Source organism: Petaurus breviceps, unplaced genomic scaffold, assembly GCF_028583685.1.
Source record: "Petaurus breviceps papuanus isolate PSGF00001 unplaced genomic scaffold, PetGlider_PUasm1.0 175, whole genome shotgun sequence".
Lineage (NCBI taxonomy): Eukaryota > Metazoa > Chordata > Mammalia > Diprotodontia > Petauridae > Petaurus > Petaurus breviceps.
Window position 1 is genome coordinate 2,896,755 of NW_027185764.1, and position 72,089 is coordinate 2,968,843.

Consider the following 72,089-nt stretch of genomic DNA (forward strand, 5'->3'; position numbering starts at 1 on the left):
CTTCCATAGTTGTATAGGATGAAAAGACAGAAATGTTTTTTATTCTGCCCCTTCAGAGGAAATATAGGCATCTATTGGACAGGACAATGGGAGTTCCAAGCACCTCTTGTCTCACGGGAAATCAGGAACTGCCTCGGGGCGTCTTGGTTCAGAGGCGGTTCTGTGCCTGTGGGAGATGAGGAGGTGCTGAGGGCCACAGCCCAACTGCAGGCTCACAAGGATGTCTCATGAGACCGCTCGATTGATGAGCAGCAGCTGACATTGCTGGTTCGGCCCCACTCCATTGGTTCACATTCCCCATGCACGAGGAATTCATGCCTGAATCGTGCTCTATATAAGGAGCCAGCTTTCTTCTCCAGGATGCTGCCCGTGAGCTCCTCCTTCTTAGAATAAACTATAAGTTTTTCTCTCCTTGGCTTCTGGTCTCTTCAATCCCTCCTGAGAATACAACCTATGGCTGGCCCTTAGGTTAGTAAAGGTAGCCACTGCTTACAATCTATGAGATTATATATTCATTGAAATAATTGATCTCTTTGCCCCATGATCGCCATACCTAATGAATAGTATACTTGGTAATAGTATTACACATCTCCCTCCTTTCCTGCCTCCCTATGTGTGTTGTCTCCTTTAGATCGCAAGTTCTTTGAGGGGACTGTCTTCCTTTTTTAAATTGTATACCCAAGCACCCCACACAGTGTATGGCTCATTATAAGCATTTAATAAACATTTATTGGATTGGATTTATAAAAACATAGGCAGATTAATAATACAAAGAGGATCCTTGCTACTGAAGACTATTGATGGAATCCTAATAAAGCTGCCCCCAGTCCCAATATTATAACTTCCTTATAGGGCCCATTGCCCCTACCTTGCCACTCACCACACCACACCCCAAACACACACCACAATATCCTAACTTATTCATGTATGCCTCATTGCTCACCAGAACTACATGTGTGTCCATGAACTCATTTCTCAGCCGGCATGTCCACATGATGGGACTCCAGCCACTGCCCCCAGACCCATTCCTCCTATTTTCCACAGAAACATGTATCCACATACTCAACCACAACCACATCCATCTACTCTCAGGACCACAATACTCAGCCAATCAGAAAGCAGTACCACCAGGATGCCCAAACAGGACGTGGACCTCAAAACAATAGAAGGGACTTTCCCTAAGTAAGCACCTATGCAGTAATGGCAAAAGCTGTCCTTTAAGTAAACTTATGATACAGACTTATAATATTCTCATACATGCATAGCCCCCAAATGGGTTTTTCTATATGCATTATGGTCATTACATGTGCTTTTCCACTGTGGATGGGACCCCTCCCGTTACCTAATCCCTTAACAAACCTTTCCTCCCTTTTTAATATTAATAATTTCTGTTATATAATTGCATCTTTACCTACAAAAAATCTATCTTGCTTTCTCTGAAGTTGCTGGTTCATCTTGGAACTTAGCCCACTTTGTGAGAGGTATCAATAAATGCCTATACTTGAATTAGAGGTGGTCTGAGTCTGAACTCTTTGAGATGGTTCCACCACAACACTATAACCAGGGGTGTGCAGGTAAATGTGTAATAACCAGCCCTCCTCCTTCCCCAAAAAAATGTACTCACAAAAACACTTAAAATTTAGTTTGAATTATTAACATTCCTCCATCATTTAAGTCTAGACATTCAACAACACAATAAATCAAGACCTGGTTTGTAGCATTTGCTGATTTCTAAGGTGCAAATGCTCACACTGAAAATTTAATAAGACTCTGCCAGTTGACACTTACTCCAGCACATCTCTAAAACTAACTTCTCTAGCCACAGGAATAGGTAGAGAAATAAGAGGAAGGTTTAGGAAGACTGCTGAGAAATTGGTATCGAAATTCACCTCTAGAAGCAGTAGCCATCATCCAAAGCACCATTCTATCATGCAGTCAATGGAATACTAACACTTAACACCTCAGACATGACATCATGGTGTTTTGTGTAATTATTCCTCAAATAAGCATCAAACTTTTTTGTTTGTTTCAATTTTCTGATACAGTTCTTCCCAACCAGATTTTTACTCTTCTACTAAAGTCCTGCTGTCATATATTGCTATGAGGTGACTCAATCTCAAAAGCTATATCAGCAGGGTATAAGTTTTACCCAAGTGGAAAGGCTTCAAGTACAAGGCCAGCAAAGGACTATGTCATCTAAGGATGACGATGGTAAAGTTTGGGGAAGTTTGTTGGTAGGTTAGCTATAGAGTGATGAATTTTTTGGTCATTTGTTCAGTCATTTTTCAGTCATGTCTGACTATGACCCCATTTGGAGTTTTCTTGACTGGTATGATTTGCCATTTCCTTCTCCAGCTCACTTTACAGGTGAGGAAACTGAGGCTAACAGGGTTAAATGACTTGCCTAGAGTTACACAACTCATAAGTGTCTGAAGTCAGATTTGAACTCAGGAAGAGGAGTCTCTCTGATTCCAGGTCTTGCACTCCATCTACTTTGGACCTAGCTGTCCAGAAAACCCAAATGATGAGAGAACTAGAGAAATGTCGTAACAGAATCACCTGAGGAAACTGGGAATGTTTATGTTGAAGAAGACTTGGGGAGATATAAGCTGTCTCCCAAGTATATGAAGGCTTGACATATGGAAGACCATAAAGCCAATCACTAGCTGCTCTCCTGAGGACTGCTGCTGTGAATAAGTAGGGTTCTGATCACATAGCATAGTGAACTCTCTATTCAGCAATAAGCTAAAGCAAAACAATAGTACAATATTCAGAACAATGACATAAAAATTCATTACTAAAGTGACCACGTAGTCTTAAACAGTTTAACATATCATTCACTCAGTCACAATCTCCTCCATAAATTTAGAGTACCCTAGAAAAATCTTCTTTCATCTTGAAAGGAAGCTGGGTTCCAATCATCCTTAGGCTAATCATCCTTAAAGGGTAAAGGAAAGTACAAAGCTACACCCCTAGGTCACAATTAAGGTACAACATCATCAATCACTACTAAGAACCCTCTTAAGGGGCAGTAGAAAGTATAAAGGTCATCCACCCCTAGGTCACAAGTGAGTCATAAATCTCATCAGTCAGCACTGAGTACCCAAGTAAAAATCCTTTCATCTTAACTGAGGCTGACTCCTCTTCCTTGCCCTGGCCACTCCCAGTTCTGGCCTGCATTCCTCTGACACTTGCTTGGGTTCACAAGTAGGCAGCTCTCCAATTGCAGCTCACAGGGACTGCTCCACGCCCTGACTGCTTAGATGTCTGTGCTCCCTCACCCAGCGATGTATGTAAAGTGTATAGCAATGTTGCTCTGTTCAGACAACTGAAGCCCTGTCTGTTTGTCTTTGTGCTAATTTCTCTGCTTCTATTTTCTATACTCACTTCTTTCTCTGTGATTAAAGTAGGATTGTTAACCCCTTTAAAGCAGTCTTTCCTTCAATAAAGCAGATCAAAGAACTTATGCTAGCAGGCCATCCTGGGTGTGCTTGGGTACTTGCTACTACAGGGACCTGAGGCAGGGAGACTGGGTTAGAAGGATTTTGAAGTAGTATTCTCTGTAGGTAAGAGCTGATGAAGGCATGAACTATGGTAGGAGGTGTATGAGTGGAAAAGAGATTTAAACAAGAGATTAAAGCTAGGATCTGGATGGTGGCAATGTCAGAGAAGAGAATGGGACATATTTGAGAAATTTTGTGAAGTTGAGATCAACAGGTCTAGGCAACATTGGGCATGGGGGATTAGAGTGAGAAGTGAATAATGATACTTAGATTGTGAACCTGGGGCATTGAGAGGAAGGTGATACCCTTGATATTAACAGGGAAGTCTGAAAAGGGACAAGGTTTAAGAGGAAAGATGAGAAGTTCAGTTTTAATCAGATTGAATTTAAGATGCCTACTGGATATCCAGTTGGAGATATCTGAAAGGCAGGTGGAGATGAAAGATTAGAGGTCAGCAGAAAAGTTTAGGGTAGGATAGGAAGATTTAGATATTGGGAAACTGCCTGTTTCCAACCACAAAAAGGTAGATGTTGAATTCTAAAAAAAAGTAGTATAGAGGGAGAAGGAAAGGCAGTTCAAGGCAGCCTCGTGGGAAATCTACAGTTAGTGAGCATGACCTAAATGAAGATCCAACAAAGGAAACTAAAGAGCCAACCAATAGGTAAGAGGAGCTCTCCTGTTAAGCACTGATCTATTCTTGCCTCAAGGATTTTAACTAACTTGGGTGGATGTGTGTGAAAAAAAGGAAGTTAGGCCTGACATCTTTACGCCATCAAGCTATCCTTCAAGGATGCCTGGTTTGCTGTCCAAAAGTCTGGGCCACTATCTCACACCCACATCCAAATAATAAGCACTTCTTAGTCTCATGAGAAAAGAAAGGGGGTTGCTAGCCCCTTTACCATATTTCCAACCAATTATTTTGTTCCCTGTACATCATGTTTTGTAACTGGCTTTGTAACCAATCATGTCCCTAATCCCATGATGTCATCTACCCTGCTCTATTCATTGTTCTGTACTCCTCAAAACCTATCAGAGGGGAAGCTGTCCAACTGCCCGGGGGCTTTGGCATAAATGGAGGCAAGCCACTGACCCATTTATTGACAGGCAGCATGCCACTGTTAATAAGTGTTATCTTGCTCAGAGAATGGCCTCAGTTTACCCTTTTGTTAAATTTCATATGCAACAGATGGTAGATGTGGTGGGATAGGGACTGAACTCCCACCCAGACCTTCATCAGAATCCCTCCCCTCCTTTGGGTCTCAGTTGGAAAATTTTCTACAAAGGGGAGAGCTTTCTGTTGGGGAATCGGTGGTGGTGGATTGGCTCTCTTCCTAATCACAATTACAGACCTTCTCCTGGAGAAAAGAGTGAGTGCTGTATGATTTATGTTTATTTGAGTGTTTCTATTTGTATCAAAAGATTCAGCTTTGGAATTTGGGAATAAATTGGCTGTATATAGAGGGAGTCATAAAAGCCTGGTCCATCCTTCATGGGTGGCTTTAATGGAGATGCATCTCTTGACACAGGCTAGACAGGTGAAAGCTTATGATGTGAGCACTCACCAGACAAAACTGGTTTCTGACATTTAGATATTGGGAAATTACCTGTTTCCAACCACAAAAAGGTAGACACTGAATTCCAAGTTCAAGGAATGAGGAATTAAAATTCCTAGCTAGGAATTTTTTTTTTTGATGTATGCCTGTGTGTGTGTGTATGTGTGTGTGTATGTGCGTGTATGTGTGTATATGTGTGTGCGCGTGTATGTATGTGTGTGTATGTGTGTGTATGTGTATGTGTGTATTGTGTATGTGTGTGTATGTGTATGTATGTGTATGTGTGTGCGTGTATGTATGTGTATGTGCATGCGTGTGCATGTGTGTATGTGTATGTATGTGTGTATGTGTGTGTATGTGTGTGTGTATGTGTATGCGTGTATGTGTATGTGTGTGTATGTGTGTATACGTGTATGTATGTGTATGTGTGTGTATATGTGTGTGTATGTGTGTATTGTGCATGTGTGTATGTGTATGTGTGTGTGCATGTGTATATATGTGTGTGTATGTGTGTGCATGTGTGTGTATGTGTGTGCGTGTATGTATGTGTATGTATGTGTGTGTGTGTATGTGTGTGTGTGTGTGTGTGTGTGTGTCTTTTGAAGGAAAAAAAAAGGGATTTGTCAGGGACCCACAGAAGGGCAAAGCAAATTGATTCCAAATGTCTGTGTTTGACATAGCACAGTCTCCAGAGACCAACTGAATAAACTGTCAGTGGCATTTAGTTAAATTGAGCCAGTAAAAGATTCTGAGCAGAGAAGATACGTTATCAAAAGTGAAATATTCAGAAGGCTGGTAACTACAGTCTTACCAGTAAAGAAATACTGGGGCCACTATCTCTTACAGCTATCAGTTTGTTGGTCAGTGTCTCTATTTACAAGTGAGTCTGTATGTGATCTGTCTCTGCCATTTTATTAGTATTGTTTTTATTTTAAAATTTTATTTTATTTTTAATTTATGGACTAAAACAAGCATTTCCATAACAGTACAATAAAAATAATTGCACAAGAAACTGCAAATCTCTTATGCACAATTTGCCATTCCTTTCAAACATACAACAAAATTATCATGTAAATGTCCTTTTTCCTCTTTTGTCTTCTCCCCTCCCCCATTGCTTTTAGAATATTGTGTTCATGAAACTTAGAAGGAAAATAAAATCCTCTCTGTGTCTTGTAATGTAAGTTTTTGAGTTTTTTAAGCCTTCAGGACAAATCTCTCCTTCTCTTTACATTCCTAAGTTCTAGTTAAGTTTCAGGAGTGCAAGAGAAAAGACAAATAAGAAGTAAGAGAATCTTCCCTCAAACCATAGAAATTTCTGAGTTTATGACTAAAATATAAGTTCTCTACTGTGACTCTCTGAATTGTGGTATTGAATGTTTTTGTAAATACTGAAACATTCTAGCAAGTTTGGGGTTAACATTCTTTAGAACTTGTTTTAATGAGAAATAAAAGCACTATCCTATCCCTCAGTAAGACAGATTACTTATTTTACAGATAAAAAAGGTATTTTTTCAGATTAGAGAGAAGCTTGTAAAAAGTAACAGCTAAGTTTCAAATTTTTGAAAAAACCAAAAACAAAACAACCAGACTGCAGCTCACATTTAAAGTGTTAACTTTTTTCTGTTTCATGGAAAAGAGAAAAATGAGTGTAAATTAGGTAAATAAGTTTTACAGATAATCAATCTAATTAGATACTTGGAAGTTTTACGAATTAATGAAGTAGAAATCAATTTAGAAGTAACTTTTGAATTAGCGTATTTTGAACTTTCAAATTTTGCTGTATATTATATTAAACTCCTACTCATTTTTATAATAGGTTATGTATTTGAATTTTTGAGAACTATTTTGCTTCATAAGCAGAGAAACTTAGAAAACAACATGAAATGTAAGTGAAATTTATTGGGATAAATGCTTTATGTTACTTTTGTGAATAATATATCAGAACTTAGTTGTTATTTGAACAGACCAAGTTTTTGTAAGCTGTTAAAGATTTTTATAATTGCTAAAAGCATCTTAAAAGATTTTTGGTGCTTCCATCTCTTAGGGAATAACAGAATTTGGCAATGATTCAACAGTTTTATTGTTATCAGTACTGGCAAAGTCTTAACTATAGTAAAAAGTTTTCAGCATTGGTTTTAACAACAGTGTATGCTAAAATTATAAAAGAGAAATTCAATGAAGTAAAGATTAGAGAATAATAGTCTGAAATACTATTGAAATAAGGAGAATTTAGGGAATGAACAAAATAAAGTTTAAGGGAAGAATGTGAAGGTCATAAGAAAAGTGTGGCTTTTCATACCACAGGAGAGAAATATAAAAAGGAAAAGGTTTAGACATGTGGACAGCAAGGTTTGAGGGCAATGTTGGCTATGTTACAGTAAGAAACCTTATGCATTTATTTTATGGGAACTGCAGTAATAACAATTACAACTTGGTTTGAAAGTAAACAGAGAAAAGTCAGAGAGAGCTAGGAGTACACTGATAAAAGCAGTGGATTTTTTCTGAGACTTTAGATGTTGCCATTAGCAACCGTAGAACCTGGATCTGAACTAAATTAGAATTGTGCTCTTAAGTGTGGTTCCCTATTGGGATGATTGGGGTAGATTGGAAATTAATATCAGACTGACACTTGGAAAATCTTTGGCAAGCGGATTAGCTGAAAATAGTAGGCATCAAAATGTGAAATGCTTGGAATAAATGGCCCTTGTGAAAAATGTAATACTAAATAATTGAAATTCTGTGTGATACCATTAAGGAAATAGATCCAGGTGTGATTGAATTTATTCTGGTCTCATTTTAAGTGAAATGTGTCTGTCCTAATAAGATGCTTATGATAAGTCAGAATTTACTCTACTATTTGGCATTAAGATAGTGTTAAAAATGCATCGATGAGGTAATTTGTTAATTGTGATCTTAAAAACAAGTTATCTCAGTTTATCAATCTATAATTTGGATAAAGATAATACTTAACATTGAGAATTCATTATATTAGAAATATTAGTAAAGTGGTAAAATTTTAAACTCTGGACTCTTTTGGGATCTTATAGATTAAATTGTTATAGATTCAGTTGTTGAAAGAATGATATAAATTGTTTGAAACTTCATTTGGAAAGGCAATAGATAATAATGTTTTTACTTATCTGATATAGGAGAAATCTTTTTAAGATGTCCTCATCTGTGTAATGAAGAATTCTAAGATCTTCCCAGCCCTATAAGTAGAATGAGATATTTTAACAACAATCATTCAGTTATCCCTTCCATATCACAACTTTCCCCATTGTGGTTGAGATATGTTTATGGTACAGAAGTTATGTATGTATTACTTTGTGATTACAAAAATTAGAAGTATATTTTTGCCTTAAAGGGGGTAGTAAACTATCATTCCTATCTATCTGAATTTACATAATTGCTTTGTTAAAATCTGATGACTGCTTTTTACATCAAGATGAATTTTAAGTTGTATTTGAGAAAGGGAAATAATAGAAGAAAAGAATATTAAGTAAAGTCTTTTGTGTGATTTTACAACTTGAGTGCTGAAAACAATTGTATCCAGTCCTGCTGTTATTAGTGAGACTTAGCTGTTTGAGATGAAACCTTTTGGGACTTTAAATTTTTTTTTGAGCTTCATTTTCAGGTTTTTGTGTCTCTGAGCCAATGTTTCATCACCTCAAGAAAATAACCAGCAGCTCAATGGGAGTGAGGTCTATGATCAAATAGCCAGTGGATATCTGTCCCTGGGAAAAGAGTTGGGAGGGTGACTTTGTGAAGACTAAGACCCTCTTGGCTCAGTTTCCCATACAAAAAATCTTCCTACCTGTTAATTCTAAGCCTGGCTATGGAATCTTATCATACATTTGACTGCTTATGCTATATTCTTACCTGAAAGCAAATGGGACTAAGGATGTTTTATCCTATTATATAACCGTTACTTTATTCGGTGCCCTTGGGCTTAGGCCTGGAAGACCAGTATTGATACTACTATAGTGGTCCCAACCTGTTTCTTCCTTTCATAGCATATCTCTTGAACCAGGGGAAGTTGATATGTTATTTTTTTTTTTAATGAGTCTCGTGGATACGATATTTTAGCACCTCTGCATTACTATAGGATTCAATCAATCTACAAACTAAGTAAATGAGTATTTGGGCTTGTCATCTTCCTGTTTATAGTTATATATTTATGTGTAAGATAAGATCCTTAAATTTTTTAGGATGAGCATCTTTTGACAATGTTGCAGGAATTTGTGGGACCAAGGTGTTAAATCAGAAACATCTTCAGTTTTAAGGAAAAGAATTTCAATGTAATTTGTTATCTCTAATGTGGGATTATGTCTCAAGTGCAAACTTTTTTTTTTTGCTTTTTTTTTGGAGGGCAGTGGTTAAGTAACTTGCCCAAGGCCACACAGCTAGTTTTTGTGTATGTTAAGTGTCTGAGGCAAAATCTGGACTCAGGTCCTCCTGACTCCAGGGCCGGCACTGCGCCACCTAGCCACCCCTAAGTGCAAATTTTTTTACAATTAATACAACTCACTGAATGTGCACTATTCTTTGTATATAACTTGGAGTTAATTACTTAGTTTCCTCATCCCATTCCAGGACTTATTTGCTACCACAGGAGTCCAATCTGTAACTTTTAAGTAAATTAATTTGTATAATAGAGACCATCTATTTACTAAAAGTAAGTATACTACCTATATTTCAGGAGGACAAGATCCTTATTTGTATCTATGCCTCCTGGGGGGGGGGGGAATTGGAACTAACTGGAGTTCTAAATAATTGCAGTAAAAAATACAGTAGATTTTTTTTTTAAAGAAACAAGATCCAATAATTATTTATATAATTTTAAGTTTTCAGAAATTTGAAAGGCTTTAAGAATTTGGCCTTCTGTGATATTTTAAAACTTTAAAGTTTTTAAGCTTTAAAACTTTTTAAAAGCTTTTTAAAACTTTAAAGCTTCAAAGTTTTCAGCTGGTATTCAAATTTCTTAAATATATTAAGGTAACAATTTGCTAACTTAGAAAGTTAATGATAATGGTCAGTCAATGCCAATTTGAGAAGGCCTTTTAACCCTAGCTTATGTCTACTTTGCTAAATATTAAATCTTTAACCAAAAGGATTCATTTTCAAATCAGATTTGAATAATAGCTTGTTGTTAGCATTGTCTCCAGTACAGGGTCTAGAAAAAGATAGAAAGAGCAAAGAGTATTTAAGAGCTAAATTCTCTGAAGTTTCATGTGAACTATAAGTTCCTAATCTGATATTCTTATAGCCCTGTTGTCAGTAAGATCAGAACCACAAGATTTGAGTTAATTTCAACTGATTATTGAAAAATGTGTACTATCTGGTATTGAGATATGTTTTGTAAAAGACTCTAATGGGAACATATGGAACCAGAGAAATAACTGTTGAAGAGGGGCCCTTTTAGAGCTACCCTGAGTTTGACTTATTCCAGAATGCCCAAGAGGAGACACTACCATGCCACTATGATTATGTGGGACATCTGAGTTTTAAGTTTTAACATTAAGTTTTAAGATGAAATATGTTGATAATCCATTGGGAATGGGTTATCAGGATGCTAGGACACTTGATGTTAATGCTACCTATCATTATTTTATTACTTTAGCTTTTTATTTCATAAATATCTATGTTTGATTAGTTTTTTAGTTACCTTGTGGTGAAATCTCCCTTCTAAATTTAGTCCATGGTTTTATATATTTTTTAATATGGCTTGTGCTATGAATAATCAATCTTGTTATTATTCTTTTTCAACTTTTGTATTAGTTACTGTGTTAAAGCCTGTTTGGAACTTCCACTGGAAAAACTTGTGCTAGTACACCCTATTGTTAATAATGACTATGTGTAAAGTCCTTAAAGTGGTTTTTCATAGATAAGTGATCTATGAGAAATATTTATCTTTTATTAACCAAAGAGAGAAACTGAGAAGATTAAGATCAATTCTGTTTAAAGATTTTGTCCTGAAACTGCTTTTGTCCTACATCTCCTGAAGTCACAGCTCTTTGTCTCTGAATCCAGTTGAGAGATTCAACTGGCCTGTAACTGGTAAAGTTTAGAGATTACACTGATCTATTCTTGCCTCGAGGAATTTAACTAACATTGGGGGATATGTATGAACACAAGGAAGTTAGGCCTGACATCTTTACACGATCAAGCTATCTTTCAAGGATGTCTGGTTTGCTGTCCAAAAGTCTGGGCCACTATCTCACACTGGCATTCAAATAATGAGCACTTCTTAGTCTCATGAAAAAAAGAAGGGGAGGGGCGGCCAGGTAGCACAGCGAGTAAGAGCACCGGCTCCAGAGTCGGATGACCTGGGGATCGAATCTGGGCTCAGACACTCAGCACCACACTCAGAAACACCTGGCCGTGTAACCTTGAGCAAGTTACTTAACCCCAATTGCTTTAAAAAAAAAAGGGGGGGGGCCTGTTGCTAGCCCCCATTACCATACTTCCAACCAATCATTCTGCTCCCTGTGCTTCTGCTTTGTAACCAATTGTGTTGTCCCCAATCCCATGATGTCGGCTACCCTGTTCTAGTCTTTGTTCTGTACTCTCCAAAACCTACAAAAGGAGAACGTTCATCTGCTCAGGGTCTTTGGCATAAATGGAGGAAAGCCACTGACCCATTTATTGGCAGGCAGCATGCCCATTAATAAATGTTATGTTGCTCAGAGAATGGCCTCAGTTTACCTTTTTGTCAAATTTCAGATGCAATAGTTTCAAGGTTCTGGAAGGCTATGCATAAAAGCAAGAATAGACTCTCAGAGGGTCTCTTAAGAGCTATTAAGTATATATCAAAGAATCACAAAATTTTGTAGCTAAAAAGGGAACTTTGATCATTTGGTCTAATTTCTTCATATGAAAGAACTGAAGTCCCAGGTTACATAGTAAGTTTGTGACAGAGTAACAGCTTGAATCCAAGTCTCTCTACATCAAGACCAATTCACTTTCTTCTTTATCACACTGCCTCTAGTTCCTGCACTGAAAAGTTGTGTAGTGATTATGAAACTTACTTGTTCAAATAATTAGAGCCGTAAGAAACCTTAGGAGTAATTTAATTCAACATCCTCATTTTATATATGAGGGAACTGAGGCCCAGACAGGTTAAATGACTTGTCCAAGGTCACACAGGTAAGACACAAAGGTAAGATCTGAACCCAGGTCCTCACTCTCCAAATCCCATATTCTTTACACTGACCCCACTGCCTGGAAGCAAATGATCAAGCTCATATATTTCATAGCAATTGCAGATTTTAATGTTCAAGAAAAATTAAGTCCATCATACACAATTAAAAATATAGGAAAGTTCATGCAGACATGAAGCTTCCAATTCAGCAATTTTAGCTGCTTTAGAATGAAGATTACATATCAATACAGTACATTTTATAGTTGCCAAACAACTTCATCTGAAGTTTTATACTGTGATTTATACATCTCTTCTTTGTATTTTACACTTTTCATCTTGCACACTTGATCAACCTGTGTTGTTTTAGATTATGGCAAGAAAAATTAAGCAAAGTTACATGCTCATTTCCCTTTTATTAAAACATGAATGAAAATGCTTGTGCATATAGAACACTTCAGAAAGTAACAATGAACATGCAATTTAGTGATAAGGGGAAATTAAATATAAGAAATACTAAATCATAACCTCTATTGGAGCCTTTTATTGATCTAAGCCACCTCTTCAAGTTTAGAATATTTCAGATGCAAGACAAATGAAAATGTGCATTATAGAATGGAAAAAAAAGAGACTGTGAAGGGAAAAGGAAAAACAAAATGAAACTGGTTCTGAATTTAGCCAATTAAAACACTACATATAATTTGAAAGTATGTTACATTATTATATGATAGATGCAGAAAACAGAAAAAAAAGAGTTCAGTAATAAAGCTGACTCACACATGCTGATATAATACTCTTGCTTTAATTCTACATCAAAAGATCATCAACTGTTTTGATCCAATATGAAAATGAAGTAAATACCGATAAATTGATAAGCGAAGTATTTTAAAATTATCCCCATTTGGCATGCTCCAACTTTTCAAAGGGTTTTACTGTCATATAAAGTTCCTTTCAAACTTCCTTTTTCTTTCCTAAAAAGAAGGTATGCCTTTATGTTTCTTGAAAATAAGTTCAAAGTAGTTTGTGGAGGTAATGATTTATGGTATTCTAAATCAATATTACAAATACTCAGGGATCAAAAAAAGAAAAAATGATTGAATAAGGTAAAGTCCTCACAAGTCTCATATTCCAATGAATAAGGCAATTCAGGGGATTTTTCTTACTTCCACTGTAGTCAAGGTCACAGAAGCCCTATTAAAAATATGCAAGTAGAGGAAAGTAGTGAATGGGGGGGGTCATAAGACACCTTAATGGAGTTATGACTTCCTAACTTCATTGAAAACAAATACCTAAAGATTTCCCAGAATTTTTCTTACCAATAAAAGTGTCATTTTATCAGCACATTATTATAACCAATAGATTTATCTACTACATTTCACCACAAGTTTTTGATACAATATATTGTAATCTGTGAAATTCTTCAACAAGAACAATTCCTCCCCTCTATATATTTTAAAGTGTGGAAGCAACAGTCCTGCAAATTACAACCTCCACAAAGCAAACGTCCTCCAAAAAGGAACTACTAGAGGTAGAAATTTAAAGCCGCCAACAATAATTAGAATTGACCTGCTTAATCCAAAATTACATTAGTAGCTGTTGTGTATACTATAGGCAGAAATTTAACCCTGATTTTCACATTCACAATTGTCCCACGTCACACCACATCAATGTTACCATGGTACAGATTTTACCGTGTAATTATTTTTATTTTAGTGTGTAGTTACTCTAAACAGAATGCCTCGCTATTAGTAATTCATATAACCTAGCAAAAGGAAAAAACATTACGTAAACATTTACACTGATGTCCATGTGTCTATAGCTTGAAGTCTTGAGTAATAAATGGGCAAAGTCATGTCCATTTTTCAAATTTATTACATTTTAAAGACAGGGCTTTATGCCTCATTTCAGTCTCTGAGGTCTTGTCAAATGTTTCAAAACAACCCAATGACTATTATTTTTAAAAAATCTGTTTAGTATGACCAAAAGATTCAATAAAATGTACTGATACTTAAATTTATTATGTGTTGATGACCCAATTCAGTATTTCATGAAAAAAAATTTTAAAATACTACTCTTAATCAAGTTGAACTGTAGAAATGAAATGCTCAACTCATTTTAATGATAAAAGAAGCTCATTAGATATTCTACCTCACATCCAAATTAAGAAACATTTTCATTTTGAGATGATGATGGTTTAGACATTTCTTGAGCTGAATGTGTACATGTTTATAACAAGGCCAAGAGTGTATTAGGTTTTCAATACTACTGAGTCATCAGTGCAGCAGCCTAACAATAGGGCAGCCTCATGAAGACACAGGAGGAGTTTTTCTATTTGAGACAAACAGTTCTGCACTTCAAGGAAAACGTACATTTGAAGATCTTCCCTTCACTTTCACTCATTCGTATAGTACAAATATGCATGGCATAGTACATGTCTGGATAGCAACAGACATATATTAAGAAAATAGACACTATATCTAAATCCTGTTAGGAATAAAGAAGGCACCACTGATTTGAGGTTGTGTCCTGTCACCACCGATAGCTGATTTTGCGTTGTTTCAATATTTGCTCCATTCATCATTTTTTCCTGAAGAACTCACAGGAGACAAATTACTGTGGCTTACGAACCACAAACAGCACACATTCATAGTAGTATTTCATCATAGAGAGATCGTTCACAGTGTATGTGGACAATACAGATTCTTGTTCTACCTGCAGTAGAAAATGACACATTTGTAAAGTTTTTGACGCTAAATATCTCATTTATCTTGCACAGGTTCCAAGCTTTCAAATTCTGTAATGGCTCCAAACTTAACAAAGAATTTTCAAGCCTTAAAATTTAAGGCTAACTGGGGAAAAGACAAATTTAAATTAGTTTAAAATCTCAGTTATAATTTTCTAAGAAGAAAGGAAAAATGTAGTTTCAAATACACAAAATAATGAACAAAATGGCATTCAAGTTCAAAGTGAAAGTCTTGCTTTTTTATAATTAGCAACACAATTTACACATCCTTGAAAAATGTCCTTCAATTGCATTTAATGCTATCCCCCTTTGGAGAAAGAATTCATGGAGTCTGAATAAAAACTGAAGCATACTATTTTTCACTTTCTTTTTGGTTGGAGTTTTCTTCCACAAAATGACTAGTATGGAAATGTCTTACGTGATTGCACATGAACAATCCATACCAGATTGCTTAACCTCTCAGGGAGGGGAAATGGGAGGGACAGAATTTGGAACTCCAAATTAAAAAAAAAAAAGGTTAAAAATTGTTTTTACTTGTAATTGGGGAAAAATATTACGTAGAGAAAAGATTTTCCTGCTACTCCCTAACTCATACTATTATTTTACAAACTAAATTTTATAAGCACTAACAGTTCTTAATCTGTATTCCATCCTTACCTCTATATGGAATCCATATTGGAGAACAACATTTTTTATGTCCTCATAGCTCAATTCAATGGAAAGTTCATTTGCCAGATTTTCAAAGTGATATAGTAAAGGACCTATGTTTTTAAAAGAAAATGAATCAATTACCTGATTAGTAAACATGCAAATTACCAGCACAAAAAAAACAGAAGCTAAAACAGCACCTCATATAGGATTATGATAGTTTAGCTAATAAGAACAAGAAATTAAAGTTTTATTACATTAAAATCTGAAGATGAATAAGGCTAAAAAGAATAAATAGCTTCATGACAAGAATGGAATGTGTACTATTTTTTTTGGACCCAGGCATAATGAAATTAATTGAAAACAAAAAGGACTGGAAAAATAGCAGGAATTAAGTAGATGTGATCAATGAAGACCATCTAGTTGGTTCATAAAAACTTAAAAAGTACATTATTTTGAATATTAGGTCTACGTAATTTCAAAATATTTCTAATTGTATTATTCTAATAATAAATCAAACTACCACTCCCATTCTCTCTCTCCTTTCCATCCTAAAAATTCTGAAGGCTTTTTATTCCACTATGGTTTAAGTTACTGTTCAATTTATCAGAAAAGGAAAATAATAAGTCTATTATTGTTACTAAGTCAAACTCAATAAACTGCTTTAAATAAAGTTATATTGATTCCTCATAATTTCACTTAATCCACTAACTCCCTTTCTAACTTCAAGAGACTTCACAACTGATTACTTCAAGGCTGCTTTCATCATCACTACCAACTTTTGTACCCTCTTGACCTTCTTCGATGTCAATTCTCAACCCAGAGTCTCTCATCAAAGACTTCTCTGTTGTTTCCATGGATACTTCTAGGGGAGGATAGAAACTCACAGTCCTCACCTGCTAATCGGTACTATCCAACTTCAAACTGATATATGTCCTATTCCACAATACTTTAATTTCTTGTCACACTTCATAATAGAATAGTTCTAAGATCATCTCACTTTTACTCAATCCCTATTTCTTTATTCAACAGATGGTCTCACTTCCTATTTCACTGAGATCTCTGCCACCTGAACTCTCTCATGTACCTTCTTCCTCACTTAAATGCTTAATAGTACCCATGCTTTCATTCTTCTCACAAGTCTTTGATAAATCCAATGATCCAACTCAATGTTTATTAAGCACCTACTAAGTGCTCCAGACACACAAAAAAATAACAGTTTCTGCCCTCAAGAAACTTACTTCTGGGAGGAATGGTTTGCACATAACACAATTCACAAATATACAGAGAAATTTGGGGGGGAAGGGACACAATAATCTAATATGAACAGTAGTTTGCCAGCTACCAGTAGAAAGGGCATCCCTTTGGGAGGATAAGGAAGAGGGCTGACACAAGAGGGCTAATGCTGACAAGAACAGCTATAAGGGAGTAGGGAGGGCTGGCCAGGTATTTCCTTGTTCTCTTTTAAAAAAAATCTACTTACTCTTTAGATTCCATCTATTTCCATATCTGAAAAGATAATTCTTCCTATAGTTATCCCTTTTTTTAAAACGTTTTTTATTTTCTCTCCCTCCACTCACTAGACTTCTTTTTCTTGCCTTCATATAAGCAATTCTCTCTTAATATAAAACAATTTTTTATACAAATTGCATATTTTTTTATACAACTTTAACCTTTTAGCCCCACCTTTATCTACAATTCTAATTTTCTCTTTTTCATTGCTGAATTCCTACATCATGGTATAGAGATACGGCTTACTTTTTCAAGGGCCATGCCAGAAAAGCACAGGCACTACACCAAAGAAGAAAGGTACAGAATATGAGTTGGTAATGAACCAAAAATGTCACCTGAGGAACAGCCTAGCTAGTATCTTCAGAATGCCTTATGGCCAAGGTAGCTGCAAAGGAATGATTTTTTTTGGCTACAGAAACTTTCAAAGATCGTATATACAAAAAAATCAAGTTACAATCTGAGTCATTAGAGGGAATAACCATTCAAGTGAAATCATGGATCTTGAAATACTGAAGTAGCTAGCATTCATTACCTATCATCTTGAATGACTAATCTATTTTCCGTTTGCATTTTTTATTATCTATTTCCCTTGACTGGCAATTTGGCTTCCATTCCTTTCACTCAAGTGAAAATTCTTTCTTGAAAGTCACTAGATTCCATTTTCTCCTACACTTCAATCCTTCCTACTGCCAGACTACTTTTTTTTTTAAAGCAATCAGGGTTAAGTAACTTGCTCAAGGTTACAGGGCCAGTTATTTCTGGGTGTGGTGCTGAGTATCTGAGGCCAGATTTGATCCCCAGGTCATCCCGACACTGGAACCGGTGCTCTTACTCACTGAGCCAACTGGCCACCCCTAAGCAATTGGGGTTAAGTGACTTGCTCAAGGTTACACAGCCAGGTGTTTCTGGGTGGGTGCTAAGTGTCTGAGCCCGGGATTCGACCTCCTGGTCATCCCAACACTGGAGCCGGTGCTCTTACTCACTGTGCTACCTGGCTGCCCCCAGACTACTTTTTAAACAAAATAATCAGATCACCTTGTTAACAAATATTTCAGAATTTAGACATTCAAATGAATGATGCCACCTTAAGAACCAGACCAAACCTTAAGACAGAGGCTTGAGTAGACAACATATCCTATTTATACCCTTTGATAAAAATAAATGCCTAGACACCCATTAAATATAATATCGTTCCATGTCTGTAGTCTGAATATAAAGTGAACACCTTTACATACAGCAATTTTGTATTTTCCTTTAAATAAAATAGTAAAACTCAATTTCCCTCTGAGATTAATCACACTTTTAAATAACTCTTGCCAAGGAAAGAAAAGTTTCTTCAAGCTGAGTATTTTAAACTAGTATTCATGACAAAATTAAGTGAAAAATGTCTAGTTGCATTAATAAAGATTATATAAGCTGTTTACCGATTAGAGACTCAAGAAACAAGTTATTCATCATGACTTCTTTTAGTATTGAAAAAAATCAGTACCCCTCTTCAACAAGTTTCTTACCACCAATCTCTGCCTCTCTCAGATCTACTCTTCACATAGTTACTGAAATAATCTTCCAAAGGCACAGGGCTTATCACGTCACTATTGCTCAAAAACTTTTAGCAGCTCCCAAGTACCTTTAGGATAAAATACAAACACCTCCTCCATCTATCTTCATGTGATCTTATTTCACATCACTCCCCCTTAACATACTCTAGGCTCCAGCCAAACCAGACTACTAGCTGATTCCTAGAACTGACATCTCCATCTCCAATCCCTGTGCATTTGCAAGTCATTTCCACATTCAGAACACATTCACCTTCATCTCTGCCTTTCAGAATCCCTATTATCTTTTAAGGCTCAGTTCACGTGCCTTAAACTGCTCTGTAAAGTCTTCCCTGTATTCCCTAGCTACTGGTGCTCACCTCAAATATTCTGAAACCTTGACTTTGTTCTTCTCACCCCCAACCCCTGTCTTATACTTATCTGTGTAAAAAAAAGTCGTATGATGTGGTGAACAGAGCAATGGATCTGGAATTAGAGACCTGTGTTTCAAATCCCACCTCTGCTACCTGTATAACTTTGGGTAAATCATTTTAACTTCTCTAGGCCTCAGTTTGCCCATCTGTAAAATAAGGGGGTTGCACTGGATAAGGTCCCCTTTTAGCTCTAAATCTAAGATGACATGTTTTCTCCCTTCAGTAAAACAGAAACTATTTGAAGGTAAGGACTATCTTTTTTTTATACTTCTGTCACCTGGAACAGTGCTTTTCTTTTCTTTTGGAGGGGGGGAAGGCAAGGCAATTGGGGTTAAGTGACTTGCCCAAGGTCACATGGCTTGACACAAGTGTCAAGTATCTGAGACTGGATTTGAACTCAAGTCCTCCTGACACAAGGGCTGGTGCTCTATATAAACTGTGCCACCTAGCTGCCCCAATGCTTTTCATATAATACACATATGGTAAAGGACTAAGACACAAAACTAGTCCTCAACATATGTCCTCAGCATTCCTGGAGGTGGGAAGGAACCATGGAAAGAGATAGATAATCATTAAAAGAAAAGATAACTGATTTTTTTTCTGATCCACTTAACATGTAACTTTTTCGTGGTTCAGTTGTTATTTTTCAGTCATATTTGATTCTTCATGACCCCATTTGGGGTTTTCTTGGAAAAGATACTGGAGTGGTTTGCCATTTCCTTCTCTAGTTATTTTACCAATGAGGAAACTGAGGTAAACAGGGTAAAATGACTTGCCCAGGGTCACAAGATACAAAGTGTATGAGACCAAATTTGAACACAGATTTCCCTAACTCCAGGACCAGTGCTCTATCACCCACTGCATCACCTAACTGCCCTACACACAGCTTAACAGCTAATAATCTTAATTAGAGCTGAACAGGCTTTTTCTCAGGGCACCAAAACTGAAAGAGACATAGCACCTACACACAAGCAATGTATTAGTTGCCCATGGAAAAATGGCTAAAAAGAGAAAAATCCAAGAAATCCTCAAAATGTTCTATTCAAAAATAAATGACAGTAGACTATTGCAAAATATAGCAAGAAAAAAAGGTAAAGAAGCATTAAATGAACACACCTATGATTCAAGAGAACATAAATATAATTATTAATAATGCCATAGTTACACATAAGAAATAATACATAAAGAGCTGATCTGAAAGCCAATGCAACTTATATCCAGCTCTGCCTCTCACACACTAGCTGTACGACCTTTTAAGGTTCTCAGTAATTCTTTAAAATTATAAATTTCAAGTTTTTGTACAAACAAAACCACTGTAACCAAGATCAGAAGGGAAGCAGAAAACTGGGAAAGAATTTTTACAACCAGTGTCTCCAATAAAGGCCCCATTTCTAAAATATAGAGAATTGAGTCAAATTTACAAGAATACAAGTCATTCCCCAATTGATAAATGGTCAAAGGATATGAACAAGCAATTTTCAGAGGAGAAAACTAAAGATGTCTATAATCATATGAAAAAAATGTTCTGGGGTGGCTAGGTGGTGTAATGAATAGAGCACCAGCCCTGGAGTCAGGAGGACCTGAGTTCAAATCCGACCTCAGACACTTAACACAAAACTAGCTGTGTGACCTTGTGCAAGTCACTTAACCCCAATTGCCCTACCTTCCCTCTCCAAAAGGCAAAAAAAAAAAAAAAGCTCTAAATCACTATTGGTTGGAGAAATGCAAATCAAAACAACTTTTAGGTACCACATCTCACCGGTCAGATTGGCTAACATGACAAAACAGGAAAATGATAAATGCTGGAGAAGATGTGGGAAAATTGGAACACTATGGCATTTTTGGTGGAGTTGTGAACTGATCCAACCATTCTGGAGAGCAATTTGGAACTATATCCAAAGGGCTATAAAAATGTGCCATACCCTTTGATCCTGCAATACCACTTCTAGGGCTGTATCCCAAACAGATCATACAAGTGGGAAAAGGACCTGTATGCACAAAAATATTTAATAGCAGCTTTTTGTGGTGGCAAAGAATTGGAAATCAAGGGGACGTCCTTCAATTGGGGAATGGCTGAACAAGTTGTGGTATATGAATGTAATGGAATACTATAGTGCTATAAGAAATGAGGAGGAGATGGACTTCACATTTACCTGGAGAGGCTTTTAAGAACTGATGCTGAGTGAGGAGAGCAGAACCAGGAGAACATTGTACACAATTACAGACACACTGTATCTGTGATGACTGACTATGATAGACTGGGCTCCCCTCAACAATGCAAGGCTATAAGACAACTCCAAAGGACTCACGACAGAAAAGGCTATCCACATCCAGAGAAAGAATTAAGAAGTCTGAACACAGATTGAAGCAAACTACTCACTCTTTCTCTTTTTCATTTTTGTTTTGTTTCTTCTTCCACATTATTCATTCCATTGGTTATAATTCTTTACAACTTGACTAATGTTTATTGTGAATGTATATTACAACTTATATTGGATTGCATGCTGCCATGGGAAGGCGAATGGGGGGAGAGGGTAGGAGAAAAAATTTGGAACTCAAAAACTTGTGGATCTGAATGCTGTAAACTAATAGTAAATATATATTTTTTAAGATTATAAATTTCAGAGAAGAAGGTGACCTCCATTGATAAATGAACCTTCCTTGCCTATCTCACAGTGGTAGAGAACTTTAAAGATTCCAAAGTATTTTTATAAAATATCAGAGAATTATAGTATGTCAGAGTTGGAAGAGATCTCAGAGGTCATCTGCTCGACTCCTATCAGAACAGGAATCCCCTCCATAACAAGCCTGACAAATGATGACCTAGCCTCAACTAATGGGAAACCTACAACCTCCTGTGATGACCTAATTGATCAGTTCCAATTTGTTGTTAAGCTTTTAGGCTTTTATCAAGCCAAATGGGTCTTTCAGGAGATTCTTAAAGAATTAAAGACAGACACATCTAGAATGTCAGTACCATGATAAGCACAGAACTTTTATCCTTAGACACAGTAGTATGCAATCCTCATTCACTCAACAAGCAATTTTTTTTTTTGCTTTTTGGAGGGCATTTGGGGTTAAGTGACTTGCCCAAGGTCACACAGCTAGTAAGTGTTAAGTGTCTGAGGCCAGATTTGAACTCAGGTCCTCCTGACTCCAGGGTGGGGGCTCTATTCACTGAGCCACCTAGCGGTCCCTCAACAAGCAATTATTAAGCACGTATTATATAATGCAAATATGTGCTAAGTATCTACTACAGACAGAGCACAGCACTAGATTTTAGGGGGAAATACAAAGTTTAGATAAGACTTGGTCTCCAACTTCATAATCTTTATAGTTCAGTAGAAGGATAAGATACAACATGGCTAACTGTAATACACAATATTACATGAATGTGCACTTTACAAAGCAAAGTGCTAAAGATGTAGAGGGAGGAGAAGATGAGGGAATGCTTGGGAAGAGAGGAAATGGCTAAGAAGTGGTCCTTAAAGGATGTGCGGCAGTTAGGTGGTGCAGTGACTAGAACATTGGCCCTGGAATCAGGACCTGAATTCAAATGTGACTTCAGACACTTAACACTTATTAGCTGTGTGACTTTTGGCAAGTCACTTAACCCCAACTGCCCTGCTTTCCCCCTTCCAAAAAGAAAAAAAAAAAAGAATTCCACAGGTGAAGAGGAGGTTTCCAGGCAGTGAACAAATTGAGAAAAGGCACAGAAACAATAAAGTCCAGTGTGTGTTTAGGGAACAAACACAGTCCTGTTTGGCTGAAGCATGGAATCCATGAGGAAATAATGAGAGAGAAGTCTGGAAAGGAAGTATGCACTAGCTTATGGAGGGGCTTTGAGAAGTATAAACTTCACTCGCTGAGTAACACTGAAGATTTCTGAGAAAAGAACAGCATGATCAAATCTGGATAAAAGAACATTCTGACAGTATTGTAATAGTCCAGGTGAGTGGTAAGTGACTAATAAGAGAATTAAGTGAAAGGAAGAGTCAAAGATATACAGGAAACTGGGTGAATGGTGGTTCCACAGAAACAGTTAAAGGAAAATGCTAATAAATGTGATTTGAGACAGGCTGAGTTCAAGGTGCCAGGAGAAGACCTTACAGTCCACATGTGGGTGGGGCTCTCTGAAAAGCAGCTAGGAGATACAAATCTTAGTCATCTGCATACAGGTCCTAGTTAAACACAGAGGAAAAGAAAGCCACAGAGAGTCCCTAAGGGAAGATCCACATTAAGTGGCTACAGTATTTATCCCAACAGCTATAATACCACTTTCAGGGTTGAGAAAATCAACATTAGATACAGAAATTCCCTTCCCATAGATAAGGAAATAACTGATAAATTTATTATTCTACAAATTGTATTATAAACCCCCACTCCCCTTTCTCGACCATTCTTTTTCATTTGGTGTTTAATATGTCTGACTAATCGTGGAGGGAAAGAGAAGGCACAAAAATGACATTTTACATATGGAACTTATTGGATCCTGATGAAATCCCTGTGAATCAAGCATATTAGGTTGTTCTATTCCCATTTCAAAGATGAGGAAATTGAGATTGAGAGAGGATTAACTGACCAGCCTGAAAACACAAAGCAACTAAGTGGTGGGGCTGGGACTGGAACTCAAATTCTGCTTCCTAGGCCCGTGCTTTTTTTCACTAAAAGAACCAGGTATCATGAGGAGTTAGCTCCACATGTAATTTCACAAAGTTAGGATGGTTTCAAACCATGCAAAAGATATCTTAGTAACGGATTATCTTGGGTATAAATTAATATTACCATATAATTTTTCATGTCTTTGATACAACTTTGAAATGTTTAGAAAAGGCTGGTAAAAATTGGAGGTTTGTTGGATAAACAAAATTATGATAGTCAAATAAAAATATAGGATTATGATTAGACACCCAGTTTAAGGTATTAAGTTTCATTAAAAAAATTAGGAAAAAAATCTACAAGGAGATTAATAGCAGCTCAAATATCATACTTTCTGGCTTACAAGGTGTTCCCCTAAAAACAACCGGGTAAGGTAGATAGCACTGTAGGAGCTTTATCATCCTCATTGTAAAGATGAGAAACTCGAGCTTAGAAGGTTTAAATAATCTTTGCCCCAGTTACACAGCTAGTTAAGTAGCAGAGCTGGAACTCAAACCCAGATCCTCTAAAATCCAAATCTAGCACTTTATCCAAATATGCAACAATCCATAAAAGGTCATGGACATAGCACAACTTACCTAGGTTTATCCAAATTCCTCCTGGTTTCAGTATTTTCCATATTGTATCAATGTAATCAATGACATTATGGGCTGTGTCTATGAAGAAACAAGTAGCAATACAATCCCAGGTATCTATTCCAAAACAAAAAAAGAAAAATCAAACTCCTGGGGTATTTTGGGACCTGTCAAGAGAAGGAAAGTCATGACTATAAATCAATAAGAGGCAATACAATCACCTTGAAGTAGATTATAAAACATGAAAATGGAGAGTTCCACAAACTGATGAGCTTGGGAGTGACAGAATGGGCAGGATAGTGCTCGTGAAAAAGGCCAGAGAAATATAATACCTGTAGTAAACACTGCATTGACCTTCTGACAGTGATGAAGCTTCATAAGGACATGAATTTATCTTTATCAAATTATTAGGTTTCATCTAACTGGATTAATACATAATGCAATGACTGCCACTTATTTTATTAGTCACAAGCCATTTGCTGTATAAATGCTAATATCATGGCTTTAGGATTACAGTGCGGCATCTGTGGGAGGCTCACTAGAGGGCAGCACCATGAAGCATCTTCTCTGCACACTATGCACTTCTGGAATCTCTGGGCAGCTTTTTAACCAGCCACACAAGAACAGGGCTAACATGAGCAGAGGCAGGGCTATCACTACGCCCCAAAGCATCTGGCATCCTCTCCGTGTCCCTCAGTCTTCAAGCTCATTTAGAGAAGAACAATAATGACCACCCAGACCTTGGTTTATCAAGTTCTGCAGTAGCTTTGGGGACATAACGTCCTTTAAATAAGATGGGAGCCCAACGGGAGTCTCCTTCCATTGGAAAGGGAGATAAATGCTGCCAGGAGGGATATGATTTATCAAGGGGTCCGGGTCCTGTAGCAGATAAAAACCTAAGTATCTCCTCTTTCAAGGGGAGACAGTCTGAGACTGTTTCCAAAATCCAACACAAATGACTATTTTGAGTTATAGAACTTGGCTTGTTTTTATAGAGCTGCAGATTTTTAAAAATCAAAAAATTGCTTGGTCTTTTTTCGGAAAGGGGAAGGCAGGGCAACTGGGGTTAAATGACTTTTCCAAGGTCACACATCTAGTAAGTATGTCAAGTGTCTGAGGCCACATCTGAACTCAAAGTCCTCTTGACTTCAGGACTGGTGCTGTATTCACTGTGCCCCCTAGCTGCCCCTAAAAATCAATTATGAAATTATCTCTTCTAGAATTATTTATTCTCCATATGATAGAAGGGGATTTAAAGTAAACAATTGTTTATTAAATGTCTACTATATACTAGGCACTGTACTAAGAGAGGGGGGGTACAAAGGAAAAAACCAGTCCCTGCTCAAGGAGCTCAAAGTCTTAGAGGGACAACAACATGTGAACAAACACAAAGATATATACAAAATAGGAGATAATCAAAAGATGGCAGGAACTATCATTAAGGGTAACTGGGAAATGAGTCGTGGAAAGTGAAACTTTAGCTGAGACTTGAAGGAAGCCAGAGAATCCAGGAGGCAGAGCTGAGGAGGGAGAGAGTTCCAGGTATGGCAGACAGCCAGTGATAATGTTCGGAGTCAGGAGACAGAGTGTCTTGTGTGAAGAACAGCAAGGAGGCCAGTGTCACTGGAACAGAGTACATGGAGGAGAGTAAAGTGTAAGAAGACTGGGAAGGCAGAAAGGGGCCAGGTCATAAAAATGGCTTTGAAAGTTGGAGGATTTTATACTTGATTTTGGAGGTAACAGGGAGGTGACATGGTCAGACCTGAACCTGTGGAAGATCAATCTGACAGCTAAATGGAAGATATACTGGAGTGGGGAGAGACCTGAGTCAGGGAGGCCAACCAGAAGGCTACTGTAATAGTCTGTGTGTGAGGTGATGAAGGCCTGAGGCTACTGTAATAGTCTGTGTGTGAGGTGATGGAGGCCTGAGGCTACTGTAATAGTCTGTGTGTGAGGTGATGGAGGCCTGAGGCTACTGTAATAGTTTGTGTGTGAGGTGATGGAGGCCTGAGGCTACTGTAATAGTCTGTGTGTGAGGTGATGGAGGCCTGCACAAGGATGGTAGCATTGTCAAAGGGAAGAAGGGGATATATGTGAGAGACATCATAAAGGTAGAATTGACAGCATTTGGCAGCTGAAGCTAAAATCTTACCATTGTTGTAATCAAGATGTCAAAATGATTAATATAAATGATATTAGTCTGTAATAGAGACATTAGAGCTGTGATAAGATAATCAATGTGCAAATTATTTTTAGAAAGAACAGTGAGTGAAGTCTTTAAAATACCACTTTTGAAAAAATTGTTTTCTAACCCATTCATTCTTCCCTTATTTAAAATCAGTTAAGATGAGAAAGTGACATTTCACATTTAAAATTCTGACTCATTCTAATATTAACAACTGATTTCAGAGAGACTGCAAAGTGATTATGCATTTATTGAAGATTCACAGAAATAATTTTGAAAACATACTCATGTGCCTCTGCTTCTGATAATTAGAGGAGTGAAAGTGGGCAAAAATTACCACTGGGAAAATGAATCTGCACTCTTAGAAGAGTCTATGGCAAAATATAGAAGGAACCTATCAATTCAGATCAATGAGAAAGGCAGAATTGAACAGTATGGGTATAATATTAAAAAATGGTAAACGGTTTAGCTGTGTTACACAGGCCAAATTTTAGGATCAACTGGGTGGAAAATGTTTCTCCCCTAAAAGGAATAGATCCAATAGAATGCTATATTTTTATTTGGACCATCTTAAATAAACTCAAGTACTGGGTATAATGTAACTAACATTGGAAAAGGAATCAGAAAGCCTAGGTTCTAGCTCTGGCTGTTACCCTTACTAGCTATGTGATGCTGGATTGACAAATCACTTTAACCACTGAAAAAATTTCTGATCCTGAACCATTTGATAGTGTCAAGGACTTTAGTTATGAGAAAATGATTTTCTGGGTCTTTAACAGATACTGACTCCGGCACCTCAGAAGCAGTAGGTAGGCTGCATCTCCACAGGGACTGCTTTCTAGGATGATGGTTAGATTGTTTCATTCATTGTTTTTGCATCTAGTCTAGTATAGTACAGTGCCTGGCAGATAAGTAGGTGATTAATAAATTTGTGCTGATTAGATTGAACTAGTCGGCCTTTGATATCACTTTCAACTCTTCAGTTCTATGAATTTATCCAGATTCTGTAGGGACAGGGGCTTTATTCATCTTTGCATCCCCTACATCAGAAGTGCTAATCTCACCTTCTCTCCCAACAATACCCCAACTGGTTAAAATGTAAATAGTAAATATTTAATAAAATAAATACAAGTACAACAGAACATAGATAATGCTGATATACAGTTTTAGTAATCCTTATGTAGAGTTTACTGACCCCATTTCTATTTGAGTTTGACACTGGTGCCCTATGTCATTGATACTGACCTTCACTATGAAATAAGGTCCAGAATGGTCTATAAACAGTAGGCTCTCTGCCTTGGGCAGCTTGTCAAATATTTTGCTCCAAATTGTTATGATACACGACCCCTTTCTCATTCCCTTTCCTCTCTCCTTTTTGCTACACACATCATTGAATTTTCCCCAGCACAACAGTTTAAAGTATACAACTATCTCGCTACCAGGTGAAAGTAAAAAGTACAAATTATATTAAATTCAATTACACATCCTCATATTTTCTCATTTGGCTTGGCACAAGTTTAAACACAATTCTAGTTTTTATATATTTTTTTTCATTTCCTCTTCTGAGTTCACCCATATTTTGATCCCAATTTAGAGCTAGAGCTAAACTTCCCCAGTTACTTGAGAAGGAAGGACTTCAGTCTACTATTTGTTCCAAATCTAAAATGGTTTTTGTTCAAAATCACCCAAATCCTGACAAGTAGCTTTTCTGGATTCTGCCCTTAAATTTCCCTGATTTTACCCTTCTCCTTTTTCAGGTACAAAGCCCAGATCCACTTCACTGAGATGCTGCTGCACTAAAGCTTCATTTACCAATAGTTTCTTTACTATTGTTCTTCTACCTTTGTCCCAATACCACCATCTCCATTCCTGGGCCCCTCCTACCTCTTACAAAGTTACCTCTACCAGAAACGACTTTATATTCTCTTCTTTTCCATTTCTTAGTTCCAACATCAGTATAAATACTAGCATCTCCAAAAAATGACTTAACTTTCTCCCTGTATCCTCAATCTCATTGGTTGATTTCTTGTACCCTTTACAGTGTATTTCCTGCTTTATACCATGAGTAATCTATTATATTGACTCCTTTTGCTTTAAAATATGCACAAGTAAACTCTTTTTAAAATTGACATGATCCTGCCAGTCTTTGGCTACCATCCAGTTCAGTGTCAAACTCTGCATAGAATCAGAGCTTTAGAGCTGAAAGAGACCTTAAGAGATATAAGTCAAACGCTTAACACTTGCCCCTCATCCTTTACACCCTTAATTCTTAACTCAGCTGTCACAGCCTGCCACTCTCTTTCCCTGAATTCTCTGGGCTTTCCATAGTTTGGCTTCTGCTCCCTCTGAGGTTACCTGCTGGATCTCCTGTTGTTTGCCCTTCTCATCACTCGTGACCTGACTTCTCGGAAGCTCTGCTGGTGCCTGTTGATCCTCCTCTCCTTTTTACGTCTCTGTGACACTCTCCTCCTCGGGTCTTTCTCCTACCTGCTCCTTCTCTATCTCCTTATTCATCCCGCTCACCCTTGCCTAACACAGGTATCCCTCAGGAGGATTCTTGTCCTGTGGCTTCTTCTGCCCTACTTCCCTCGGCGATCTCACTGGCTCCCATGGGTCCAGCCATTCTCTCTATGCTACTGATTCTATACAGTTATACTGCCCTAATCTCCAGTCTCACACTTCCACTTTAAGCTCCATATCCAAAACCAAACTCATTCTTTTCCATCCAAACATCCCCTCTGCCAAACTTCCTTATTACTGTTGAAGGCACCATCATCTTCCTGGTCACCCAGGCTCACAACCTAGGGGTCATACTTGACTCCTCACTCTTTCACCCTCCATATACAATTTGCTAGAAAGTCCTATTAATTTTACCTTGGTAACCTCTCTTTTATGCCCCATCTTTTCTCTGACCTTGCCACTCCCCTGTAAAGGCCTTCATCACCTCATACCTAGACTACTGAAAAGAGCCTGCTAGTTTGTCTCCTGGCCTCAAGTCTTTCCCTTCTCCAGTCTAGTGACCACTCAGCTGTCAAACCGTGATCGTGTCACTCTTGTATTCATTCCCCAGTGGCAAATATAAATATCCCCTATTTGTTACTCAAAGCTCTTCATAACCTGGCTCCCTCCTACTTTTTCAGTCTTCTTATACCTGACTCATTTCTATGATATAGTGACATTGCCATCTTGGCTGTTTCTCATCTCATCTCTACATTCTAGCTTCAAGTTCAACTAAAATCCCACCATCTACAGGAGGTCTTTCCTAATCTCCCTTAATGCTAGTTTCTTCCCCCTGCTGATTATCCCCATTAGATCCTGTAGCTCCCCTTACGTGACTCCTTTTTGGAAACTCTAGTTCCCTTCAAGACCCAGCTCACTTATCACTTTCTAAACAAGGCCATTCCTATTTTCCTCCAACTAGTTGTTAAAGCTCTTCCCCTCTCCATATGCATCTTGTTTCTGTGCAGCTGTTTGCATGTGTCTTCCTCATTAGAGAGCAGGTACTGTCTTTTGCCTTTCTTGTCTCCCCAGAACCTAGTACAGAGCCTGGAACACAGGAGGCAGTATAAATGCTTCCTGATGGACTATTTTTTCTCTGTCATGGCCCTACCTTCTTTTACAGACAAACCAGAAAAAGCTCTTCACAGGCATTGCTCCCACTTAAGTCTCAACTCCTTGCCATCTGCATGCCAGTGGCTCCATATGACTGAAATGATGGTTTCTGACATCGGGTACTTTCTCCTGGATGCTGTCCCCTCCCTGGGTTTTCATGACATTGCTCCCCCTTGGATCTCCTCTTGTCTGGCCACTCCTTCACACACCTTTGTTGCAACATTTATGTTCCGTTTTCTAGGTATGCATGTACCATAGAGCTCTGCCCTGGCCCTGTTAGCTTCCCTCTATATGCGCTTCTTTGGTAACCTCCTCAACTATTACAGATTATATTATCTCTATGCAGATGACTCCCAAATCTACATATCCAGTCCTAGCTCTGGAGTTCCAGTCCTGTATTACAACTATTTGACAGACATTTCCTTCCAGATTTCCCACAGGTACCTTAAACTCAGCAAATACAAACAGAACCCTTCCCACCCCTACTTCAAAACCTACCTTTCTTTCCCAACTCTTATCTCTCTTGAAGGAACTACCATACCTCCAGTCCTATGTACAAGCAAGCTATACACAAGATAAACAGAAAATAATCAAAAGTGAGAAGATACAAGAATTAAGAGAGACTGGGAAAGATTTCCTATATAAGGAGGGGATATTTGATCTCTCTGATCCTCTCTGCTAATCAGTAGCCAAGTCTTATAGATTCTACTATTACAGCATCTTTCCCACATACCCCTTTACACCTTTCATTATTTGCAAGGCCACTACCTACTTCAGATACTTAGTACCTTTTGTTTGGACTGTGGCAGCCTCCTAACTGGCCTTCCTGCCTCTAGTCTCCCCTCTCCAATCCACCCTCCACACAGCTGACAAAGTGATATTCCTAAAGTACAAACTACTTTCCTATTAAAGAAGCGCTGCTGGTTCTCTATTGCCTCTAAAATAAAATACAAGCCCCTCTATGTGTATTAAGTCCTTTAAAATTGACCTCTTTCTTAATTCCATATTCCTCTCCTGATGCACTATACATTCTAATCAAACTAGCTTATTTGTTGTTTCCTATCCATACATGACATTCCCTCTCCTGCTACTACGACTTTGCATAAGATGCCTCCCTTTGCAGAAAGCTCTCCTACATGGACTTCTTTTTGGAAAGTCTTAGTTCCTTTCAAGACCCAGCTCAGTTGTCACTTTGTACATAAAGCCATTCCTATTTTCCTCCCAGACTAGCTGTTAATGTTCTTCCCCTCTCCACAAACTATTCTGTATTACTTCTCTGTGCACACTGTGTATCCTCTCAGGAGAATGTAGGCTCCATGAGGGCAGAAAACGTTCAATTTCTGTCTTGGTCTACCCAGCACCCAGTATTTTGCCTTGCACGTGGTAAGTATTTAATAATTATTTCTTCAATTAAATTTAATCCTTACCCCAAAACTATTCATCCTTCTTTATTGTAAATAGTTTAAATAAATTCTGTTAGTAGGAAAGTTAAGGTCCCTCACACTGTGACCCCAACCTACCTTTTCCCAAACTTATTTAACACTGTACTAGAAAACAGCTCCTCTACACAGTCTGGTCTATGATGCCTCAAATGCCTTGTTCATTCTTACCAACACACCTTGGATACAGGGTTCCCTGAAAGCAGAGAATGTTTTTTATTTAATTTTTTCATATCCAACAATGTCTAGCAAAACTGCTTGTAAACACAGTGATGTGAAACACACCGGAATGCTCTAAACTTTATACTGCTTCATCTTACTTAGACTAGGGAAATAATTTATTATATTATTTGATTTGAACTTACTGCATTCTGAGTATATCTCCTGAAAATCTCCAGCTGTCATAGAAAAGTTTGAACCAGGAGGAAGACTATGGGGATCAACATCAGGAAAATAGACTGGTCGAATCTGATCAGCCGATCTTCTGTTATTGCTAAATTGATGAATCCAAGGATAAAGTTTATGTGTGTTAATTTCAGAGCATCTGCAAAAACATGAAAACCAAAATGAGTTTTAACTAAACATTTTACTCAAGGAACTATTTAACTCTAAAATACCATTTTTTTATTAGATATATTTTAATTATAACAAATTAGAACTGGAAAGGACTTAAGCTGTTGTTGTTCAGTTGAGCCTGACTCTTCATGACCCTGTATGGGGGGGAGGGCTGTTCTTGGCAACAATACTTCAGTGGCTTGCCATTTCCTTTTTTTAGTGGATTAAAGCAAACAAGTGACTTGCCCAGGGTCATACAGTTAAGTCTGAGGCTGGATTTGAATTCAGGTCTTGCTGACTCCTGGCCCAGAGCTCTATCCATGAGCCACCTAGCTGTCTCCACTTAAGCCATACCCCCTGATTTAATAAAAGAAGCAGCCATAGCTTAACTAATTCCCCAAGGCCACAGAGGTGCCAAGGAGCAGCACTAAGATTTAAGCTCAAGTGCTTTGACTTCAAATCCAGTGCTCTTTCCACCAAGCTGTCCATTATTCTAAAATGTGATACAAAATAAAGCATAAAAAAAACACTAAAAACTATACGACTCCTTAAATACACACATCTGAAAATGTAACACCTAAGAAAATGGGAAGATCAGAGGGTTACAGATCAAGAGTTGGAAAGGCCATCAACTTGGATCCTCTCGTTTTAAACATGTGGCTTTAAGGCCCAGAGACATTAAGTGACTTGTCCATGGTCACACCACTAGTAAGTATCTGAGGAGGTCTTCCTGAATCCAAGTTCATTCCTATATCTACTATACCACACACTCTAGTGTTTCTACTATGCCTTTTGTTTTGCAACCGTAATATTTTGTCCTTTAGACTGAATTAGCATAGCGAATTTGTCCATAAGACAAATTCTGGGATGCAATGTTAAGTCTAGCAATTGCCTTCAGAACTCTAAGATTCTTGGTTAATATCCTCCTTAACTGAATCTTGAAGGAAACTTAACATTTACTAGTGCTCCAGAAGAGAAAGTAGCATTTCTAACTCCTCTCCTGGCTGGTGGGTTTGCCCAATTAGGTGATGTTGATTATATGCATCTAGTCAATTGGGAGAGGTAGAGTGTATTCCTTCTCCCATAAGGTTTTTAAGCAATGACTAGGAAACCCCCTTTCAGGCACTGCTTGAACTAGATGGTTTCCAAGGTCCCTTCTGACATTCCGTGACTGGGGAACTGCCCTAATTACCTTCACTTTTTTTCATGGGCTTTTCAATGCTGCAAAAGAATAATCAAGCGACCACTGGAATTCCACAGAATAAATGAGAACATGATAATTTCTGAAGCAAAAAAAAGAGGCAGTCTCAATTATTCTGAATAAAGGTGCTTATAGGATTTGAAGTCAGAGGACTAAGGTTTAAATTCCAGCTCTGCTAAGTTACTACCCATGTGAACATGGGCAAATCATTTAAACCCTCCATATCTCAGATTTCCTCAGTTGCAAAGTACAAGGTATTAGACACAATGATCTATGTGATCTTCCAGATAAATGATCCTATTCATTTCTTTAGTTTTTATTCTACCCCAACATTTAGGTACTTAAGTGTGTGGGTAAAAAAGTTATTTCTATGCAAAGTGATTGTAAAATAAAGAACACCTAAAATATGCATGAAAGTTCATATAAGCAAGCAAAATGTAATTCTTCTCTTGGGAATTTTACATCTCAGATAGAAAGTAAATATAAATACCTGTTGAGTACAAAATTGGAAGAAAAGAGCATAAAAAAACTCCATTCATTTCCTTGGCAAGCATAACCTAGCATAGCTATTTCCCAGGCCAATCTTCCTAGTCCAGCACCAGGTACGAGAATATTTACTTTGGAAGGATCCCTGAAATTAAATAAAAACATGACAATGACGTCCAAATCCGTAATGTTATAAAAGAGGAGATAAAAAAAAGAACATTCCTGTTAAAAATTATTAAAAGAGTAAGTAGACTTGTCCAAAGTTATGCTCTCCTAAGAAAGTGATTTTCTGTAAATATTTCTCCTAAATATTTTAAGAAGCCAAACTATGTAAATTACTAAGTGATCTACATCAATAGATCATCTCTGAGAGTGGATCTGGCTAAAAAATTAATGCGTGGCCAACCTGTAAATAAGTCTTTCCAAACTTAGTTAAATTAGTCCTGGGATCAGGCATACAGTCCATCCATCACCAGATATGTACTCACAGCTTTTCCAACTTTGGTAGGATTTGTCAGAGCTTATTGTTATCAACTTCAAGAGCCCAGGGTAACCCCCATAACTGCACTAGGGCTTTAATGGAAGATTTTGCAGGAAGCAACAGTAAATAAGGAAAAGGAATGAACAAGACTACTACTGTAAAACAGTAGATAACTACAGCACTGAGGTCAAAGATGATACAAATGCTTAATCCACAGCAGTCCCCACCCCAGCTACCACTTCTATAATTCAAATTCTTCCTCCTCCCCAAAATATCCCAAGAGGCATCAGAATACTGGTTTACAACTTCTAAGATCGCACTAGACATAACAGTTTAATAGCCAATATAGTAAACCATAAAAGATTACACCAGACATTAAGATAAAAACCACCTTAATGTTTTATAAATTAAAAATTTTTAAATAACAAAATCATTAGCAAATAATCTCAGTTTTAATAAACTTTTGCTAAAAAATTAAATAAAGTTAAGTAAAATTTAGGTTTCTCTTCCAGCCTAGGATTTTGGGGGGTGGGGGTGAGAGGTAGGGAGGGAATCAGGTTTTTAAAAAGAGACAACTTGAATTTGAACAAACCTTACAGTTTCTCACCAACCTTTGTCATCTCTAATTACTTTAAGCTTTTAGTGTTAAAGTCTAGTTATATACCACATTACTGAATAAGATTTTTTTTAATGTATTTAAAAAGTTTTTGCATTTAAATATTCACCATCCACATGAATAATACAGCATCTTGGAGCTGTAAAAAGTCTTAGAAATAATTTAGTTTAACATGTCTATATTCTACAAATTAGAAAACCCAAGCTAGGGAACTTAAGGGTCCTGTTTGAGGAAGTCACAGAACATCCCTCTCTTAGCACTCTATTCTCACTTCTCACTTCTCCCACTGAAGGCCAGCAACTGAAAAGAGAGGAAAAAGTGAAAAGAGAAAAACCTTTAATTTGCCTTGCTTTCTATTTCCCACCTCTGCCTATCTCATTGTCCTTCTCAGGGGTCCTAACAGACCTGGAGATGAAATCTCCAGGAGACTTCAAGGATGAAAAATGTAGAGATTGAGGAGAACTGAAACGACATCTTCTCTAAGCCTGTCCTTTTGTAACTAAGGTCCAAAAGATTTAGTGATTTGCTCAAGGTCACACGGGTAGCAGGTATTAGAACCAGGATTCATACCCAAATTCAAGTCCTGCTGATTTCAAATCCAGCACTCTTCCCATTGCACTGGGAGGATCAGAGTCCATATTTTTTCTAAAAAATGAACTGAATGTTACTTTAGTCCTTTGTGCACCCAAGACTCATCAAAGCACTTTGGTGTAATTTCTCTCCAGAAGTTAAGCTGAACAAGAATAATGGGATAGGGAGGGCTATGAGAGAAGACACAAGAAGGAACCTTTCAAATGGCAAAGAACCAGAGAGAAGCTATGGGTTTATGTATGACAAGACAAGAACCCTGATCCAAAACAAAATAGGATGGCAGCAGAGAATGAAAGTAGGGGAATGTAACAATCCTGAAATAAAAGAAAGGGGATTATTTAACTATGTGGTAGGTGTTTTTTCATTAAGGGATAGGATATAGAAGTAATCCCCCTAACTTATTATCTACCACTTGACAGAATAGTCCTGAGGCATTAACTCCTCATCTCTGCCACACTAGCCCAGCTACTAGCTTCGCTGGGCCCCTTTCTTAATCCTAGGGTGATAGTGCGTGAAGAGGTAGAAGTGAGGGGAAACACATTCAATTCCCTCCTAACCTCAGCAGGTCAACTCACTCTGAACCACTGATGTCCAGTTCTTTGGTGTGGTCAAGAGCCCCAAAGTGGAAGGGCTTAAGTATCACTAGTGTGAATGAGTTTCTTGGTCATTAAATTATATGTGTGATAGAGAGGAAATAAAGAGTAGCAGGTCATGTGAAAAAGAGACCTGGATTTTGCTCTACAGGAACTAAATACTAATCTGATCAAGAAACTTAATGGCATCTTGGGCCTTGTGAGAACTCAAGGAGACTTAGGTTCCATTCTGGGTCTGCCACTATTTTCGTATAACTACAGACAAGACACTTTACCTATGTAAGCCAGTTTATCTATAAAATGTGGGGGCTGGGCTAGGTAACTGATGCTGAGGTCCTGTCCTTTCCAGCGCTAACATAATACTTTTCTATAATTTGAATTCATGCCATAAATTGTGCTTTAGCCTGAAGACACAAAGATGGTTGGCTTTAAATATCTGAAAAATGTCATACAGAAAATGGATTAAAATTCTACTAATGTCTCCAAATGACAGAACTAGGACCAAAGGGGCCTAAGTTATAAAAAGTTTGAGTTTAGCTTGATATAGGTCTTCCTTTATATACCTTCATCTTTCTTTCACATGACAGCCTTAAAGACAATTATCATAAACATCTTCCCTTTCCTCCCCAGTCTTTTCTTCCCTATGCTAAATATCCCCAGTTCCTTCAGTCAATATGACAGTGAATACAAAAGGCCAAGCGCACTAAAGAGAAACAGTCAATAAGCGTTTATTAACACCTATTATGTGCCAGACACTGTGCAAAGCATTGGGCAAAAAAGTAGCAAAGGCCATAATTTGTCACCTTGATTCCCCCTTTCAGAAGGAAATCAATGGAAGTTGCCCAAAGTGATTTTTTTTCTTTTCCTTTTTTTGAGGGGGCGAGGCAATCAGAGTTAAGTGACTTACCCAGGGTCACAGCTAAAGCAATTTTTAGAACATAAATTGGAAGACATTCCTGTTTGGGGGAGGGGTATAACTCACTTTATGTCAAATTTATTTTAACAATTCAATGTAATTGGAAAAAAAATTTTCTCTTTTGAACAGTCTAATATAGCCTAATTTTCATTGTTTTTCTATTTTGGATGGCTAACTGTTTTTCCTACACTTCAAACAAAACTCTAAAATATTTACAATTTGTTATGTATTAGACACAGCTAAATATCAGCTTAAAAATATCAAGTTTGACAACTATGAAAAAAGTAACTGAAAAATGTCTGCATTTTAACAAAGACTTTCAAGATGTAATTTTTAAGCTATTAAAATGAAGTGATTAAATTACAAAAAAATTTGCAAGGATACTTTAAACAAGAACATGCCCTTCGACATTAAAAATGTTCTGATTTGCATGCAACCTTTCAGGAATATATCTTGATACTGTAATTTACACTTCTACCAGACTTACGAGTAGTAGCACCCTTCCTTAAGCCCCATTATTTCTCCCCTGAAGAGAAACTCTTATTTCTCTATTTCCCAACCTTATTAGTAAATTCATTTTTAATAATAATGACAATGCTTAATCTTTGAGTAATTATAGCACTGGACAGACCTAGAGAAAAAATAGTTATTTTAAAATAAAGACAGAAAGTAAATCAGAATTTTTAGTTCTGTTTTTAACGTGGGAAGATCGGAACTTGGAGGAAACAGGGTGATTGCTCTAGGAATTCCATGCTTCTCTTAGGGGAAAGACTCAGATTACAAATGGATCGTTGTTAAAAAAAAAAAAAAAGAAAACTGAAATAAACTATTTTCCTTAATGCTGTCACTCCAAAGGCCTTCAGATGAAGAGGGAGATAACACAATCTGTTGTATTATTTTGGAGTAAACTTGTTTTCTTATGCTGGGTATACACACATCCTACAAGAGACTCAATCCACTGTATTGGCCCATACTATGTATTCAGGAAATCACTGACAGTATGTTTTCAATCCTGGTTACTGAAATTTAGTCATATCTGTAGTTTATTAAATACAACACCTCTCTCTCATCTAAAAACCAAAAGAAAACCACCAACAGGTTTTAGAGAATTTTTTCAGTGAGGAAACTTATTCCTATAAAATCACAGGGCTAGGCTAGATCTTAGGACAAGGGTCTTTCCTCTCCTTAAGCAACTAAATTTTATATCTCTGAATTTCTCAATGGTTACAGATGATTACTTTAGCTATTCACTGTTCATTTTTGTGGAAATAAGAATACTCCTTTTGTAATAAAAAAAGATTGCATCTATGCAAGATTTAAACTCATTCAGTCAGCAGAGTAGTATTTAAAATATCTATATGTCTAAGTGATAATCAAAACAAAGAACAGTACACTACTACAGGAACAGAAAGCCATTACTTTTTTCTCATACCAGCTAAAACTTTGTATCTATCCTTATGTTAAATGCTTTCCATGATCCAAATGTGCAATAGAGAGAATGAACCTAAACAGCATTGCAACTTATTTAAAAAATCCAGAGATGTCAAAGAAAAATAAGTTAGAAGGGTTTTGCTTCAAATCCCTTATTCATATTGCATAATTATATGTAGAGCAGACAAGTGTATCCAACTACTAAGAATCACAGACTCAGAGAAAAGAAGAGTCAGAGAAAGGAGCTTCAGCCATACACTATCAGATTAGTCACTTTACAGGTTGGTTTTATTTAACTGTTTGTTATAAGGAAGAGGGAGTATATAATCATTAAACATTATGATCTAAAAACAAAAGGTATCAATAAAATTATTTGAATAAATATGCAAACAGAATAGTGAAGTAGAAGTGACAATCAATCATGTGGAATCCAAAGGCAAAATTTCTGCTCATATGTTTGTTTTGAAGGGTTGACAAAAAATAAAAGGAAGAATCTATGAGAGAAATATTACTATCCTTTGAGACAAAATGAATGAATATTACCTCAATAAGACTATGTCCACAGTCATACAGATCAAAAAAGCTCTCAATAAGTTTATTATCTTTTTATAAGTATTACTGTTGTTTAGTTGATTAGTTGTGTCTGACTCCTCATGACCCCATTTGGGGTTTTCTTGGCAAAGATACTGGACTGGTTTGCCATTTCCTTTTCCAGCTCATTTTACAGATGAGGAAACTGAGTCAAATAGAGTTAAGTGATTTGCCCAGGGTCACACTGCTAGAAAGTGACAGAGACAGGATTGGAAGTCAGGAAGATGAATCTTCCAGAATTTCAGGTATGGCAATCTATCTACTGAGGCACCTATCTTCCTTAGTAAGTAAAGACAGGACGGATGGGCGGAAGGAAGGAAGGAAGGGAAAGAGAACACCAATGAACCATTAATAAAATACAGGTGAAAACAAGAAGCTTTCAAGGGGATACAAAATGAAGAAATTTTGTTACTGTGTTAAATTTTATCCTACTTAAAAAAACCTAAACTATATAAGAAGTGAAGTTTCATACACAATCTTTTTTGATCCCCTTTGTACACAGAAACATTCATGTTTGTGGATCATTCATAGTAAGAAGGAAATTTTTTATTTCACTTCCTTAAATAACAGAAAATATCAAGGAGAAAAATATGCCAATAAAAACAAGAAATTCAGAAAGAGATACAGAGCAATTTTGTGACTGTGCTAAGTTTTAGTATACTAAAAAAAACCCAAACTAATATTTTAAGTGTATAACATAAAATACATAGGACTGTAAAGGAAACCAATTGTATATGTATATACTTATTACAATATTCTTTTACAAAATCCAAACTTTCACTAACCTTTTGGGGGATCTGTGGATCCCAGGTTAAGAATCCTTGCCCTTGCTTTTGATCTATGTATCTGTCTCTACACAGCTACAAACTTTAAAGTATTAGATAAATGCTGGCTATTATTGTTATCATAGACTTGGCGAGGGCACTGAAAGGATAAGTGACTTGACTAAGATCACAAAATATGCAGGCAGGACTAGAACCCAACCCTTCTGGCTCCAAGACTGGCTTCTCTCTCCACTACAATACTGTCTCTCATCTCAAAGAAGATTCTATCTATTCTATCATAATTGTGAAATATTTATAGCATATCTAGAAAGCACCTGAGTGACTTCCACCTAGTGCCTACCTTCCCAGATCATTCTTTATGTGCTTATATATTCATTTGTTCTCTCCTTTCTTCCTCCTCTCCCAGGGGAATGTAAACTTCTTTCAAGTAGGATTGTTTATCTGGTCCAATCCCTTCACTTACAGACAAGCAAATGGGCCTAAGCTTAGCTAAGGTCAATCATACTCGAAGCTTCTAGAGACCCTCCACAGCACCTATCACAGAAGCCTAAAAATAGGAAGCATTTATGGTTATTGATGATATTGAGATCTGATAACTTACTTAGGACAGATCCAAGACAGGTTTACTAATGACAGGATATATACTTCTTCTGTAGCTCTAGGTGACTTTCCTAGTATTGACCAGTTTAACAGTTGCTAAATAAATACCTATTGGTTAACTTTCTTTCATGGCAGTGAGGCACAGTGAAAAGAATGACCTTAGACAATGGAAAATTTGGATTTAAATCCTGCTTCAACCATTTGTTAGTGATTTAGCTTGAAGCAACTAATCTAATCTCTTATTGTTTCCATTTCCTCATCAGTAAAATGAAAGGATTGGGGAAGATCAGATGTGTCAAACTCACCACCTTCAAAATTTAGTGTGGCTTGAATATTATTAAAATGTGTAACTGGGGATTGTTTAACAACATAAATAAGAAGACTACAATACCACATGATGTTAGTTTGTGGTTTTCTGAGTCCACAAGTGACCCACAAGAATCCAGCTCTACTTGGGTTTGAGGGTCTTGGACTAGACAATGTCTCACGACCACTTCTGCTCTGATGTTGTTTCACTAGCTCAACCGCTTCTAGATTTCTAATTCCTGAATTTGTCCTTCCATCTTCCAACTCTGTTCCTTTACAAAAGTGGTTCCTGCTGCCCTTCCTCCCCCAGCATGAAACAGGTTCCCTTTTTAATCGCTCTCACTAAGCACTAAGTCATTCAACCTGGTCTTGGGAAATATTTAACCAAATACACACACACACACACACACACACACACAATAGAACACAGATGTTAATATGTTGGTCCTCAGGGATCCTTATGTGGAATTTGGTGGCCCCAGTTTCTATAAAAGTCTGACATCACTGACAACCCAGAGTGCTCTAGGTAATTCTCTAAACGTGTAAGGTACATAGGAGGTACCCAGACCACGGGTCCAGTCCCTCTTCCCCCTTTAAATCTTTAGCTTCAACTTAAGTGCCACCTCCTATAGAAAGCCTTTCCCTAGTTATTAGTAATCACTCTTTCATCAATAATCAATCAACAAACTTTAGTGCTTCCTATGTGCCAAGCCTGTGCTAAGTAGTAGGAATAAAAAGAAATAGTAAACATAGTTTATTTTTCCCTCAAGAAGCTTAGGTTCTACTCTTAACAACACATATAGAAATCACTTCATAAAAGACACAGAGTAGATGGAAGATAATCTTGGTAGAGAAAGCTCTAGCAGCAAAAGGCACAGGTCAGGAAAAAACTTCCTGAATTAAATGATGCGTTGAAGGAAGTCAGATGTTCTATGATGCTAAGATGAGAAGGGAGAGACAATTGTAGGAATGCAAGACTGTAAAGACATGGAGACAGAAAACTGAGCACTGTGTATGAGGAACCGCAAGCAGGCCTATTTAGAAGTGTGTGGAAGGGAGTCATGTGTAAGAAGACTAAAAAAGCAGGAAGTGGCCAGGGTGGGAAGAGCTTTAAGTGACAAACAAAGGAGTCTGTATTTGATTCTAAGGGTAAGGCAGAGCCACTGGAGTTTGCTGAGCAGGCAGGACGTGTGAGCTTTAGGAAAATCACTGGTAGCAGTGCTGTGGAAAGACTGGAGCACAGGAATACTTGAAGCAGCAAAAAGCTACTGTAATAATCCAGGTAGATGGTGATGACACCCTAAACTAGCGTGAGTGCTGTGTGAATACAGAGGCAGAATATGGGACAAATGCTGTGGAAGTAGAAATGAAAAGCTCAGTCAGCTAACTGGAGATATGGGGTAAATGAGAGGGAGTAGTAGAGGATGATCATGAAGTGATAATGAAGTCCTGGGTGACTCAAAGTATGTTGATCCCTTCCCTTAATAGTAAAAGGGAGTTGGGAACAGAGCAGGGTTTGGGGGAGAAAATGAAGAGTTCAGTTTTGGATCTACTGAATTGGAGATACCTGAGGGTCATCAAGTTTGAAAGTTTTAATAGGCAACTGGTAATATGGGATTAGAGTTCAGCAGAGTGTCTAGAGCTATATATACAGATCTTGGAATCACAAACATAAAGAGGAAAACCATACCCATGGGACCTGAAGAGGATACCAAGTGAAACTGTGCAGAGAAAAAAGAGAAGGTTCAAGATAAAGCCCTGGGAGACACTTACACTTAGTGAGAGGGACATGGAGGAGGATTTGGCATGAGAAGCTGAGAAGTATCAGACGTGGACTAAGAGAGAAGAGTCACTGAAACCCAGAGAGGACAGATTATGCACAAGAGGAGATCAACAGTGTCAAATGCTGCAAAAAGGTCAAGATGGAAGATGGAATCAAGAGAGGAAAGTAACAGGAAGAAGAACAGTCTTTGGCAAATTTATTAGATAGAATTTTGTTCAGAAAATCCAAGAACAAGTCAAAGTGAGTCATTTTTCCAGTCCAGAGTGGCTTAGGGAGACAGAAAGGTCTGTGGACCCTGGAGAAAGAGTCTAGGTAGCATTACAGAGCCCAGGGACTGAAAGGCAATTATTATGCATCAACATAAGAAGAGATCCCAGAAGAACCTTGAACTAGTACAGAATGCAGGAACGGGTGCCAACTGTCAGTCCTATCAAACACTACGCAGTTCTGAGCCCACACCTAGGGAAGTAGAGAAGAGCAGTCACTAGTGGGCCCAAGTCAAGCAAGAAACAAGCTCAGAAGCAAACTTTAAATGTGTGGCTCTGATCTCAGGAGAAGAGCAGGGTCTCAATTCTAGTCACCAACTTAGGGAGCAAGTCTGTAGTGGAATAACCAGGCATCCCAGACCAAAGGGGAGTCTGCAGTTCATTTGTTCAGAACCTGCAGTCTCTAAGTGGGCTAATAATTATAGTGGCTGAGTCCAGCATTAATCTACTGAAACTCCTAACCAGGGACAGACACAAACCTGGGTGAAGAATGTACAGAGTTCAGACCAGGAGATGCAGTGAGCAGATTTTGCCCCAGATCACATCATTCTGGGAATACTGCAAGCTCCCAGTCTGAGCTGTGAGAGCAGCAGAGGGATCTAAGAGCACAGATGCTCAGGACAGACATTCCCCACAGAAGTACACAGAGTCCAGCTGTAATATAAAGTCCAAAGTCAAGATGCAGCCCAGAAGAATGACCTTGAAAAATGAAAATCAAATTGTAAAGAGCTATGCTGGTGTGACAGAGATAGCTCAAGACACAAATCTAGAATAAGATAATGACTTCAAAATACCTACATGCAAACCCTCAAAGAAAAAAACCAACTTGGACACATCCAACTAGAATTTCTAAAAAAGTTAAAGCATATATTTTTTTTAAAAAGTTAAAAACTTATTTTAAAAACAAAATGAGAGTGACAGAGAAATAAAGGGGAGGGAGGATGGAATGAGAGCTTTGGAAGATTTAAAGAGGGAATTAATAGCTTGGAACAAGAGGTAAAAAGCCTTACCCAAAAAAATAATTGTAAAGATTAAACTGACCAAAAAAAAGAAACTAAAGGAATCAAGACGTCAAGAAATATTAACACAGGGTGGCTAAGTGGTGCAGTAAATACAGCACCAGCCCTGGAGTCAGGAGGACCTGAGTTCAAATTTGACCTCAGACACTTGACACACTTACTAGCCATGTGACTTTGGGCAAGTCACTTAACCCCAATTGCCCTCCAAAAAGCAAAAGAAAAAAATAACACAAAATCAAAAGGTTGGAATATATCATAGCAAAAACTGATCTAGAAAACAGACATAGGAGGGATAATTTAATATTCATTGCACTACTTTTCTAGAAATCATAAAAGAAAACTATCCAGATCTCTTAGGACAGTGGGCAAAGCAGAAATAGAAAGAATTCACTGGGGGTGGCCAGGTGGCTCAGCGAGTAAGAGCACCGGCTCCAGTGTCGGGATGACCTGGATCAAATCCGGGCTCAGATACTCAGCACCACACCCAGAAATAACTGGCCGTGTAACCTTGAGCAAGTTACTTAACCCCGATTGCTTAAAAAAAAAAAAAAAAGAATTCACTGGTTCCCTTCCTGAAAGAAATTCCAAAATGAAAACTTCCCAGGAATAGCATAGCAAAAATCCAGATCAGAGGTCAAAGAAAAAATTGCAAGCAGTCAAAAATAAAGAATTGAAATAATGAGGAGACATTACATACAATTTAGTAGCTACCAGTACAAAGGAGCTGAGAGTTTAGAGTGCAATATTCCAGAAAGCAAAAGATTTAGGCTTGTGAGCAAGAATAACTTATCCAGTAAAACTAAATATAAACTTAGGGAGAAAAAAACGGACCTTTCATGAAACAGGACTTCTAAGCATTCAAGATGAAAAGATAGGAGCTAAGTTGGAAATCTGTTATACGATACAGTAACACAGGAGAAACACAAAAAGTGAATATGGTTATGCAACCACAAGAGACTAAACAAAGTTAAAATGTCTACATTCTTATATGGGGAGATGATATATTTAGCCCTGTAGAACTCCATCAACATGAGAAGTCTTAGAGGGGGTCTAACTGGACAGATGGCCCAGGAATGATTCTATTATGTTTGGATGACTGCAAAAGAAGAATGGAAAGGGTGAAGAAGAGGGATACACTGGGAAAGGCAGAGGAAGGGAGACAAGAATGGGAAAAATCATTTTACATAAATGGGGTATGTAAGGAGGAGGTGCATACAATCTTAACTGTATGCAGGGCATCAACATTTGAATCTCACTCCTGTTTGAATTGCTCAAAAGAGGGCAAAAAAAAAAAAAAAGGTACAGAAATGTATTTCATCCTATAGGGAAACAAGATGGAAAAGGGTTAAGGGTAGGGGAACAAGAGGGAGGGTTTAATCAGAGGCAAAACAAACTCTTAAATATAAGTGGGAAAGAAAGAGAAGGAACAATCTAAGCAACAAAGAATGGAGGGAAATACACAATTAGCAATCATAATATGAGTATGAATGGGATGAACTCATAAAATCAAAGAGGACAGGTGAATGGATTGGAAATCAGAATTCAACAACATGCAGTTTTACAAGAAAACACACTTGAAACAGAAAGATATGCAGAAAGTTAAAAATAAAAGACTGCCTTTTTATTTCAGCTAAAGCATAATAGTTTCTGCTCCAGCCCTTCATTATTGTCATGAGTTCAAATTTGGCCTTAGACACTTCTTAACTGTGTGACCTGGGGCAGGTCACTTAACCCTGTTTGCCTTAATTCCCTATCTGTAATAAAATGAACTGAAGAAGGAAATGGCAAAGCATTCCAGTATCTTTGCCAAGAAAATCCCAAATGAGATCATGAAGAGTCAGATACAACTAATCGACTAAACAACATTTATGGAAAATGACTGAATAACAAAAAACACCTACCATCTTCCACAAATACTAGAGAGATGGAAGGCAGGCAGGAAGGAAAGGAGAAAAGGGGAAATTATTGGATAAGTCATAAAAATCTTAAAGTAGAAAAATGAGATGTTCTGAGTTGTGCTCCCTCCTTAAATGGAGGCTTTGGAGTTCATGGCTTAGTGTAGTAGTTAAACCTTAAAGGAAAACAGGATCCCAAAAGGAAGAGATAAGAAGGGAATGCTGGTAGCCAAATTTGGCCTGAACAAAGTTCAGAGAGGGGATTAATATGACATAAAGTTTGAAAGACAGGTGAGAGTCAGATGATGAAGAGCCTCAAATGCCAGGCTGATAAGTTTTTACTGTATCTTACCTTCAGTTACTTATAAGTTTTTGAGAGACATGATCACCTCTATGCCTTAGGGACATTATTAAGGTGGTTAGATGAGTGAAAGATGGATTAGAGAGGGAAGGGCCTGGAAACAAGGAGCTCAATTAGGGTAAAAGTAGCCCTGGAAGAGATGATAATGGTCTCAACAAGGGTAATGGTAGTATGAGTGGAGAAAAGAAAGATGTGAGAAATGTTTCATATGTAGAACCCACAAGATCTGACTACTTACTGCCAACATAGGCTAAAGTCAAGGAAGACTGGGAAGATAATAGTGCTCTCAACAGAAAGAGTAAGTTTGGAGGAAGAATGTTATAAGAAGAAAATAACACTCTGAATTTGAAATGCCTACATAATATACATAAATAGATATAGCAGGAAGCATTTAATGAAGAAGTATTACTACTTTTAGAGAGAAATTAGCACTATATTATATAGTGTTAAACTCGAAAATTAAGGAAAACTGAGACATAATGGTCTGAGCAGTAACCAATAATTTGAGTCTATGGCCTCTCAAAAACCCCAGGTAGGGATCTTCAGCCTTCACATAGTTTTGAGAACAGAATTGGGTAGTGAAAGACTATGTGATTGGTTATAGGGTAGACACCATCATGGGAATGGTTATGTCAAGGAAAGTGGGCTAGTAACCACTCCCAAAAGCATATTAAGGAATGTTAATTGTTTTATGGGACCCATCTTGTAATCTTTACTAGGGGACCAAAACTACCAGACTTGCTGTCTCCTTGGAATAGATTTAAAAAAATCTCCTAGTTGCATTAAGGACAAGCAAGGACAAACAATGTCTTTTAGGGATGGCAATAAGTTTTATTTGTGGGGCTCATCTTTAAACTAACTCAGAGAGAAAGATAATTCCTGAGCTCAACTCAAGAAAATAGAAAGGTGGTTTTAGGCAGATGCAGACTCAGTTATAAAAATTCATACAGCATAAAATCAAGTACACTGTAGAATCAATACAGTAGAAACTAAAGGGTAATATTAATTTTGATCTTCTCAATAGATCTGGGAGTCATCTATGCATAAAGATACTTGAACCCATGAATTGTTAAAAAAAAAAATCTCCAAGACAATGTCAGGTCATTTAGTACCTTGTTTTCCTCATGTCTGAAATGAAGGGATTCAGACATGAGGAAAACAAGGTACTAAATGACCTGCTCAAGTTCACACAGTAGTAAGTAGCAGAAGCCCAGGACTGGAATATAGTCTCTCTCCAATTTTGTGGTTTTCACTGCATCATGCTGCTTTTTCCCAAGTTCTAAATGTATTTCCCCATACATGAGGTTCCAAGGCCAACCACAAAGGATTAATGTAATGGAAAGGATCTTATAATAACAATACCTTTTGCTTCTGGGTAAAACAGATTTCACAGACTGATATAAGAACCTATCATTTACTTATAACCTATAATTTCTGTTCAGAGCTGTAATTGGTACACTTCTGCAAGGGCATTTCCTCCACCAGTTCACCACTGCAGCACTTGCTCTGAAATGTCTGGGGAAGAAACTCCTCTTGTGTCCAAGGCTGGCCTGTTATCCTCTAGGCCACACCATTTCTAGTAACATTGTTAGGATGAGAAAAATGCATTCTGCATTCTAAACAGCCAACTTAAAAACCAACTTCAGGGACAGAAACCATTAGTACAATGGGTACCAACTGTGTATAGCACAAATTTCATTTTCATGAAGGTTGAAAATACTCCCTTCCCAACTTAAATTTAAATACTCAAAGTTTTTGATAGCAAATGCCATCACTAAAAATAGTAAACTCAGGGGCAGCCAGGTAGCATAGCGAGTAAGAGCATCGGCCCCAGTGTTGAGAAGACCTGGAAATCGAATCCCAGGCTCAGACACTTAGCACCCACCCAGAAACACCTGACCGTGTAACCTTGAGCAAGTTACTTAACCCCAATTGCTTAGGGGCGGCCAGGTGGCTCAGCGAGTAAGAGCACCGGCTCCAGTGTCAGGATGACCTGGATCAAATCCGGGCTCAGATACTCAGCACCACACCCTGAAGTAACTGGCCATGTAACCTTGAGCAAGTTACTTAACCCCAATTGCTTAAAAAAAAATAGTAAACTCTATGACTCAAGTGAGGCCATCTGAAATACTATTCACTAAATAACAATCTCAGATCAATACCGTATCAATAATTACCATTTCGATATAAATTCCAACCAAACAGAAACATAGTTTTTGTCATACTTTCCCTCCACTTACTTATCTAAAACATTTAAAAAGCATTATTTTAAAATTTCCACCATAAAGTAGGGTGTTTTGAAAAACCACTGCCTTGACAGTATAAAAATCCAATTAATTCATTTCAATTTGAAGCAGCATTTTTGGTAAAAAAAAAAATACTGCAGAAGGTGTTCAGAATGTGCTATTCTTAGTGCTTCAGTATTACTGACAAACACGTCACCACATTAATCTCAACCAAATTGGCTAAAAACAAAATCATTATTTACCATCTGTCCTTTGGAAAATTTTTTACAATTTCTTTAATGATTGGCTGGTAGCAGGCATCTCTCTCAGCTTTCCCAGTTTCACTCCAATCTCTCACAAATTGTTTCAATGTAGATTTTAACTTATCCATGTCAAATGTGGATGCTGGCATAATCTTCCCTGTCCCCTGTTTAAAATACAAACATCAGTGAGTAAAATCAGTTTTAAGAAAAGTACTCTTGAATAAATTTCACTAGACACGCTCAAAACAACTGGGAGAGCTATTACAGGTAGCTTAATAGATAAAGCTCTTGCCTCTCACCTCTATGACCAACATTTAAGTGCAGCTTGAGATCTTAAGTGAAATGAATTAGGTGGTCTCAAATAGCTCTCAACAGAGTCAGGTCCTTTATCAAAAACTACCATAGAATTGGGCAGTCATCTTTACTCAGGAGAGGACCAAACTTGAGCTGCCATAGACCTAACAGGAAGAAAGATCCTCCAGGTAACAGTAGTGATCATTTGATGGAAAAGTTCACACTGGAGTGGCCCACCTGAACCTACTGTATCAATACAAAAAGACGACTTCAGTTTCTAACACTGTCAGTCCCTTAAACTTCATAAAAGTAAATATGGTTTTAAAAGGACAGTATGTCAATGGATAGACTATACTGGTAAAAATATTGGCGATGTTAAATATTAATTTTATAGTGTTAATAACAAAATAAACTACACTGTCTAAAGTGAGAAGTGCTTAACTCTATTATGGCAGCGTAACATCAACCAAGTGAAGAGGTCAGCTAAAATGTGAATGATTATATTAGTATAAAATCAGGGTTTAAAGCTAGTTACCCCTCTATTAGCATTAGTGTCAACTATATGACTGAGCACATTAGGAAAAGCTGCTGCTTTTCAGTGAAGTGATTAATATATATTACTAACTCTGATTTCATTGTATGAAGGTAAGTTTATGTTACCAATTAGAACAGTAAGATGTACGATTATTATGAAACCAAGAAAGGGAGTGGGGAGCATTCATAGGTCATCAAATAATCAGCATTTAAGCAGCAGAGGAATTTTTGCATTTAAAACATAGCCTGGCTTTACATACATCTTCTCCATACTCTTTATTTTCAAACATATGTATGCAGTCATTCACAATGGTTTGTAGTATGTCTTGATTATGATCAATGCATTTCCGAATTTTGTCCAAGTGAAGAAGAAACTGAGGAAGCAGGCTCTGCTGGTTAGCTGGAAGTGATCTGAATTGTCTTTCTGTTCGATTCACTCGTTCATGCATGCTCGTTCTAGAAAGGACAAAAACAGTTAGAGGCACAAGGATTCACACCAAAGGGTAGTCTCATCTCCTTTCACATGGCTATCCAAATGTGTTCTTAAGATACTGTTCAGTCAAGCCAAAATACTTTTCAACTGAAGCCATTTCAATTTTCAAATATTTTAAAGACCATGTTGTAGATGATTACTTTCAGCTGAAAACTTTTAGCTCATTAAACATTTTCTAAGCTCTGAATGTTCCTGTTCATAGAAGTCAAACAAATTGAGCAGTCTGGAATCTTTTGGAAAACTAACCATTTTCAAAACACTGGAAGAGTAGAAATAAGGGGAAGATTCAAAAACAAAAAATCATGGAGAACTGAAATATAGATGAAATATTTAACGATCTGAATCTATATACAATATTTAGCCACAGTAGTTAGATATTTCAAATTTTTCTACCAGCTAATTCTACAGAGGGCTACCCTCCATAATATTTTATTAATGATAAGCTCTCTTATACGTGTTATACTTTAGTTTACAAAATATTCATATTTATTACCTCATTTTCTCAAAAGCTTTGAGTTAGACAGTACAAGGGCTATTTTTCCCTATTTTGGAAATGGAGAAACATGTCTTTTGGGTCTGTTTCCACAAGGTCACATGAATTTTGGCCTCAAGCCTCCAGATCTCCAAATTCAAGGCTCTTTCCAAACCATACCTAAGTATTGTGTGTTAAGTAAAATTTTTAATGTTATATCATAAATGGTCATGAAATACTTCAACTGTAATAAATGCCACAGTTGAAATGCCCTGGAATTTCAACTTATGTCTTACAAGAAATGTCTCTATGTTGTTTTGGATTGAACAAATGTGTATTCCAAACTTCCTGACAACTATTTCCTATAATTAGCTTCTATAATCAACCCATAAAACCAGAAAAAAAGAGGAAATAAAAGTGAAGGTTGGGCAGATATTCTCATTTTACAGATGAACCAAATGAGGCTCACAGAAGCTATGTGACTGGCCTATTCAACATAGCTGAATAAGTGATAGTTGGAACCTCCACATCTTCTGATCACAAATAAGCTCTTTCTACTATCTCAGTTTTAAAGAACTGTAGGTGCAGCTCCTACCAAAATCTGACCAGGAAGGTAGTTAAAAACCATCTGGAGTCCAAGCAATTGCAAAGAATTGCATTCCCTCCCTATTCTGTCAGACCACTTATCCTATTCCCTCCCCAACTTAGTCAAGCAATAACGACCTTTTCTACATATAGATGTAATATTTTTAGTTATTTATATTGACTTCAGTATTTATTTTTCTGTAACTAATAATCTAAACCTAAGAGTTTTAAACAATTAGAAAATTTACCGGGGCAGCTAGGGGGCACAGTGAATAGAGTACTGGCCCTCGAGTCAGGAGGTCCTGAGTTCAAATGTGACCTCAGACATTTAACATTTACTAGCTGTGAGACCTCTGGCAAGTCACAACCCCCAATTGCTCTGCCTTCCCTCCTCCCAAAAAACACCAAAAAAAAAAAAAAAAAGAAAGAAAGAAAGAAAATTTACCAAGGAAAAAAGTTAATGCTGCATAATCTTTATTAAAAAGGACTGAGATAGAGTTTTCTTCGAACTATTTAACAATGAAGTAGTCTACTATAATGGGAAAAGTACTTGAAATTCAGAATTCTCTCTGCCTAGATAATATTCTTCATAAAGAGTTTCCTGTCACTGTAGGTATCTAAGAATCCACTGAATGGCTATATGTGGAAGAATGTCGGTTGTTTGTCCTTTGTTTCTCGAAGAGAACCTCAGGATCTGGAAAGTGATATCAAGACTTTCAAGTGAGTAGGACTTAAGTGAGGGAGAGCTGTGCAGTCACCAGCCTCACTCTCCTTCTGAGCCATCTGGATCGATGAGCAGACCTTTGCCTTTTTAAGCTAATGTCTTTCCCAAGACACAGTTTGTTTGGGGGAAAAAATGCCCATTCAGTGATTAAGGCTAAGTAAGAATTAAGGCTAAGCAAGGTCTCTTTTATCTGGTCCAAAAAAAAAAAAAAAAGACCCTCAGGAATTCTGGCCAAAGCAGAAACAACTGCTATTTACACTCTCTCTGAACCACCAGAGCCCAAACAATTACCAAGCGAGCTTAGGCTGGAACATTGCTGGCTAATCAAGGAAAGCCAGAGTGGTCTGGGTTTAAGATATGGTCCTTAAAAATGAAAACCTAGTTAGCAAACCCCAAGATATCTTTCGAGGTTTCTGCAATTAAAATTTATATTCCTTTGGACAGAGCACCTACAGGCAAAGGTATGATTCCCTATGCGGAGAGAGGGAGACAAAAGAAGGAGAAAAGGGGAGAAAGGAGGGAGGGAAGCAACTTCATTGCCCAAATGGAACTGGCCACTTGGGTCTTCACTGGGACAGCTACCACTACTCACAGATGTGGAAGATGACTAAGAAGGGGATGGAATGATTATTCAGGTATAGGCTATATATACTTGGCCATTGAGGTCCCTTCTGCCTATGTGATACTGCTTGGAAAGTAAAAAGACACTTTAAAAAAAGGGTGATGTTTTTAATTTTAAATAAATGTTAGTCTATTATTTTTAAAACTGCTATAGCTATACTCAAAACTTTTCAACTTCAATTACAAAATATTTATTTGGCTTGATTTGTTTGCAGAACATTTGGGGAAAAGAACAGAAAATAATCAAAGTACATTTCTTGCCTAGTAAATTAAAATCTAAAATTACTACACACTGTAAGAAAACCAAGGTGCTATATGTGTTAAAGACAAACCACAAAGAGGAAAAAACAAGTATATAAAGAAGCATTTGGGGAAGGGAGATCTATTTGCTACTTTGTCTTTAAGGGCAGGGTGATGTTTCTTCGCTAGGTTAGTTAAGTATGGAAATGTTAATGATGCGAATGAAGCCTTAACAAAAATTAAGTGAAATTTCTTCCCTCCATCCTTGAACTGTTTTGGGGGGAAGGGAGGAAGGAGAGAGAGAGAAGTTTTCAACAGGGACACAGAGCCATTTTGTCAAAATACACTGCATAAAAATTATGTTAGAAGACTGATCTGAGGGAATAACTAGGAAGCAAGATTTTATCTCCAAGTCACAGGGCTATTTGATAAGCATAACTGTAATTCATTATAAGCACTGACTGTAAGAATGTCTCAAATCACTGAAATAAACTATCTGCTCTAAACTAATACAAATCTATGGCTCTTCTACGGAGTTTTTAAACATCCTTTCCACATCTTTAAAAAAGAAAATTTGAGGGCATAGTGAATAGAGCACCGGCCCTGGAGTCAGGAGGACCTGAGTTCAAATTTGACCTCAGACACTTACTTAACACTTACTAGTCATGTGACCTTGGGCGACTCACAACCCCAATTGCCCTGCCTTCCCCCCTCCAAAAAGCAAAAAAGAAAAAGCACCAGACTTTTTCTTGTCTTTGATCTTCCCTGCCTCCAGCTGCAAATAAACTAGGAGGACATATTCTCTTTGCTTATTTTATGCCCAGCTGCCTGACCCCCCTTCCAGGTCCTTAACTACTTTTACTTCCATTCTTAGTCAAGTTCACTTTGCTGCCACAATGCTACCACTTTCATTTGCACAAGAGATCAGAAAAGCCAAGAGAGAAAAAGGATATGGGTATCTAAGATGGGTCATAAGCCCTGAAGAAGCTGAAGCTCCACACTCACTCCTTTCTGGCACAGGCAGAGGAAGGGAGCAAATCTCGAGACAGCATCCTAATGACACCAAAAACTATTCCAAAGCATTTCTGGCACAGGTGTCAGGACACAGAACTCTGAAGGAGTTTTCAGCTTTTTGGGATAATAGCTCACTTTCAGCTTTTTACAGGAAAATTCCTAAATATCACAACATTGCAACAAATTAACATATTACCAAATCAAAAAAATATCAGGAACATAAAGGAATGATATAATTAAAAACTCAACAAATTTATCCAAAGGTTCTACTGTGCTCAGCCCTGAGGGAAAAACAAAATACATAAGACAGTGTCCCTATCAAGAACCTTCAACTTAACCATTTATTAAGTGCGTGCTATGTCCAAGGCACTGTGTGAGGTACTTCTAAGACATTGCTACTATTTTCTCCAACAGCTCATCTATGAAGGGAGGAGAGGAGAATAAGGGAGATGAATATTACCAAATTAGGTCAAAGGCAAGGGGCTACAATAAATTATATATAATATTTCTGCTTATGGTTATTTAAATAAATTCCCTTAAAAGAACAAGAATTGTCCTGTGTGGAGAAGCTGAGGCAAATCTATTGCTTCCAATCCTTCCCCTAAAAATACTAGAAGCCTTATGTCTGAACAATGTCATACACAGTTTATACCTGCTGGTATCTGGGCTTCATTTAGTTGTTGACATTTGTAATACCTAAAAATATTTTTCAGTTCCAATAATGGTATCTAATTGGGCATTTTGCAATATGCTGCAAAAGAAAGAATGCTATTTTATTATCAGATGCAGCACTACACGGCAGAGAGTGATAGATTTGGGTTAAAATACCAACTGAGATACTTATTAGGTGTTGTTCATGGAGAAAGTGGAGTCTCAGTTTCCTTATTTGTAAAGTGGGGATAACAATACCTTCAGTACCTAACTTTTATCAGTTTTGTCATCTAAAAACAAGGTAAGAGAAGACACAATATTTAAGGGGGTCAATCCCAAGTTAAAGGACTAGACCAGTTTAAGAAAAAAAAAACCACTATTCTGGACTTTTTATAATACTAGTCAAATCATGCACCCATAGTAGTAACAATTTATTTCATCGTAACATGGAAATCTCTAACACTTGCTCCATCATTGTCCTTTTTTGTTGCTCAGTAGTGTCCAACTCTACGTGACACCATTTAGGGTTTTCTTGGCAAAGTGACTTGTCATTTCCTTCTTCAGGTCATTTTACAGATGAGGAAACTGAGGCAAACAGTGTTAAGAGACTTGCCTGGGGTCTCAGGCCAGATTTGAATTCAGGAAAAGGAATCTTCCTGACTCTAAACCCAGCATTCCATCCCCTTCACGGTAACATCACCATTTCTGTGTTTAAAAGAAGAGTCATATTCGTCCCCTTCCAGTTCTAAATCTCTAATCCTATGGTCCTATGTTTGATATCCGCAGAATCTTAAATCTCTGTTAAAGAAAACATTTACCTTTCTACCTATCCATATAAATGGAGTTTCAGGGACAAATGTTTCCTTTGTGTATACAAGGGCATGTTAACAACATACAGACATCCTAAATGCATTATAGATCAATCCCAAGTGCTGAATGGGAGTGCCTACGTGAAAGATGGAATATCGTTTATCTTCCTTATCTAATTTGGTTTCAGTCGTCCCTACTGAGTAACAGTAGCAGAATTTTAAAGACCTTGGCTTTTGTCAATTTCTACCAACCATGAAAACCTAAAAATGAACTGATGCCAACTCTTCAACCCACTAACAAATGTAGCCTCCCTCAGCAGTTCACCTGTCTGCATCCATAAAGGATAAATGCAAAGTTCAATCAGTATCAGTTTGTAATGGTTAATGTAATTATACGAGACTGAAAAACAATGGCAAAAGCAGTGCCTGACAGTTCCACCGGTAGGGAAACCCCGAGTCTCTCCATATTAAACTACAACAAAATTAAAAAAAAACCTGTGTAGGAACAGCCTAGCATAGAAAACACACAAATGTTTGCTACCACAGCGAGTAGCTACCGTGTATTTCTTTATGACCTACCAAAAAACTGAAAAATCTAAATCAGGCTTTTAAAAATATTTGATTTTAATTTAAAAAAGGGGAAACAGAGGAAGATTTTAACAAGTCCCTGTCCTGGACAAGCACACTTACAGCTGCTATGCAAAGCAGAAAGTGATTAGGGAGACCATTCTTCACATCGGAAAAGTAGTTCGGTTAATAAATGCCGGTGGAGATCGGCGCTAAGTCTCGGGAGAACACCTGAGCAGGTGGGCTGCTTCGGGTGGGAGCGGGGACAGAGCCCTCTCGGCCTTACAGGGCAGGCTCGGCGCCCGTCGCGTTTCCCGGGGCATCAGCGGGCGCTTACTAAATACTCGCCGCTCCGAGCAGCGCGATCCGGCACAACAAACCTGCATCAAGCCTCTACACTACACCGCGCGGGCGGGCGGGCGGGCGCTCGGGGCTGCACCCCGGGAAGTTTGAAGCCAACTTCGGAGCCCCGGGGGCCGTGCCCGTGGGCGGCGGAGGAGCGGCCGGAGGCGGGCATTGTGGCGTGGCCCGCGCAGGCCCGCCGGACCCGGGGGCGCCGGGGATGGGGGCGGGGGGGAGTGGGGCGCACGAGCCCTTTACCCGTAGTAGCGGAAGGCGTTGATGATCTTCCAGAAGTGCTCCCGCTCCAGCCGCTCCTCCTCCTCCTCGGCACTGTGCGCCACCGCCGCTGCCCCGGCCGCCGGCCCCCGGCGCCCGGCCGAGAACAGCACCTCCACATCCTCGTTCTCCCCTCGGCTTCCCGAGCCGCCGCGGCTATCGCCGCCGCCCTCGGGCGGCTGAGCGGCGGGGGGCGGGGGGCGGCGCCGCCGGTGCATCGCCGGCCTGGCCCGCTCCTCTGGCGGAGACTGAGGCGGCGGCGGCGGCGGCTGAGCCTTCTGCGAGACGGCGCACGCGGCTGACATCCCCTCCCTGCTCCCGCCCCCTTCTCCGGCTCCTCCCCCTCCGCCCCTCCCCCGCCGGCCCTGGCGGCTCGGGCGATCCCCTCAGGCCGCCGCCGTGGCGCGCGCAGGACGGTGGGACGCGCGGCCGGGCTCGAGCTCGACCCGCGAGTGGCCCGTTTCTGGGGTGCCCAGTGCCCCGTCCCCCGCCCACCCCCTTCCCCTTCTATGGAACTCGGCGTCCGCAACGCCGTGCGCGACGTCACGGCGACAGCTGCACGCGGGCTGGGAGGGGAGGGGCGTGCGGTGGGCGGGGCCTGCGCGGGGAGGGGGAGGGGAGCGGAGCCTCCCGGCCTGGGAAGGTGCCTCCGGTGGTGGAGGTGGCCTTGGGGTTCAGAGATCCATCAGCCAGAGGCAGGGATGGGGGCCGGGGATGGGGGAAAGATGACATTACCAAGGCCGCTCAACCAATGAACCTGCCAGAGTGGGACCCGGCGCCTTCTCAAGCATCGATTAAGCGCCTACTGTGTACCAGGCACTGTGCTAAGTCATGGGCACGCAAAGAAAAGAAAAAAAAATAAGAGGGAGAAGGAAAATAAGGAAGAAAAAGACAATCCCTGCCCTCGAGAAGCTCACAGGGGCGACGACCTGCATGCATCCAGCCACGTGCAGGACGAAAGCAAGACACAGAAATAAAGCAGAAGGAAGGCGTCCTGGAGGAGGCTCGCACGTCTCCTGGGCTGAGACTTTCGGGAGGCCAGAAGGGGGAGGATGAGGACAGAATGCCAGGCTTGGCCACGGCCATTGCAGAGGCGCTGAGTCGGGAGGGTCTTGGGCGAGGAGCCGTAAGGAGACAAGTGTCACTGGATGGAAGACTAAGTGGAGAGGAGGGACAGCCAAGCACAAGAAGACTGGAAACAGAGGAGGGGGGCTTTGGTTTGTGAAGGGCTTTAAAAGCCAAACAAACGATTAAAAAAAAAAATGGATCCTAGAGGTACGAGGGAGCCCCGTGAGAGCTGGCTTTGAAATCAATTAGACCCAAGTTCGAATCCTGGCTGGTTGTGTGACCCTGCGTGACCAATTAACCACTGTAGCTGAGCTTGCTACTCTGCAAACTAGGGATAATACTTCACAGGGGCTGAATGAGATTCAGAAGAGGATAATGTCTGTAAAACACTTTGCAAAGCTTCAAGAGCTATAGAAATGTCAGTTATTTTTTTTCCATTTATACAGCTTGTAAGAAATTGTCTTAGACTTAGTTTCCCCATCTGTAAAATAGGGATAATAGTGCCTATTTCACAGTGATTTTATGAGAAACAAAAGAAATAATGCGTGTAAAACATTTTGTAAACCTTCAAGTGCTTTATAAACGTCAGCTGTTTTATTTTACACACACACACACACACTCACACTCCCTATAAGAAATATAAGGTTAGTGTTAATGAGGACAAAGTGCTTATATCTCTCTGGAGCAAACACTAAATACCTTGATACCTTGGAACATAATGTGCTAGCATGGAAAGGTCCCCAGAAGACCTAAAGCTTATACTAATTTAAGGTTTTAAAACGTCAAATTAAAAGGTTTTTTAAAAAAATCGCTTCAAATTCCACAAGATTTTCTGGAAGACTTATTTTTAAAATTTCATTTCACAGAATCTCAGAATTGCAAAGAACTCGAAGACTTCCTGGGGTGGGGAACAAGCATGGAGGCCAACCTTGAAGACCTAGAGGGCCCCACCTAACCTCAAAGTTGAAGGTATACCACCCCTGGCTAGTTATAAAGGGCACTTTTTGCCTTACCAAAATTTCCTATGCAGGAATTAGGTTTTATGTTTCCTGTCTCCTGGATAATCAAGGCCAAATTATTTAGTGTCTATGTCCCTTGGGAACAAGTAGTAAGTACCCTTGAACATAATTTGATGTCATGGAAAGCTCCCTAGATTAAGATCTGGGTTCATATTCTATATCTGTTCCTTAGTAGACATATGGCCTTGGGCAAGTCACTGCCCTCAGTTTACTCATCTATAAAAGGAGAAGAAAGGACCAGATGGTTTTTAAGGCCCCTTCTAGTTTAAAGCCTGTGATCATTTGATAATGCACTTAGTCATTGAATAGGCAGCCTAGCTAAGAGGTTATCTATTGACTCTCTATGGAACCCCTGACACTTTCACTCATATCTTACAGTGTGATATAGTGAAAAAATCATGGGTATTAGAGTTCTAGGGGTCCCTACCAGCTCTCACCTCTTTCTTTTCTTCTTTTTTCTATCTTGGGTCTATGTCTAAAAAGTTTGTTGATGACTGAATTTTATGTTGCCCTAGTTACCTTGAGCCTTACTTTCTTCTTAAGCATACAGTATCCTTCTAGGGATTTTACCAAAAGCTAATGCAAATCAAATAATTACATGCCAAAATAATAACACTTACACATGTAGCTCTTTGCATTGTAGAAAGTGTTTACCATACCTCCTTATAAGGTAACCTGTAATACAAATATTATTCCTTTTACAATTTTTTTTTAAAGTATAGAGAGGTTGAGTGAGGTGTGTAAGGTCATATGCATCTGCCTTGTATTTCTCCTTTTTATGGTTGTTCTATATATATTTACATGAGTACTTGTCTTTCCCACTAGAGTGTAAGTTCCTTGAGAGTAAAGATTGTTTCACTTTTGCATTTGTATCCCTTGCTCTAGCCTCTCCTTCAGATAACAACCACTCCCATAGACTCTTGGCACCTACTAATTCATTTATCATCTTTGCATCTAGTAATTATGTAAAGCTTAAATATATAACTACATTTCCCAGAGTAAACATTTGGTGCCATTAGAAGCTCTCAGTTGTTTGATGCAAAGCACTTTAAAATGTTACCAATTTCAGCTAACTATGGGGAATAGGAGGTACTGACTAGCTTGTAACTTAGAAAGTGAGTGCTTTTTAACAACTATACTTAAGACATATATCCAAATATATAATTTGATATTTGGGAAATAGTTAAAAGTTGTGTATTGCTAAGTCTAGTAAATGAAGAGGATTACTAAATTGGGTAATGCTAAGAGGTGGGGGAGAAGATATATGTAATATGAAATTAATTTTCTAATATGACTCCTAAGTCTGAATGATCTCATCATACAACTACTACTTAGCTCCGTCCTAATCATTTTTTGGCTAGATTGCAACAGCCTCTTAATTGGTCCCCCTGCCTCAGTCCAGTTTCTACACTGTGCCAAAAATTATTTTCTTTAAGTACAGATCTGAACATGTCACTCTCCTACAAAAATCAACTCCAGTGAATTCTTATTGCCTCTATTAATTTATTCTGCTTTAGAGTAAATAATATAAAATTAACTATTAATGTCTCTGTTTGGTTTCTAAAGGCTTTAGTAACCTACCCCCAACTTTTTCATCCAACTAAACCATCCTCTCTGTCCTTCACACCTGTCATCCCAGTATATCTTTGCACAGCTCGATAGCCTTTTCTCCCGAATCCCCCCGGCGCTTTTTTTTTTTTATTAAGCAATCAGGGTTAAGTAACTTGCTCAAGGTTACACGCCAGTTATTTCTGGGTGTGGTGCTGAGTGTCTGAGCCCGGGATTCGATCTCCAGGTCGTCCCAACACTGGAGCCGGTGCTCCTACTTGCTGAGCCACCTGGCCGCCCCTCTGAAACCTTTCTTAATCGTCCCAACTGCTAGTGTCCTCTCTCCAAAGCTACAGTGTATTTATTTTCTATTTACTTACATTTATTCTCTATATAGTTACTGTTTATGCTTACTATGTACTTATTGTCTTCTCCATTACAAGGTAAATACCTTGACAATAGGGATTGTTTTATTCTTTGTATTTATATTTATATTGTATTTATATATTCTTTATATTATATCCACAGGGGTTAGCACACAGCCTGGCACATAGTAAGCACTAAACAAATGCTTGTTGATCTGAAATTCTAAAAGAGGAGTTGTAAAAACAATTTGAATAATGTCAGTCATTATCAAGTAAATATTAAGGAATAAGGAGATCTGACTGAACCAGTTGAATGATCTTGAGTAATCAAATCATATCTCTCCTCACTTGTAAAATGAAAGTGTTAGATTAAATGATTTGTAAAGTCTTTCCTATTTCTAAAAGTCTGTAATTTTACTTTGAAGAATTTCTATTGTAAGTTACATTAGTGCAAAGGCACTAGAGTTGGAAAGTACATTAGAAGTCATATAGTCTAAACCTTGTTTGAAGAATGAATTCCTTTTGCAAGTGGTCACCCAGTTTTTTTCTTAAGTGGTTAGCAACTCATTAGCTCTCCATGTAGCCTAGTTCATTTTTGAACAATGCTAATTGTTAGGAAGTTCTTTCTCATACTAAGCCAAAATTTTCCTTCTTGTAAATTCTGCCTATTCATTTTACATTTCAAGGCTAAGTAGCATAAGCTTAATATCTCTTTACCTAACATCCTTTCAAATGAACATGAACATGACTTCTTAAGTCTTCTCTGCTTTAGAGTAAGCATCCCCAAGTCCTTTAACTTATCTTTGAATGATACTATGTGAAGTCCTTTCATTATGCTGGTTACCTTCTTTTGATCTCATATCGGTCTGTTAATGTCCCTCCTAAAATTTGGCATCTTGAGTGGAGTACAATACTCCTATGTGGTCTGACCAAGTCAGACTACCTGTGGGACCATCCCCCCTCTCATTCTGCCCATGATAATTCTATTAGTCAACAAACATTGTCAATCAACAAACATTCAGGCTGGGGTTATAAAGAAAGGCAAAAAAAAAAAATTCCTGCCTTCAAGAAGCTCACATTGTAATAGTGGAGAGGTAGGCACATACAAAATATATATATTTTGTATATATATATATATATATATATATATACATATATGAAGATGGAAGAGAATCTAGCAGTTAGGGGGTGGGGACATGGAAGCAGGGGTGGTATTGTAAAAGGCTTCCTGAGGAAGGTGGAATTTGAACTGTCTTGGTGGAAGATAAGGAAACTAAGAAGCAGAGGAATTGTGTGTGTGTATATATATATATATATATATACATATATATATATATATAATGTATGTGTATGTGTGTGTGTGTGTGTGTGTGTGTGTGTGTGTGTATTTCTCCCCTGGCATCTTGAGTTTGTAGTTCAAAACTCCAGATTCTTTCTACTTGAAATGCTGTCAAGTCATATTTTATCCAAACTGTCCTTGTGCAGGTTTTTATTTTTTTTGATCTAAGTATGGAATGTATCCCTATTAAATTTCATTTTATTGCTGAGTATGGTGGTGGACAGCTGTAACAGAGCTACCTGGAAGGCCAATGCTGATGGATCTCCTGAGCTCTGGAGTTCTGGGCAGTAGTGGACTGTGCCAATTGTGTGTCCTCACCTGAGTTCAGTATTTCTACAATAAACCCCCAGATGCGGTGAGGGTGCTGTTTAAGAAGGAATAAATTGATCCAGGTCAGAAATGGAACAGGACAAAGCTCTAGTTATAGTCAATAGTGGGATTAAACCTGGATTAACCCCTCCACTTCCAACCTGTGTGATAGGCGGAGACTAAGATGTAAAGAAATAAACAATCTGTTTCATCTTATTTGTTCTGTTATTTTGACCTGTAGATTTTGGAATCCCTATTATCTAACATATTAGATTTATGTCTCAAACATTATGTCACTTAAAAATATGGTAAGCTAAGTCACTGATAAAAATCTTGAATGAATACAGGCTTATGGCACATGACACAATTGGCTATTTATCATCATATATCAGTGTGGGGTTTTTTGGGGGAAGGGATCCAATCATTCAACCAATTCTGAATGTACCTCACTAAACTCTTATTCAGTAAATGGCTCTTTACCATCTCCCAGAACATATTGTGAGAGATCTTGACCAGGCTTGCTAAATCCAGGTATATGGGCATTTTCTTAGTCTACTAACTTCCACAAAAGTCCTATTCTGATAATTATAGCACAAAAGAGACCCTGTATTCTTGAAGGTTATACCAGCAGAGTATATATTCTGACAGATTTTTACAAAGCTGGGAGTATGATTCAGAATAAAGACTGCATCTGTAGGGGTGGCCAGGTGGCACAGTGAGTAAGAGCACCAGCCCCAGAGTCGGGATGACCTGGGATTGAATCTGGGCTCTGATACTTAGCACCACACCCAGAAATAAATGGCCGTGTAATCTTGAGCAAGTTACTTAACCCCAATTGCTTAAAAAAAAAAAAAACAGACTGCATCTGCTATTTGAAGATGAGCATGCCTAAGTACTGATAGAGGTAACAAGGTATGGTGGAAAAAACCACTAGATTTGGATTTGGAGGAACAAGGTTCAAATCCTGGCTCAGCTACTTACTAACTATTTGACCTTGAACAAGTCACCTTAACTTGAGGCAGGTAGAGGGCATGGTAGATAGACTGTTGAACTTGGAATCAGAAAGACCTGAGTTTGAATGCTGCCTCAGACACTAGATGTCTGATTCTCAGCAAGTCATTTAACTTCTCTGAGTCTCAATATCCTTCATCTATAAACTGAGGAGGTTGAAATAAATGACTTTTAAGGTCCTTCTCAGCTGTAAATCTATATGCCATAGGGCTCATTATCAAGAAGCTGACCACAATGTGATGAGTTCTTTAGTCATGAGGGACCCATGAAACAAGAAAAATAGAAACTGACTCAGTCCTGTTGATTCTATAGTGACATGGTAAAGTGGTAGAAAAGGGGTATGGGGTGTTAAGATCACACATTGTTGAGACTGTCTATAAACATTCATTTAACTGTGGGATACTAAAATGGGAAGTTCTTTGTCCAACAGTGAATGATTATCACCAGAGGACCTAAATCACCTCAGTATGGACCCTCTTGATATAAATGAACCCAGAAGATAAAAAGAGGTCATACCTCAACACAGAGTCAACTCACAAATTCTCTCTCCAAAGAAACAAATAAAGGAGTCAAGAGTGAGCTGAGTTGATTTTACCATAATAATAGTTTTTAGGGTTTGCAAAGTGCTTTACATTATCTCATTTTATATCTTCACAATAACCTGGAAGGTAGGTGCTATTATTATCCTCATTTTACAAATGAGGAAACTGAGACACAAAAAGGTTAGTTGACTTGTCCAAAGTCATAAAACTGCTTATTGTTGGAAACCAGTTTTGAACTAAGGTTTTCCCAATTCTGAGTCATACCACTTACCTGCCCATAGACATTTTTCTAGGTTACTGCATGATGCTTGTTATAAATATAAGTAAAAACATAGGATAAATTTATTCTTTCATTCAATAGACATTTATCAAGCACCTAATGTGTACCTGGGCACTACCCTAGGTGCTGAGGGTACAAAGACCAAAATGCCCTCAAGGAGCTTACAAACTATTGGAGAAAAATAACCTGAACAGCAATAGTAAACATAAAATATATAATGATACACACACATATATAATAGGAAAAAAAAAGGGAGGGTGGGGTGGGCAGATGGCACAGTGAATAGAGCACTGGCCCTGGAGTCAGGAGGACCTGATTTCAAATTTGGCTTCAGACACAACACAAAATTAGCCATGTGACCTTGGGCAAGTCACTTAACCCCAATTGCCCTACCTTCTCCTCTCCAAAAAGAATAGAAAAAAAAGTAACTTCGGATGGGGGTAGGGACCCAATCAACTGAGAGAATCTAAATGGATTTCTTTTTCTTTTTTTGGAGGGGGGAGGGCAGGGCAACTAGGGTTAAGTGACTTGCCCAAGGTCACATGGCTAGTAAGTGTTAAGTGTCTGAGGCTGATTTTGAACTCAGGTCCTCCTGACTCCAGGGCCAGTGCTCTATTCATTGTACCACGTAGCTGCCCCTAAACAGATTTCTTCTAGGAGGTAGAACTTGAAGTGAGCTTTGAAACAGGGAATTAGGGAGTGCATTCCAAGAATGGCCATAGCTTGAATCAAGGCACAAAGAAGGGAAATGGAAGGTCATGTAGAGGGAACAAAAAGAACTTCAGGTCATGTGTGAAGGAGAGTAATGTACAATCATTCCTGAAATCTGAAAGGAACCAGATTGTGAAGGTCTTTAACAGCCAGAGTAGTCTATATATTATCCTAGAAGCAAGAAGGAGCCCCAACTTCTTGAGCAGGAGAGTAACATGATCAGATCTATGCTCCAGAAATATCAGTTGTGTGGAAGACAGGTTGAGAGGGCTGGCCAGATCTACTGATTTTCATTATTATCAGTTTTAAATTTGCCACAAGAATCTTTCTGGCCCACCCAGAATTTATTCTTCACTTAGATTCAGGGTTTGCTTTTTGGTATTATTTCATATTTAAGACTGGAAACAGGGAGATACATCATGAGGTTATTTCAGCAATCCAGTTGAGAGGAGATAAAAGCCTGAATTAGAGCAGTGGCTGTGGGAATGAAGAGAAGGGGACAGACAGGATAAGTGAGGGAGAGGCAGAATTGACAACACTTGGCCACTGACTAGATATGAGGTGTGAGAATGAACAGTTGGGTATGATTCCAAGGTTGCCAATCTGGATTACTGGAAGGATGGTAGTGTCCTCAACAGAAATAGGGAAATTTGGAACAGAGATGAGTGTAGGGAAAAAAAACTTTAGTTGTGTTGGGGTGAATCTGAATTGCTTTTCGAGACATTTAGTTGTAGGTATCTACTAGGCAGTTGGGGATATGAAACTAGAGTTCCAAAGAGTAGCTATGGTCATCATATTGAAATACAAACTATCAATAGTCATATGGAAATGTGCTCTAAATCACGAACAATTATAGAAATGTAAATAAAATGCCAAAAAAAAGATAATGACAAATGCTGGGAGGGCTGTGGGAAAGCAGGTATATTAATGCATTGTTAGTGGAGTTGTGAACTGGTCCATTGTGGAAAGTAAGGAAAAAAGCAATTATTTATTAAATACTTACTATGTTCCAGGCACCATGCTGTGATAGTAATGGCAATTAAAGATTCCCCTGTATTGGCTTGGTTTTCAAATTGATTGTATTAAAACCCAGAGTTTGTTAATCCCACCTGTGGGATGGTCTTGTTGATGTGAAAAGAAAGTCCTGAAGTGGGAGGAGCTGGTGATGTAGATTTGGAGAGACAAGAGAGAGGCGGAAGTTCTTTTTGGAAGCAGCACCTCGTGGAGAGAGACTAAGGGAATTGCTGGTGGCCGCTTTGAATTGCCCTGGACTTTTGAGACCTGCCCCCTGAGCTGCCAAGGACTGAGGAGACATGGCTGTTTTGCTGGTACTTTGTCTGTCTGTTTTGATGTTATTTTGCCAGATTTGTCCACTGGTGAAAGACTGTCCTGTTGAAGAAGTCCTGGAACCTGGCATTTGGTTAAGAAGGCCTGAGACTGTCCTGCAGACAGAGAGTGAATACTGTCCACTGGTGAGGGACAGTACTGAGAGTGAATACTGTCCACTGGTGAGGGACAGTACTGTTGTTGCAGGGGTCTGGAGACTGTCGGGCAGACAGAATGAATACTGTCCACTGGTGAAGGACAGTGCTGTTGTTGCAGGGGTCTGGGAGCCTTTCTGTTGGTTCAGAAGCCCTGAAGAAGGATTTTCTTGTTGTATGTTTACAGAAATCCTGGGAGAGGGCTTTGCTAATGTGTTCAGGGGTTCTAGGACTGTTCTACAGACAGAGGATAAATTCATGAAGGGACTGGCAATGTATCTTATGGCCTTGCTAAGCCTTGTCTCTCCAGGAACTAAGATTGCTGAGAACTTGCCTCGTGTCAAGATGAAGAAAAGACCTCCATTTGGGTATTAAGTGCTGTGTTTAAACTTGATGTAACTCTGGGGTAGATTCAATTGTGATCCAGGGGTGGGGAACTTTTGACCTTTTTGTGTTCTATGGTTGAGCAAATGAATGTATTACTTATGTTTGGAAACTAATCTCCATTTGAGAAGAGGGGCTTTGTGGTGGACTTAATTAAGGTATAGCCTAGGGGTGGAGAAGTATTTGGAACAGAGACTTTGTAATTGATTGAATGATTGGAAAGTCCTGGGGTGGGGTAGGCCTTGGAGATGATTTAATCACACTTAGTAAATGCTGTATTTTGAATGATGTCATGTTTTGATCTTCTCTGTTCTGGGTTTGTTACTGAATAAAATAGAGAGCACCTATGCTGGTATTTTGAACCTGGGAAGTTGCCTTTCCTTGGCATTACATTACACATGCTAAGTGCTTTTATGAATATTATTTCATCTGGTCCTCACAATCCTGTGAGGCAAGTGCTATTATTTATTATCCCCATTTTGTAACTGAAGAAACTAAGGCAGATAGAGATTAAATAACTTGCCCAAAGGCACATAGCTGGAAAATGCCTGATGCTAGCCCTAAACTTAGGTCTTGGGGTGAAGCCAAGATGAAAAAGTAAAGTCAGGTACTCCCTTGAGCTCTCTCAAATTCCCCTCCAAATTACTTTAAAATAATTCTTCAAAATGAATTCCAGAGGCAGAACCAACAAAAGGTTGGGGTGAAACGATTTTTCAACACCACACAGCTTAGAAGATTGGAAGGAAAGGTCTGTCTCACTGAGGTGAGAGTGGAGCATAGGACAGCACAGGCTGTGCATCCACAGCAGCAGGTCTTCGGGGCAGAATTGGAGGCAGCAGCTTCCTCTGGATCTCTCAACCCACAAATGGTAAAGGGATCAGACAACTGGTCAGAAGAACATTACAAGGAATCCTTTGCTGGAACTGGGGGGAGGTCTCTGTTGCATTGCTAATATGTGGTTCTGTGTCACAGGAGAGTGGGGAACCTGGTCATGGTTCCAGGACAGAACAGAGTACTTGTGGTCACCCATAGACCAAAGGACAAGCAAGGAGAGCAGTGACCACACCTTTTCTTAAATCATACCTTGAAGAGCAGAAAACTTAGACACTCACAGAACTAACTTGAAACTTCGGACAGTGCCTCTTCTACCAAGGGAACAGAGCCAAACTATAACATAAAGTTCAAACTCAGGAAATAGACTGGGAAAATGAGCAAACCACTGAAAAAGAACCTGATCATAGAAAGTTACTCTTGTGACAGGGAAGATCAAGACACAAACTCAGAAGACAACAAAGTCAAAACAGCTACATGCAAAGCCTCAAAGAAAATTTTGAATTGGACAAAGGTGCAAAAAGGAATTCCTCAAAGAGCTCAAAAATTATGTAAAAATATCAAATAAGAGAGATAGAAGAAAAATTGGGAAAAGAAATAAGAGTTAAGCAAGAAAATCATGAAAAAAAACAGTCAATAGCTTGATAAAGTAAGTACCAAAAATACTGAAGAAAACAACATCCTAAAAAACAGAATTGGCCAAATGGTTAAAAAAAAGAGGGGGGGGGGGAGGAATAGGGGGCACAAAAATCCACTAATGAAAAAAACTCCTTAAAAATCAGAATTAACCAAATGGAATAAAAGCAAAAAAGTTCACTAAAGAAAATAATTCTTTAAAAAGAATTGGGCTAGTGAAAGCAAAAAGGGGGGGGGGGGGAGGAATAGGGGGCACAAAAATCCACTAATGAAAAAAACTCCTTAAAAATCAGAATTAACCAAATGGAATAAAAGCACAAAAGTTCACTGAAGAAAATAATTCCTTAAAATTAGAATTGGGCTAGTGAAAGCAAATGACTCCATGAGACATCAAGAAACAACAAAACAATTTTTAAAAAATAAATTAATAGAAGAAAATGTGAAATAAAAAATTGGAAAAACAACTGACATAGAGAATGCATCAAGGAGAGATAATTTAAGAATTATTGGACTACCTGAAAGCCATGATTTAGGGGGGGAAAGAGCCTAGACATCATTTTTCTTTTTTTTTTTTTTTTGCCTTTTGGAGGGCAATTGGGGTTAAGTAACTTGCCCAAGGTTACATGGCTAGTAAGTGTGTCAAGTGTTGGAGGCCGGATTTGAACTCAGCCAGTGCTTTTCTGACTGCACCACCTAGCTGCCCCTAGACATCATTTTTCAAGAAATTATCAAGGAAAATTGCCTTGATATCCTAGAACCAAAGGTTAAAATAGAAATAAAAAACTCCACCAATCACCACGCAAAAGAGATCTGCAAATGAAAACCATTATATGAATGAAAAATGAAAATGAAAAATATTATAGCCAAATTGCAGAGCTACCAGAACAAGGAGAAAATATTTAAGTAATTAGAAAGAAACAATTAAAATATCATGGAGCCACAGTAAGGATGACACAAAATTTAACAGGTTCTACCTTAAAGGATCAAAAGATTTGGAATGTGATATTCTGGATGTCAAAGGAACGAGGATTATAACCAAGAAAAAAATGAGTATAATACTTTAAGGGAAAAATAGATATTTATTGAAATAAAGGGCTTCTAAGCATTCCTGATAAAGAGATAAGAGCTGAATAAAAAATCTGACTTTCAAATATAAGACTCAAAAGAAGCACAAAAAGGTAAACAGGATAATTTTGATTACATTAAATTAAAAAGTTTTCGTACACATAAAAACAATGCATACAAAGCAAAGGAAAGCAAGAAACTGGGGAAATTTTTATAGTAAGTTTCTCTGATAAAAATCTCATTTCTCAAATATATATATATAGAGAGAGAGAGAAATGAATCAAAATTATAAGATTATAAGTCACAATTGAAAATTGGTTTGAGAAATAGAGAATATAAACAATTTTCAGAAGAAATCAAATCTATCTATAGTCATATGAAAAAATGCTCTATAAACTATTGATTAGAGAAAAGCAAATTAAAATAACTTTGAGGTACCACCTCATACCTATTAGATTGGCTAAGGTGACTGAAAGGATGTTGGAGGGGATGTGGAAAAATTGGGACATGAATGTACCATTGGTGGAGCTGTGAAGAGTTCAACCATTCTGCAGAACAATTAAGAACTGTGCCCAAAGGGCTATGAAGCTGTGCATACTTTATGACCCAGAAATACTATGTCTGTATCCTTAAAGAATTGAAAAAGAAAATAGGAAAAGGACCTTTCTATACAAAAATATTTATAGCAGTTCTTTTTTGTGGTAGCAAAGAATTGGACAGTAACTGAATGCCCATCAATTGGTGAATGGCTAAACAAGTGGTAATATATGATTATATGGAATACTATTGTGCTATAAGCAAAGAAAAGCAGGATGCTTTCAGAAAAATGTGGAAAGACTTACATGAACTGAGGCAAAGTGAAGTGAACAGAACCAAGAGAACATTATATACAATAAGAGTAATGTTGTGTATGATGATTGACTATGAATGATTTGGCTATTCTCAGCAATGCAATGATCCAAGATAATCCAAAAGGAGTCATGATGAAAAATGCTATCTGCCTTTAGAGGAAAAAAAACTGATGGAGTTTGAATGAAGTTCATAGAAGCATACTTTTTTCACTTCCTTTTTTCTTGGTGTCTTTAGCTACATGGCTAATCTGTAAATATGTTTTGCATGGCCAAGTGAGGGAGGGAGAGAATTTGGAACTCAAAATTTGAGAAAATGAATATTAAAATGATTTTTATATGTAATTAGAAAATAAAATATTTTATGAAAGCAGAAGGACTACACTAAAGAATATGAGAAAGACCAGGAGAAAAATGAAGAGATATTAGGAAGCTATTCCAATAGTCTACATAAGAGATAATAAAAACTAAATCTGGCATCACAGAAATAGGAATTGTTAGGAGAAATTCTCAGAATCACAGAATCTCAGAGTTTAAACCTACCTTAAAAGCTGTGCTGTCCAAGTGATACATGAACAAGAATACATGAGAATTCCCGAGATTCCTCACTAAGAATCATTCAGTCTTTGCTTTGAAGATCTTCTCTGTGGGGGAACCTGTGACCTCTGGAGGCAGTCCATTCTACTTTGGGACAGGTCTAATTGTTAGGGAGCTTATCCTGACATCCATCCAAAATTTTCCTCTTTGTAATTTCTACCCATTGTTCCTTGCCAAGCAAAGACAAGTCTAACCCCTTTTCCACTGAAAGTCCTTCAGACAGTGGAAGAAAATCATCATATTCCTGCTGAGTCTAATATTCTTCAGGCAAAAATTCTCTTTTCCTTCTACTAATCTTCATATATCATGACCTTGGGGTCTTATTTTAACCTGATTTTCTTCCTCTAGACACTTTCCAGATTATCAGTGTCATTAAAATATCAAGAAAATACATCAGATGTAGCCAAACCAGTAGAGAAGAGTATATACCTTGTTTTTGTTAGATACCTTATCTCTCAATGCAGGCCAATATTATAAATTTTGGGGCTATTTTATCACGTTATTTTCTCATATTGAGCCTGGAATCCACTAAAACTCCCAGTTTTTGTCATGTGAACATTTATCTAACCATGCTGGGTCAGTTTTTGAATTCTAGATAAACCTTTATGTTTATCCTCATTAAATGTATTTTTATCCTATTTAATGTGATGTTATAGCCAGAAATGGGCAGAGATAGCATTGATTGGACATGAGGAACTGATGAGATATGTTATATTGGAGAAGAGGAAGGAACCAGATATTTCACCAACATTTTGAATATGAATGCTTGGGATAATGGTGGTTCTTTTAACAGAAATAAGTAATTCAGGAAGCAGTACAAGTCTAAGGGAGACTCTCTAACTTCTGTCACTGGAAACTGAGAGAATAAAGAGCTCTGAAGATGTTTCCAAAGATACCAACTTTGTGATCCAGAGTTATCAAGTTATCTTCATATAAAACTTGTAATATTGTTAAGACTTCTTGCAGTTTTCAGTATAACCTACTGAATGAGAAAGATGAAAACATCTCAGTCCATTTTGGTTTCACCCTTCCCCCTCTCTTTACTACTGCCACATCAGCATTAGGCCCCCTTCAAGGGTCTTTTGACCTCCACCCTTGCTTGTGATCTTTTTCCCTCCCTTGCTTTAGCATCTACCAAATAAAGACATGAACAATACCTTGGCTCCCTGTCCCACCTCCCAGCCAATAGGAGATAGTGGCAGGCTTCTTTTTTATCTGCCATTTGGATTAGATTTCGAGCCAAGACTGAGAGCCTGCCTCCCAACCAATGGGAGAAGGGTGTGTGTGGGGGTGGGACTTGACTGCATTAGGGTATAAATTCTTGTTCTGTCTTTTATAATATGTCTCATTCTGCTGTTTCATACTGGTGGGTCTCTCTTCTCCTGAGAACTGAATAAACTTGCTGTTCCTTCCTCAAGATACCTCTGACTTTTAATTTTTCTGGGTAGGGGATTTTTGGGGTCCCTGTACCCCACACACTACCAACAGAGAATTCCCAAGGCCAATAGAACAAAGGGGAGCACAAAGATGTATAGGAAAGACATATTGGAATAGAAGACCCCAAAGTCATATTACTAGGCCACATAGCTCCTCTTCTCTCTCTTTTCAAACAAACATTGTATAGATTTAGACGGCAGATCAAATAGTATCAAACACTATCATCAAATACTATCCCAGAGGTTCTGGCTCTCCTTCATTTAAATTTAGCCTACAGGCAATCTCAGAGTGGGTAAGAAGCTTCATTCCTCATTAACTTTATCAGAGGCATTCCTTCATTCTAACCTCCAACTTGCACAATTACTTTTTTTATTTTCCTTTATGATCTATAATAAAATTTGCTTCATTGTCAGATAGTCAACAGTAATTTGCACTAGAAGCATCCTTTGATTTGTGTTATGAAAATTTCTAGATTTCAAGTATCTGCTTTTCTTTA

At 38.2% G+C, this 72,089-nt stretch overlaps 1 protein-coding gene across 1 annotated transcript; it reads right to left on the reverse strand.

Annotated features, from left to right (window-relative positions):
* Window positions 1–12,304: 12,304 nt before the first annotated feature.
* CARNMT1 (carnosine N-methyltransferase 1) lies at window positions 12,305–56,427 on the reverse strand. Its single transcript, XM_069084608.1, has 8 exons — window positions 56,105–56,427; window positions 49,589–49,784; window positions 48,501–48,664; window positions 33,783–33,923; window positions 31,902–32,080; window positions 24,304–24,417; window positions 15,595–15,698; window positions 12,305–14,906 (listed from the first exon to the last, which is right to left on the reverse strand). The coding sequence occupies exons 1-8, from the start codon at window positions 56,425–56,427 to the stop codon at window positions 14,805–14,807; spliced, it is 1,323 nt and encodes a 440-aa protein (XP_068940709.1). The 3' UTR covers window positions 12,305–14,804.
* Between the last annotated feature and the right edge of the window lie 15,662 nt (window positions 56,428–72,089).

Bases quoted from the DNA above. Each gene is read 5' to 3' on its own strand.
- CARNMT1 (XM_069084608.1), bottom strand. From the start codon at position 56,427: ATGTCAGCCGCGTGCGCCGTCTCGCAGAAGGCTCAGCCGCCGCCGCCG. The intron at 32,081-33,782 runs GTATTTATATTT...ATGTTTTTGCAG, and splicing joins TCCAATTTTGTACTCAACAG to ATGCTCTGAAATTAACACAC. The intron at 14,907-15,594 runs GTAAGGATGGAA...TTTCTACTGCAG, and splicing joins AATATGGATTCCATATAGAG to GTAGAACAAGAATCTGTATT.